General features: G+C 57.0%; 3 protein-coding genes and 1 non-coding gene across 4 annotated transcripts; 2 read left to right on the forward strand and 2 right to left on the reverse strand.

Moving 5' to 3' along the window:
• Positions 1-5,158: 5,158 nt before the first annotated feature.
• SLBP (stem-loop histone mRNA binding protein) lies at positions 5,159-17,863 on the reverse strand. Its single transcript, XM_021666991.2, has 6 exons — positions 17,755-17,863; positions 14,110-14,169; positions 13,672-13,809; positions 11,020-11,169; positions 9,891-9,957; positions 5,159-6,082 (listed from the first exon to the last, which is right to left on the reverse strand). Exons 1-6 carry the CDS (start codon positions 17,784-17,786, stop codon positions 5,966-5,968), a joined length of 564 nt encoding a protein of 187 aa, XP_021522666.1. The 5' UTR covers positions 17,787-17,863; the 3' UTR covers positions 5,159-5,965.
• A 10,054-nt stretch (positions 17,864-27,917) lies between these two features.
• TMEM129 (transmembrane protein 129, E3 ubiquitin ligase) lies at positions 27,918-32,529 on the reverse strand. Its single transcript, XM_012466874.3, has 4 exons — positions 32,325-32,529; positions 30,079-30,553; positions 29,471-29,630; positions 27,918-29,392 (listed from the first exon to the last, which is right to left on the reverse strand). The coding sequence occupies exons 1-4, from the start codon at positions 32,527-32,529 to the stop codon at positions 29,144-29,146; spliced, it is 1,089 nt and encodes a 362-aa protein (XP_012322297.2). The 3' UTR covers positions 27,918-29,143.
• Positions 32,530-33,222: 693 nt separating this feature from the next.
• On the forward strand, positions 33,223-53,925 carry TACC3 (transforming acidic coiled-coil containing protein 3). Its single transcript, XM_012466875.2, has 16 exons — positions 33,223-33,277; positions 34,988-35,150; positions 35,292-35,434; positions 39,526-40,503; positions 41,226-41,301; positions 41,511-41,640; positions 46,064-46,116; positions 46,461-46,564; positions 47,545-47,632; positions 47,806-47,910; positions 48,972-49,048; positions 49,135-49,178; positions 50,394-50,554; positions 53,314-53,420; positions 53,503-53,623; positions 53,722-53,925. Exons 2-16 carry the CDS (start codon positions 34,989-34,991, stop codon positions 53,785-53,787), a joined length of 2,415 nt encoding a protein of 804 aa, XP_012322298.2. The 5' UTR covers positions 33,223-33,277; position 34,988; the 3' UTR covers positions 53,788-53,925.
• Positions 51,933-52,039, forward strand: LOC135271944 (U6 spliceosomal RNA). The gene has a single exon (XR_010340069.1). It is a non-coding gene; the product is annotated as a U6 spliceosomal RNA (small nuclear RNA).
• Positions 53,926-68,609: the final 14,684 nt, after the last annotated feature.

A 68,609-nucleotide genomic window follows, 5' to 3' on the forward strand; every position in this document is an offset into this window, starting at 1 on the left:
TCTACAAAAAAATATTGCTGAGATTTTTTAATAGGAATTCCATTATAACTGTATATCCATTTGAGAAGAATTGACAAATTGACATCTTTTTTTTTTTTTTTGAGACAGAGTCTCACTTTGTCACCCAGGTTGGAGTGCAGTGGTGCAATCTCGGCTTACTGCGACCTCTGCCTCCTGGGTTCAAGTGATTTTTCTGCCTCAGCCTCCTGAGTAGCTGGGACTACAGATGCACACCACCACACTCAGCTACTTTTTTGTATTTTTAGTTTCACCATGTTGGCCAGGCTGGTCTCGAACTCCTGACCTCAGGTGATCCACCCACCTCAACCTCCCAAAGTGCTGGATTGTAGGTGTGAGCCACTGCACTTGGCAAGAATGGACATCTTTATTGAGTCTTCTAATCCATGAACATGGTACATTTCTCCACTTACTGAATCTTTATTTCATCCGTGTTGTAGTTTTCAGTATACAGATCCCATACATGTTTTGTTAGATTTGAAACTAAGTATTCTAGTTTAAATACACACACACACACCCACACATATTTTTTGAGGCAGTCTCACTCATTCCACCCAGGCTGGAATGCAGTAGCACAATCTAGGCTCACTGCAACCTCCACCTCCCAGGTTCAAGCAATTCTCATGCCTCAGCCTCCCCAAGTAGCTGGGATTACAGGTGCACACCACCACACCTGGATAATTTTTGTATTTTTAGTAGCGATGTGGTTTCACCATGTTGGCCAGGCTGGTCCTGAACTCCTGACGTCATGTGATCCGCCTGCCTCAGTCTCCCAAAGTGCTGGAATTACCATCATGAGCCACGAGCCCAGCCTGGGAGACTGACTTCTAAGAGGCCCTCCAGCAATCCACCTCCTAGGATTCAAGCCCTGGTGTAATCCCCTCCCACTGACAGTAGCCTGGCAGGTGACATGCTTCTAACCAACAGCAGAGACAGGCCATCGCCACCAAATCATGTACAAGGCCAGGACCAACCTCATCGTGCTGCACCGTCCTGTGCCCTCTGCTCAGAATGATGACATAGCTGCCATATGGAGAAGCCCACCTAGCCAGAAACCTAGGGCCAGTTCAGGCCAGCAGCCACACGTGTGAGCTTGAAGGTGGATCGCCCTGGCCCCACCTTGAAATGAGGGCTTGGCCTCAGTCAGCAGCTTGAGTGGAGGAGCCCTGTGGGAGCTGGAAGGAGGACCCTGCTAAGCCACGCCCACGTTCCTAGCCCCCAGAAACTGATAATCAAGACTGTTCCTGTACACAATGAAGCTTTAGGGTGAACGTGGCGTTAATGACTCACGTGGGCCCACCTTGCCTGCCTGAGTCTGTGACCCCTACCTCCACACTTCTGCCCAAGGGGTGGGGTCCTCTGGAAACTCAGTCCGAGTTTTCTCTGAGGAGCGCAGGCAGTGCTGTCAGCCGTCACCCCTCTCAAAACCGCATCTGGGGCCACTGGGGAATACCGCACGCCCCCATGTTCATGTTCACCACAAGGACTGGGTTCCAGAGGCCTGGCAGGGGGTGACCGGGACCTTGGGCAGAACTGTCCTCTCAGCCTCCACGAAGCAGTGAGGATCCCCTGGTGTGGGCATCACACTTCCTCAGTGCCTGCTGTCGATATCCTTGCCTGAAGACCTTACCCAGCCCATTAGTGCAGCCCAAGGAGTGAAGGGATGAGCAGGGATGAGCAGGGATGAGCGGGGCCCTCAGCAACAGCAGCTCCATCTGTCCTACGTTATCATCATCATGCGGCTGGCATCCCGCCCCTCCCCTCGTTTAATCCCTAGAGCCATCCTCTGTGGTAGATGCTGCTATGCTCATCTCAGACGGGAACGTGAAGGCCATCATGCAGCTATGAAGCAGCAGACCTGGGATGCGATGACAGGTCTGCATTCCACATCCCACCTCACAGCAGGCGCCAGGAATACCCTACACAGTACGCGTCTTTGCTGGAACCTCAGCTATGGAGTCTGAGGGTGGCTCTTCCTGAAAACTTTATGAAGTGTGTTTGTTACCAAGTGGCTTGGGGCCCCATCCACACATTAAAATGCAAACAGCACAAATAAAAACAAAAAACCCTAGGGTTTTTTTTTTTTTTTTTTTTTTTGAGACAGGGTTGCCCTGGCTGGAGTTCAGTGGTGCAATCTCGGCTCATTACAGCCTCTGCTTCCTGGGTTCAAGTGACTCTCACACCTCAGCCTTCTGAGTAGCTGGGACTACAGGCATGCACCACCATACCTGGCTAATTTTTGTATTTGTGGTAGAGATGAGGTTTCCTCATGTTGGCCAGGCTGGTCTTGAACTCCTGGCCTCAAGTGATCCACCTGCCTTGGCCTCCCAGAATGCTGGGACTACAGGCATAAACCACTGCACCTGGCCAGGATCCTTAAATGTACAATTATATGCTGACGGGTGATCAAATAGGCACGCTTCTCCCCTAAAACCAACCAAGGTTCAAAGTAGAAGCCAACACACCAATATGCCAAGCACTTTCAGTCTGCCAGGTACTGAAACGTGACTTCTAGCAGACCTTTCAAATTTGCCTCCGTGGAAAACAAAAGATCCTGCAATCTAGCCAGGTGGGTGACTCATGCCTGTAATCCCAGCACTTTGGGAGGCCGAGGTGGGTGTATCATTTGAGGTCAGAAGTTTGAGACCAGCCTGGCCAATATGGTGAAATCCTGTCTCTACTCAAAATATAAAATTAGCCAGATGTGGTGGCAGGCACTTGTTGTCCTGGGCAACGGAACAAGGCTCTGTCTCAAAAAACAAATTAGGCTGGGCATGGTGGCTCACGCCTGTAATCCCAACACTTTGGGAGGCCAAGGTGGGCAGATCACGAGGTCAGGAGTTCTAGACCAACCTGGCCAACATGGTGACACCCATCTCCACTAAAAAAAAAAAAAAAATTACAAAAATTGGCCAGGTGCAGTGGCTCATGCTTGTTAATCCCAGCACTTTGGGAGGACGAGGTGGGCGGATCACGAGGTCAGGAGTTTGAGACCAGCCTGGCCAACACAGTGAAACCCCAATACATTTACAAAATGTACTTTAAATTTTGTAAAAACGCAAAAATTAGCTGGGCATGTTGACCGGCATCTGTAATCCCAGCCACTCAGGAGGCTGAGGCAGGAGACTCCCTTGAAACCAGAAGACAGAAGTAGCAGTAAGCCAGGATCGCGCCACTGCACTCGAGCCTGGGCAAAGGGTCAAACTCCATCTCAAAATTTAAAAAAACTATTTAATTAAACAAAAGGTCCTGAAACCCATCAATTAATCCTAAGAGCCACCCCCACAGGTCCAGAAAGCCAAAAGCGACTGGGCCTTGGGCTCAGGCAGAGGCCGCTAACTCCTGGGAAACCCTATGGACATATTCCTAACACAGGGATGGAGGAGTCGGCAACTTGGTGGCAGAACTGCTGAGAGAACTCGAAGGCCAGCAGGAAACAAGAACAGCTTCACAATACATGGAAAACCTCGGGGGAGGTGGGATGGCAGCCCCGATAAGCCAACCCCAGCCGAGTGTGGAAAGACAAGAAAATGACTCCCTGACGGGACGAGATAGCAATCAGTGTGGGACTGTGAAGAATTCATCATGCTGGGCAAACTTAATTTAGTTCTGACACTTCTTGGTTCGATGTACGAGAGTCAAGAATAAAGACAACTCAATCCCAGCCCACTGGTTATTTGTAACACTCACACAGAAAATACCAGATTATGTCAACAGCAGTGACGAGGTAAGAACTGAAGCCTGAAGATTGATCTCCTCGGTACTTAACAGCATTCCAAGAATTTTGGCCAGGTGCAGTGGCTCACCCCTGTAAGCCCAGCACTTTGGGAGGTCAAAGGACACAAGATACACTCAGCTCCCGCCAGGCCTCCAGGTTCGTCCACCCACAGCATCAGCCCATAGTCCAGAATCTCATCTGAATCCACTCCCTTGTGGACGAGGCTCCTCAGACAGCTCCCGTGTTGAACCTTTCCATGTAAAGACTGTACCCACCCCAGCCCTTCCACCCTGCCCACAGCATGAGAGCGGGTGCGCGCGCGCGCGCGCACACACACACACACACACACACACCCCCCAAAGGGCAGCGACAGAGCTAGGATACCTGCCGCAGACACTCCCAGGAGTCCCTGGCCCACAGCAAGTCTGAACTCCTGCTGGGCACACGTCACCTGGCAGTCCCCCAACTGCACCCAACTATGCCCAGCCCCACTCCTCCAGGCTTCCCGGTTCGTGGCTCCACCTTAGAATTATCCTTCCTTTTCACGAAAGGTGGCCTGTTTGCAGCTGTAGAGTTTCATCTACCTGCTTCCTGCTGGTAGGAACGTGAGGGTTCAAGGCCTCTGAATTTGTATTGCCTGGCCCTTTCAGTCCAACCTGGCAGCAGCTTCTGCCCATATAATTCTGTGACTCTTAATAGGGTTCAGTTCATTAGAAGCCTTACCAGCAGGGCTTTTCAGAATAACTGTTTTGGGCTTCTGCAGAGGAGCAAGAAGCCCTATTGCTGGAAAGAAAGGTTCTAACAGCCAGGCACAGTGGCTCAAATCTGTAATCCTAGCACTTTGGGAAGCTGAGACAGGTAGATCGCCTGAGGTCACTTTGAGACAAGCCTGGCCAACATAGTGAAATCCCATCTCTACTAAACATACAAGAATTAGCCAGGCATAGTGGCTCACTCCTGTAATCCCAGCACTTTGCAAGGCTGAAGCAGGCAGACCACCTGAGGCTGGGAGTTTGAGACCAGCCTGACCAACATGGAGAAACCTTGTCTCTACTAAAAATACAAAATCAGCCGGGTCTGGTGGCGCATGTCTCTAACACCAGCTACTCAAGAGGCTGAGGCAGGAGAATCACTTGAACCCGGGAGGCGGAGGTTGTGGTGACCTGAGATCGTGCCACTGCACTCCAGCCGGGGCGAGAGTGAAACTCCATCTCAAAAATAAATAAAAAATAAAATAAAAATAAAGAAGGCCACTTACCCACTACTGGGGGGGGAATGCCGGGGCTGAATGGTCACAATTCTCTTTCCAGCTGTACACCGCCTCGCCAAGTGCCACTCACTTCAGACACAAGACAGACACAACTCTGACCCTCCAAACATGCCAGCTCTGATGGCAGCTGGCCCACCCAGCAACACCCTACATCAGTTAAAGAGGTTTCTTTTTATTTTTGCAATATCCCATACAAAAGCAATAGAAACATAACAGTCTTAACAAGAAGTTTACAAATGAATATTTAAACAGAAAATCTGTACACATTATCATTTACAGCAATTTTACAGGTAACTTGACTGACTGTTTAAAAATGTTCTTTCTAAATCGCTCTGCTGCCCCAACTCTTAGAGTATTATAAAGAGCCTGACTAGTGCTATTTACAAGTACCAAATTAAGACTGTATAATTTACATAAAACCCATTAGTTTAACAGCTGAATTTAAGAATGTCTGACTTCAGAGCTCTGCTGTGACATATTGATAAAAGGCCAAAAATTAAGTCTCCATGAAGATATTAAAGGTGTCTGAGAATACTTTGTCTGGTGCCTATAAAAGCAGCTGACTCTCAAGTGGTCCCATGGATTACATGGTTAAATCCAAAACAACTCATCTCACAAGCAGCAACTTAAGATGCCTGTGGAAAGCTAGTTAAGTATACTCGTCTGCTCATCTTGGAGGACGACAGGAATTAAGCAATGACGCTTGCCGGAAGATTGCTTTAAGTATAACCTTGCTTGGATGTAGCTCCATTTACAATTTTAAAACATGCAAAATACACTCACTATATATAAAATTAATGTTTCTTAAGAAAGTAAGGCAAAACTAACAATTCATCACGAAATAATGGACTACTGACAGAGAAACCACCAGGTCCAAGTGCACTCACATGCTTGGCGCCTGGCCATCCTGCCACCTGGTCTGGGAGGAACTGTTCCTCTTCCCGGCCGCCAGGTGGCAGTTAGCTCATGGCCGAGAAGTCTCTCAAGGGTTCAGTTAAACAAGCTTCCAAATCAAACTCGTCCTCCGCTTGACTGTCCATGTGTCTAACTTTGGTGGGTGTGCCAGAGTACATGTCCTGGAAAACAGAAGCATGGGTCAGCTGACATTCACCTCACCCTGAAAACAGGGGCCACTTCCTACACCCCACAGCTTATGTGGTGAATCATGTGATTTAATGCACAGCAAAGTGTACACCTCACATGCAACCGGGATAGATTTTACTCATGACACTGCGAAGACAAAGCATACGTACTATTTACAAGGCACTGAAGTTAGGTGTACACATATTTTATTTTTCTTTTGCAGAGACGGAGTCTATGTTGAACTCCTAGGTTCAAGCAATCTTCCCGCCTCGGCCTCCCAATGTGCTGGGATTATAGGCAGGAGTCACTAGTAACTACACCTGGCCATGACACATTTTACGAGTACAGAAAGAATTCTAAAAGCCTATAAAAAACCATGAACAGTGGCTGTCTCAGGACAGGAGGAGACAGTGTTTCAATTGACATATTTTAAAATGGTTTTCTTTTCTCTTTTTTGAGATGAACCTGCTCTGTCACCCAGGCTGGAGGGCAGTGGCTCAATGTCGGCTCTGCCACCTCCGCCTCCCGAGTTTAAGTGACTCTCCTGCTGCAGCCTCCTGAGTAGCTGGGATTACAGGCCTGAGCCACCACACCCGGCTAGTTTTTGTATTTTTAGTAGTGACAGAGTTTCACCATCTTAGCCAGGCTGGTCTTGAATCTCTGACCTCAGGTGATCCACTGGCCTTGGCCTCCCAAAGTGCTGGGATTTCAGGCATGAGCCACTGCACCCAGAAGACAGTTTTCTTTCATTTTTGAGACACAGCCTCCCTCTGTTGTCCAGGCTGGAGTACAGCAGTGTGATCGGGGCTCATTGGAACCTCTGCTTCCTGGGTTCAAATAATTCTCCTGCCTGAGCCTCCCAAGTAGCTGGGATTACAGGTGCACCACCACACCCTGCTAATTTTTGTATTTTTAGTAGAGATGAGGTTTCACCACATTGTCAGGCTGGTTTTCAAACTCCTGACCTCAAGTGATCTGCCCGCCTCAGCCACCCAAAGTGTTGAAATTACAGCTGTGAGCCACTGCAACCTCTGCCTCCCGGGTTCAAGTAATTCTCCTGCTTCAGCCTCCCTAGTAGCTGGGACTATAGGTGTGCACCACCACACCTGGCTAATTTTTTGTATTTTAGTAGAGACAGGGTTTCACCATGTTGGCCAGGATGACCTCTATCTCCTGACCTTGTGATCTGTCCACCTCGGCCTCCCAAAATGTTGGGATTACAGGCATGCGCCACTGCGCCCAGCCATAACTGCATCTTTCTTTCTATGTTCGAATACAGTACAGGATCTTATAGAAAGCATGAGAATTTTATGACAAATGTTTACATTTTCTAGTTTTTGTTCTTTTGGTTTTTTTCGTAGAGACGGGGTTTCACCATCCTGACCAGGATGGTCTTGAACTCCTGACCTTGGGTGATCTGCCCGCCTCGGCCTCACGAAGTGCTGAGATTACAGGACTGAGCCACCACGCCTACCCACTTTTCTAGTTTTTAACCTGCTTTTTCACAGGCAATTAGGACAGTCTTTTTATAAAAATACTAAAGGTTGGCAGGGCACAGTGGCTAATGCCTGTAATCCTAGCACTTTGGAAGGCAGAGGTGGGCAGATCACCCAAGGCCAGGAGTTCAAGACCAGCCTGGCCAACTTGGTGAATCCCCATCTCTACTAAAATACAAAAATCAGCTGGGCATGACGGCAGGTGCCTGTAATCCCAGCTACTTGAGAGGCTAAGATGAGAGAATCACCTGAACCTGGGAGACAGTGGTTGCAATGAGCTGAGATCATGCCACTACAGTCCAGCCTGGGCACCTGAGCAAGACTCCGTCTCAAAAACAAAAAACAAACAAAAAACCCATACACCACTAAAGGTATCTTTTGACTGTACATTGGTACACATGCAAGTTCTAGAAGAACATGCTCCTAATCATTAACTACAGAATTAGACATGAGCCAGTTTTGTACACTGCTTTAAACAAACGTGTATTTTTTTCAAAACTGGCAAATGTAAAGAAAATCCCTAGGTACAATGCTTTCCTCCCTCATTTGATAACAAGTAGCAGGTAATTCCTATGCCAGCACAAACTGCATGGCCTACACTTGAATGCTAGTGACGATGCATAGGTAGATCCTAGACTCGGAGGAAAAAGCTTTTATTTGATTTTATTTTATTTTAACGTATTGTAGGTATTTATTTTTTGAGAGAGGGTCTTGCTCTGTCGCCCAGGCTGGAGTGCAGTGGTGTGATCACAGCTCACCGCATCTTTGACCTCCTGGGCTAAAGCAATCTTCCTATGTCAGTTTAAGTAGGTGAGACTATAGGAATGCACCACCATACCCAGCTAATTTATTTTTTGTAGAGACAGGGCCTCCATATGTTGCCCACGCTGATCCTTAATTCCTGGGCTCAAGCGATCCTCCTGCCTCAGCCTCCCCAAGTGCTGAGTTTATAGGTGTGAGCTGCCATGCCCAGCCTCTCTCTTTTTTTTGGAAGGTCCCAGTCAGGCACAAGGCTCCCACCTGTAATCCAGCACTTTGGGAGGCCAAGGTGGGTGGATCATTTGAGGTCAGGAGTCGGAGACCAGCCTGACCAACATAGTGAGACCCCCTATCTCTACTAAAAATACAAAACTTAGCCAGGTGTGGTGGTATGTACCCGTGTTCCCAGTTACTTGGGAGGCCGAGGCAGGAGAACTGCTTGAACCCGGGCAATGGAGGCTGCAGTAAGCTGAGATTGTGCCACTGTACTCAAGCCTCGGTGATAGAGTCTCACTCTGTCACCAGGCTGGAGTGCAGTGGCACAATCTAAGGACACTGCAGCCCTGACCCTGAACCTCTGAGCTCAAGCAACCCTCCTCCTTCAGCCTCCAGAATAGATGAGACTGCATGCAGACATGTGCCACCACACCTGGCTCCTTTGACTTCAAATAAATGAAAATGGTGAAACTGATTTGTTAGACTAAACTAAAAACCTTTAAGGTCATTACCTCAGAATTCAATCTTATGATACCTGACATTTTGATGATGGGAGTTAAAGACAGAAGTCCTTTCCTGTGAGCATCAGAATCAAACTGCAGTTTTTTGTGTTTTTTTTTTTTTTTTGAGACAGTTTTGCTCTTGTTGCCCAGGCTGCAAGTGCAAAGGGCATGATCTCGGCTCACCGAAACCTCTGCCTCCCAGGTTCAAGTGATTGTCCTGCCTCAGCCTCCCAAGTAGCTGGGATTACAGGCACCTGCCACCACGCCCAGCTAATTTTTGTATTTTTCGTAGAGAAGGGGTTTCACTATGTTGGCCAGGTTGGTCTTGAATTCCTGACCTCAGGTGATCCGCCCGCCTCGGCCTCCCAAAGTGCTGGGATTACAGGCATAAGCCACCGCACCCGGCCCAAACTTCAGTTTTTTTGTTTGCTTTTGAGAAAGAGTCACACTCTGTTGCCCAGGCTGGACTGCAATGGCGGGATCTCAGCTCACTGCAATCCCCACCTCTCAGGTTCAATCAATTGTCCCACCTCAGACGCCTGAGTAGCTGGAACTACAGGCACCGGTCATCGCACTCAGCTATTATTTCTATTTTTGTAGAGACGGGGTTTCACCATGTTGGCCAGGCTGGTCTTGAATTCCTGATCTCAGGACAGATCACCTGAGGTCAGGAATTCAAGACCAGCCTGGCCAACACCTCAGCCTCCTAAAGTGCTGGGATTACAGGCATGAGCCACCACACCCAACCCAAACTTGAGTTTATAAGACAGTATGTGTTAACAATGCACCTGCAAATCCCAACTGACTTATCCAAAGAAAGTACTTACAAAGTCATCCTGAGAGCTTGTCTGGGGCTCGGAGCTGCTTTCTGCAGATTCAAGGTCTACAGGGTGTCTGTGAAACGAAATCCAACAGGTGTGTCAGGCACTAGTTTAACAAAGTCAGGAGACAGGGCACAGATTAATCCTCTACGGACAAACCCCACCCATGTGGTACAGCCACAACACTGACAGTGTCCCCTAGGCTCCTGAGGGGTCAGCTTTCAGTGACTATTTGCCACACTCAACCCCAGTCCAATCAATCCAGCAGAAAGCCAATGGCAATGAGAAGCAGCAAAGAGATCTGCTGGGCTCACCACAGAAGCATCCTTGGAAACAGAAGCACTCGTAAGCCCAATTTTTGAGGGGGATAAACAAGCACTGTGATGAAACATGCTATGTATCATCACTAATTTTTTCAAGTTTCTATTCAGAGAATGGGACAATGGTGTCACACTGGAAAAAAACCCAAATCACTTGTCAGGCTAAACCAGTCAAGCCACGTTACAAAGCATTTTAAACATGCTAGTCTCTAAAATTCCCAGCACAGAATAGAAACTCAAATGTTTGTTGGAAGAATGTGTCTGCGGAAGGGAGGGGCTCAAGACCAGAGGGGAGCTGAGAAGAAACCCCACACAGACAAAGGGAGGTGTAAGATCACTCTGTCTCCCTGGTCAGCCCATATTCCCATGATGAAGCAGTTCAGGCCTGAGACATTTCTACTAGGCCCAAGTTTAAAAGCCAACAGGGAAAGAAAACCTTCCTTAATTAAGGCCTTTTATTTTCATGGTTGAACAGAAATGACTCAGATACTTTTTAGGATATTTATATTTGAGAAAACCAAATTCCAGACATTGTTGTAATTTACGGGAAAAACAACTACAACAACAAACAAAAACTGTGAATTCCCAGACTGATCGTGCTCAAAAACACTCATTCAGTCCAGGAAGCAAACTCCTCCCCGCACTGCCCCCGACCCAGCACAGAACTCAGCACTAAGCTGCAGCAGCTGCTCGGCTCCCCAACAGCTGCTGGGGGACCTGGCATCAGAACCTCCTGTCCCAGTGATACACAGCTGCTTTGGTCACTTCAGTCACCAATCAGAGAAACACAGAATAAGAATGCAGTAAAGACATACATTTCTTGCAAATCACATCCTTCTTCAGCTGGAGGATCCCAAAAATGCAGAGCCACCTTCCAGAGTTTGATTTGTTGGTCCCATGAACGTCGACTGTACTTCTTAAACTTATTAGGGGTCTTGGGATGAATGCCAGGTTGTCGAAGGTGTCTATGGGAGAAAGATTACTCAGCACATGCCACTCACATTTCCACATTAGCTTGAAGATTAACCAAACTTTGAGATTAGTATTATTTTTAAAATTAGAGATCACCAGGCGTGGTGGCTCACGGCTATAATCCTAGCATTTTGGGAGGTCAGACCAAGATCACTTGAACTCGGGAGTTCGAAAATGCCCTGGGCAACACACTGAGACCTCTTCTCTATTAAAAAAAACCCAGCAGGGCCCAGCAAATCACTTGAGCTCAAGAATCTGAGACCAGCCTGGCCAACATGATGAAACCTCAACTCTACTAAAAATACCAAAAATTAGCCAGGCATGGTGGCTCATGCCTGGAGTCCCAGCTGCTCAGAAGGCTGAGGCAGGAGAATTGCTTGAACCTGGGAGGCAGAGGTTGTGGTGAGCCGAGATCACACCACTGCACTCCAGCCTGGCAACAGACTGAAACTCCATCTCAAAACAAAAACAAAAAACAAACAAACAGGCCAAGCGTGGTGGCTCATTGGAGGTCAAGAGTTTGAGACCAGCCTGGCCAATGTGGCAAAACCCGTTCTCTACTACAAATACAAAAACTAGCCAAGCATGGTGGTGCTCGCCTGTAGTTCCAGCTACTCGGGATGCAGAGGCAGGAAGATTACTTCAACTGGGGAGGCGGAAGTTGCAGTGAGCTGTGATTACAACACTGCATTCCAGCCTGGGTGACAGAGACTTGGTCTCAAAAACAAAAAACTTAAAAAAATAAATTAAGGTCGGGCGCGGTGGCTCAAGCCTGTAATCCCAGCACTTTGGGAGGCCGAGGCAGGTGGATCACGAGGTCAAGAGATCGAGACCATCCTGGTCAACATGGTGAAACCCCGTCTCTACTAATACAAAAAATTAGCTGGGCATGGTGGCGCGTGCCTGTAATCCCAGCTACTCAGGAGGCTGAGGCAGGAGAATTGCCTGAACCCAGGAGGCGGAGGTTGCGGTGAGCCGAGATCGCGCCATTGCACTCCAGCCTGGGTAACGAGAGCGAAACTCCGTCTCAAAAAAATAAATTAATTAATTAATTAATTAATTAATTAATTAAATTAAATGAGATTCTACAAAATGAGCAAAGTAATATATTAAAAAAGCACTATCCACCCGGAACAGTGGCTCACGCTTGTAATCCCAGCACTTTCGGAGGACTACTTGAGGCCAGGAGTTTAAGACTACGGTGAGCCATGATGGCTGGGTGCGGTGGCTCATGCCTATAATCCCTGCATTTTGGGAGGGTGAAGACAGGCAGATCATGAAGTCAGGAGTTCGAGACTAGCCTGGCTAATATGGTGAAACCCGTCTTTACTAAAAATACAAAAACCAGGCCAGGCGCAGTGGCTGACGCCTGTAATCCCAGCACTTTGGGAAGCCGAGATGGGTGGATCACGAGGTCAGGAGTTCAAGACCAGCCTGGCCAACATGGTGAAACCCCATATCTCTATTTTTGAAATAAATATATAATACAAAAATTAGTCTGGCATGGTGGTGCATGCCTGTAGTCCAAGCTACTTAGGGGGCTGAGACAGGAGAATCACTTTAACCCATGAGGCAGAGGTGGCAGTAAGCCAAGATCACGCCATGGCACTCCAGCCTGGGTGACACAAGTGAAACTCTGCCTCAATAAAATAAAATATACAGTGAGCCATGACATGCTACTGCACTTCAGCCTGGGTAACAGAACAAGACTCAGGAGAAGAAAAAAAAAAAGCGCCATCACATTGAATCTTACTATTCCTTTGCCATCTATGTTCCATAAAAGCAAAAAACGTTTTTTTTTAAGAGACAAGCTCTCACACTCTGCAGCCCAGGCTAGAGTGCAGTAGTGTGATTAATGGTTCGCTGTATGTAACCTTTAATTCCTGGCCTGAAGCAATCCCCCCACCTGTCTCCCAAGTAGCTAAGACCACATACACGTGCAACCCACCTGACCTGGATAATTGTTAAATTTTTTGTAGAGATGGGGTCTCCCTGTGCTGCTCAGGCTAGTCTCCTGGCCTCAAGCAGGCCTCCCAAAGTGCTGGCACCTGTTCCAGAGGAGTAAATTTTAACCCAATCCTACCAGAAAGTTCAGGGAAACACTAACCCTTTCTTTGTATCCTTTTGTGTCAGTGTTTGAGGGAGCAGGATAGGCAAGAACGTGCTACTTAAAGTAAACAGGGCGAGGCCATTTTTTTTTCACCAATTAGAATTTTACAATCTTTAACTTGAACTTCATTTTTTCCCCAACGTGTATTTTATTAACTTATGTCTATAAAACTGCTGACCCCTAAGAAATAAAATGTTATCTAATGTTTGAAATCATGAAAAGGATTTTTAAGTCTTCCTGTTTTTAGTTTTTCAGTTGCCATCCATTCTTTGTCGTAAGTCCCAGTAAGCCTCTCACAGACAGCTCTTAGCAGGTGTGAACTATCCCCAGCATCATCTGTTCTACCCGATCTAAGCAACTCTTTAAGAGACGCATGCCACGCCACCTCGGGACTTCCTTGATGTAACGATCGTAGGCGATGGTGTTCTTCCCATAGTTGATCTGCTTCTGTCTCCTCATCAGGACACTTTCATCTGTCTCAAAGTCAGCCGGCACAGCAGACACAGACTCCTTTGAATCAGAACTGAAAAACCAACATTAACAGAAAAGCCCTGTAATTAAGATCCCCACATAAGGTAAGTCAAAAAAATGTCAAAACACAATAATGGAGGGTTCACTCCACATCCCCAACCATATTAATCCTAAACGGTCCAGAGACTGTATCTGTGGGAATTCAGCACACAACAGACACAGTATTTCAAATCAGTGAACAATGTATTAATAAATTCTACTGCAACAATCAGTATTTCTGACAGTCACAATTTTTTTAAAAACAAATTACAGGTCTGTCAAATTAGAAAATAAATATTTACACAGCCTTTACCTTCCTGATGATGATTTTCTCTCTCTTCCAAAGTCATTTATGAGGAGTTTCCTTTTATATCTGAGAGCAAAATAAATATAGCTGATTTAAAAAAAGGTATTAAAATAAAGCAGCCAGATCTGAGGAAGCTCCACCCTGGTACCCTCAGGCACACCATCCTATGGAATGCAGAAGCTCCCTGGGCCAAAAGAAGTCCTTGTTAGGTTCAGTTTAAGTACTGAGATCCACACAACAAAAAACTGTATCCACATAACTTGGCAGCCTTAAAACAAGAAAGAAAAAGAAAACATAAATTCAAATAAATTTTTATTTTAAAAACACCAGTTACTAATGGGACCCGTATGCCTACTGGGCACTGCACACCTTCTCCAAACCTGGAGACCAAGTGTGCCCCCTTTTGCCTTGTTCCCCATGAACGTCATGAAGTATCTGCTTTTATTGCAGTCATTACCAGAATAAGCTTTGCAATTAAAAAAAAGCAGCATGACGTCTTCAAAAGGAGTCTAGTGCAATCTAATGTTGAAACCACCAACTACCTTGAGCTACAAGTTCATGCAGTTATCTTTTTTTTTTTTGAGATGGAGTCTGACTCCGTCACCCACGCTAGAATATAGTAGCACGATCATGGCTCACAACAGCCTCGTGCTCCTGGGCTGAAGCAATCATCCCACTTCAGCCTCCCAAGCAGCTAAGGACTCCACGTACATGCCGCCATACCCATCTCCAAAAAAAAAGTTTTTTTGAATCAGAACTGAAAAAACAAACAGATTAACAGAATAAGCCCTGCAATTAAGATCACCATGTAAGATAAGAAAAAAAATGTCTTTTTGGAGAGAAAAAAAATGTTTTGGAAAGGAGGTCTCACTATGTTGCCCAGGCTGCTCTTGAACTCCTGAGCTCAAGCAATCCTCTCGCCTCAGCCTCTCAAAAGTACTGAGATCAGGCCAGGCCCAGTGGCTCACGCCTGTAATCCCAGCACTTTGGGAAGCTGAGGCGGGCAGACCACGAGGTCACGAGTTCGAACCTAGCCTGGCCAACACGGTGAAACCTCATATCTACTAAAACTACAAAAATTAGCCGGGCATGGTGGCGGACGCCTGTAATCCCAGCTACCTGGGAGGCTGAGGCAAGAGAATTGCTTGAATCCGGGAGGCGGAGGTTGCAGTAAGCCTAGACCGTGCCATTGCACTCCAGCCTGTGCAACAGAACAAGACTACATCTCAAAAAAAAAAGAGTACTGAGATCAGGAGTGAGCCACCACACCTGGCCTGTCATGCAGGTATCTAAATTATGTCATGTATCACTGTGCCCTCCCTTCAAAGTCTAAAATCCACCCAAGGTTGCTGAGTTGTTCAGTGCAGTGTGAACATCAGAAGGTAATGAAGTAATTTATCTCCTGTGTATCTAGAGTAGCCCTGGCTATATACACCATCCTTGCACAATTCAGAGATTAGTCCTACGAATCATTTTCTGTGGGGCCTCATTCCCTCCAGTACCCCAGATGAGAAAGACTGGTTTCGGGTTATGATGAAAATCCGTTTTTAAACTCTCACACTGCCAGTGTGTAGTCTGCTACTCCCCTTGAAGTATAGTAAGCCGATTTCGCATACCCCGCTTGCTGTCGGGAAGTAAGCTGGTCTGGTCTGTGATGGCTCACCAAAGGGCCAGGAGGTTAAATCACACAGGCCGCCCTAATTGGCAGCTTTGGCGGGGCCTGGTGGCTCACTCCTGTAATCCCAGTACTTTGGAGGCCGAGGCAGGTGGATCACCCCAGGTCAGGAGTTTTGAGACCAGCCTGGCCAACATGGTGAAACCCCGCCTCTACTAAAAATACAATAATTAGCTGACATGGTGGCATGCGCCTGTAACTCGGGAGGCTGAGGCAGAAGAATCGCTTGAATCTGAGAGGCGGAGGTTGCAGTGAGCTGAGATCGCACCATTGCACCCCAGCGTGGGCAACAAAGCAAGACTCTGTCTCAAAAAAATAAATAAAAATAAAAGCCGCAGCTTTCCACCACAAAGGGTATGATCAGCAGAGTACCAACAGTGCTGTTTTCTAATTTTCAGGCACAGGCCCACGAGCTTTCTGAAGAATAAATAGGGGTCCACCCATAGGACACTCTAGACAGGTGGAACCTGCCTGCATAAGAGCTGCAGACAGTCCCTGACAAGGGGTGACTTGAGGGAACAACTAGGCTACAGGTATGCAAGAACTGTTCTAAGACTTGTGAATGAACACAAATTACACAGGTTAAGTCAAACATTCTAATTTTATAGCTGAGAAAGTCAAGAGCTACATAAATACAGCAACTCACTAAGACCTGTACTCACATCTGTGAATTCCTAGTTCATTTTTTCTCCCAAGCATACTACCCATCCACACATTTTGATTCCAGAAGAAATTACGAATAATTCCCCCAAGCGTTGAATAACCGATTCCTATATATTCCCGTCCCTTTTCAAAGGAGGCAGCCACAAATACCATCACCGGTCGCCAAGATGAGATCGGGTAGTCTAGTCACGATTCCACGGCTGACACGCGACACATTTTTCTCACGAGACCCTGTTTGTTCATCAGCCACTTGTCAGCTAAAATTATCTTGTAAAATACTTCAACTAGGCAGGGCATGGTGGCTTGCCCTGTAATCCCAGCACTTTGGGAGGCCAAGGCGGGTTGATCATGAGGTCAAGACCATCCTGGCCAACATGGCAAACCCCATCTCTACTAAAAATATGAAAATTAGCTGGAAATGGTGGCACATGCCTGTAGTCCCAGCTACTCGGCCGGCTGGGGCAGGAGAATCAATTGCTTGAGCCTGGGAGGCGGAGGTTGCAGTGAGCCGAGATCTACCCACTGCACTCCAGCCTGGCAACAGAGCAAGACTCCACCTCAAAAAAACAAAACAAAAAAAACTTCAACTAATTATGAGCCACATTTTTAAACTGGGTTTGAAGACACCCAGTCCATGCAACTAGGTTTGAGCTATACAACTCATCAAAAGAGAAAGGACTGATAATATAGTCAAGGGAGATTAAACAATGGTTAAGGATGCGTTATCTGAATGATAATCGGTCAAGAAAGAGGAAGTAACTCACAGTTAGTGAGAACTTGGATACACACGACAATCTTGTTTACACCTGCAAGAGGTTCACAGAATCCAAGCCCGAGACCTCTCCTGGAATGCTGGCACTTCTGAGCTGTGTGACCTGAGCCAGGTGTCAGGCAGCATATTCCTTCATCTGGAGAGAGCACTCCGTCGACTGTGCTGGGTTGTGTTAGCACAGCACACAGAAGGTGGGTGGTAACAAAAGACTGCACAAAGTCCCTTACAGTCCTCCAGCCTGCAACGCCACCACTGTATACCTACTGCCACTCTCAGAAGGATTACCACCTAAGACAGTCGTCTTGACACTTGAGAGTAGACTCACCTGGAGGGCTTTTCACAGGATGACCAGGCCACACCCCATCAGCAGGCCCAGGGAAGGGTCTGAGAACCTGTATTTCTAACAATTTCCCAGGAAATGTTGATGCCTTTGGTCTGGAGCCCAGACCTTTGAGAACCACTATTCTAAGACACATATAAAATGTAATGTGTGACTGAAAACACCACAGATTAACACTTCAAAGTGATCCAAAATGTGTACCTTGCCATTTCTTTGTTAACTCTGGTCCTCATTTCATCTTCTTCCACTGCACTTGCCCAGTCAGAACATCTGGAACGGGGTTTAGGGCCTTCAGGAGTGGTAAAGCTGCAACGAAACAAAAATGCTACTGAACCAGGACACAACTTTGTTTCCTTCCAAACTGTACGTCAAGAAATATTCAAAGGCTGGAGGGGAACAGTGGCTGATGCCTGTAATACCATCACTTTGAAAAACTGAGGTAGGGGGATCACTTGAGCCCAGGAGTTCAAAACCAGCATGGGCAACATAGTGAGACCTCATCTCTACCCCCGACCCAAAAAATCAAAAGAATTATATCAATGAACTATGTGTATCAAGCCATACGAAACTAGAGTTTGGCAGGAGAAAGGCTAACTAGATGGAGAACTAACGTATCAGCTGAATCTGTCTACCCAGGGCTGTCTGAATAGAGCGTAAGTCACGGAGTTCCTCGGCAGTGTGTCCACTGTGTTTGGGGTATAATAAAACCAATTAAAATTTAGACTTAATAAAGAAATTATGATTCCTTTTGAGTGTCTACACTTCTGTAGTCCAGGGCTATCATATGGCTAAATTCAAGTTATTTGGTTCATCTGTGGTAGATGTTTCATCAGCCATTAAGATGAAGTTTTGTTTTTGTTTTTTTTGAGATGGAGTCTTGCTCTGTCACCCATGCTAGAGTGCAGTAGTGCAATCTCGGTTCACCGCAACCTCTGCTTCCCAGGTGCAAGCGATTCTCCTGCCTCAGCCTCTTGAGGAGCTGGGATTACAGGCACCCGCCACTGCGCCCAGCTAATTTTTGTATTTTTTAGTAAAGATGAGGTTTCACCATCTGAACCAGGCTGGTCTCAAACTCCTGACCTCGTGATCCACCCACCTCAGCTTCTCAAAGTACTGGGATTACAAGCGTGAGCCACCATGCCCGGCCAAGATGGAGATTTGCTTCCAATTTCTGCAGTGCGTGTGGCAGTCAGAAAACCCCCATCTAGTTTTCAGCTTCAGCTCTGGCATTTCTATGGGTTAACCTTATCTGATTGATCCAACATTCAGCCTGATGCTGGAGCTCATGAATTTGACTCAGAAGTTTGGAGAGTATAGTTTCCCATCTAGCATTTAATTTGTCCCTATGCCATTAGTCCCAGTTAGAAGTCATTACCAATGTCAGTGTTGACAAGATTGTGACAATATTGCCTTTCATAAAACTGAGGACCAAAGAATTCCATCATTCCAACAAAGCCTGAGTTTCATAGACCGTGGGAACGTCTAGACAGAGATGTGCATGCTTGATGGTGCAGAGAAACTACTCACTTCCACCAACCTCGTGCTCCCCCTGGCTGGCCATACAGAGGGATTTGCTGCCATACTGAGAAGGCTCTGCAAGATGAATTTCTAATTGAAGCTCACTATCTCAGGTGGGTGTATCTGTTGTATAGTCCCAAGCCTGTGTCCCTATCATAAAAGTGGAGGTCTCGCATTCTTCCAGGTTATCTGGCCAGTGTAGACTCCTCCATCTGAAGGGAGGCTGAGGCAGAGAACTGCTTGAACCCGGGAGGCGGAGGTTGCAGATGAACCTTCAGGGTAAGAATTCTGCAGACACATCTATGCGGAACGGTAGGATCCTGCATTTGCCAAACGTCTGCCTCCTTCTGTTCTGCACTGATCCATTCTTTTTTTTTTTTTTTTTTTTTTTTTTGAGATGGAGTTTCACTCTTATTCCCCAAGCTGGAGTGCAATGGCATAATCTCAGCTCACCACAACCTGTGCCTCCAGGGTTCAAGTGATTCTCCTGCCTCAGCCTCCCGAGTAGCTGGGATTACAGCCATGTGCCACCACGCCTGGCTAATTTTGTATTTTTAGTAGAGACAGGGTTTCTCCACGTTGCTCAGGCTGGTCTCGAACTCCTGACCTCAGGTGATCCACCCACCTCAGTCTCCCCCGCCCGCCTCAGCTTCCCAAAGTGCTGGGATTACAGGCAAGAGCCACCACATCCAGCCTGCATTAACTCATTCTAATTCCTGTTAAGTGTGAGAATTATCTTCAGTTCTCTCTCTATTATCATTCATGATGAAATTACTGACCAACTGACTAGCTGAGAAATGACTGATGCTGAAGAAATGGTATTCTATTGGTAAGGCTTATTACCGAATGTCTGATAATGAAGCAAGCTACCAGAAACTTCTCCAGGCCACCCCAGGAATGTTTTGATTTGACCAGGGATGTAGCACACACCAAAATCACCGAGACTTTTGCAAAATTAAGCTACTTGTTTTATTTTGCCGGATATCATGGGAGAGTCTTTAACTAGTTCTGAATTATTTGTAAGTCTGAGTACTTCGCAGAATTATAAAGCAGGTACGGCTGACCCCTTCTCACCATGTTGCAAATATTTACTGAGATTGGGTACAGTACTGAGGGATAACACTCTCCTGATTTATCCAACGCTGACTGTCTAGAGCAAATCGTACATTCTCTTTGTGAATGGTCCTGTAACGTGTACGAACACGTTTCTGGGTGCCTTAGAAGTTGTATTTTTAATGTGTGCTAATATGCGGTATTTATACACTGTGAGAAGCAGTTTTGAATAAAAAGGTTGAAACTTCATCTCCAAAATAAAACGAATAGCCAGGCATGGTAGGGCATTGGCTATAGTCCCAGCTATGTGGGAGGCCCAGGCAGCAGGGTCACTCTAGCCAGGAGGTCAAGGCTAGATGAGCCACGATCCTGGCACTGCACTCCAGTCTGAGCAACAGGGCAAGACCCTATCTCAAAATATATATATATATATATAGTTGCAGGGGATGGTGGCTTGTACTTGTAATCCCAGCACTTTGGGAGGCTGAGGTGGGTGGATCACCTCAGGTAAGGAGTTCCAGCTACGTGGGAGTCTGAGACAGGAGAATTGCTTGAACCCCAGAGGCAGAGGCTGCATTGCACCACTGCACTCCAGCCTGCACAAGAGCAAGAAAGACTCCGTCTCAAAAAACTAAATAAAATAATGAATAATAAATAACCCAGAATAGATAACATACATATTTAGCTTTTAGGTGCGTGTAATAATTCAGAATGTTATGTACACCACGATTACAACGTGTACAGAGTACATGTCGGAGTCCTTGCTGCATCAGGACTCCGTCTACTGGCAAAGTACCCCTTGCGCTCGGGTTAAACCAAATCCAGGAGCTCAATTCCATCTCAAGCTTAAGGAAGTCTTCAGTCAAGATCAGGAAATTTACGGCCAGGTGCAGTGGCTCACACCTGTAATCCTAGCACTTTGGGAGACCGAGGCCGGCGACCTGCCTGAGCTCAGGGGTTCGAAACCAGCCAGGGCAAAATGGTGAAACCCCATCTCTACTAAAATACAAAAAATTAGCCAGGAGTGATAGCACGTCTGTAATCCCTGCTACTGGCGAGGCTGAGGCAGGAGAATCGCTTGGACCCACGAGGAAGCTGCAGTGAGCTGAGGTCGAGCACTGCACTCCAGCCTGGGGGACAGAGCAAGACCCCCAAAATAAAAATTAAACAGATAAATAATAGTCTGGGCATGGTGGCTCATGCCTGTAATCACAGCACTTTGGGAGGCAGAGGCAGGTGTATCAGCTGAGGTCAGGAGTTCAAGACCAGCATGGCCAACATGGTAAAACTCCGTTGCTACTAAAAACACAAAAATTAGCTGGATGTGGTGGTGGGCAACTATAATCCCAGCTACTCAGGAGGCTGAGGCAGATAACTGCTTGAACACGGGAGGCAGAGGTTGCAGTGAGCCAAGATTACGCCACTGCACTCCAGCCCAGGTGTCAGCGCAAGACTCCGTCTCAAAAATAAATAAATAAATAAATAAAGTAAGTAAGTAAATATAATCAGGAAATTTGAAAGCCCAAGGCTTGAAGCCCCAAATTCTGGCAGTTCGAATTGATGTTATCTGTTATTTATACATCATATATAAACTCATATTCTTATTTTTCCACCTCATTTTTCATCACTACTGATATTAAAACTAGATACTGGGCCTGGTGCAGTGGCTCACATCTACAATCCCAGCACTTTGGGAGGCTGAGGTAGGCGGATCACAAGGTCAGGAGATTGAGACCATCCTGGCTAACACAGTGAAACCCCATCTCTAGTAAAAATATAAAAAATTAGCCAGGCACGGTAGCACATGCCTATAGTCCCAGCTACTCGGGAGTCTGAGGTAGGAGAATTGCTTGAACTTGGAAGGCCGAGGTTGCAGTGAGCCGAGATCACGCTACTGCACTCCAGCCTGGGTGACAGAATCAGACTTCATCTCAAAAAATTAAAATGAGTTGGGAGGGGAGGGACCGGAAAAAAATAAATAAATTAAATAAATAAATAAAATCAACAAAACTAGATACTAACTTTAACTACGAGTAAGTAACGTATTCTAGCTGCAAACCAAATGTTGTGCTTTGAAAATGTAATTGCAACAACAAATTTTATGTACTTATAATTTCTTCCTTTATAGTTACACAACTCAAAGCAACTTAAATTGGATTTCTAAAAGTAAATTTCCAGATTCTAAAACTGACAGAAAGGTATGAAATCAAATTAGGTAGTTAACTGAAAATTAAAGTGACTCGAGGCTCATCCAGAATTGGACACCAGCACCCTCACTAGCGTATCAACAGGTTCAAGCCTGGGTCTCTCAGCATAACAAATTCCTGAACTCCGGGGATAATTTAAAGAGCGTGTATGTGAATGAAGTAGATATAGTCACAATCTACCCTATCTTGGGACAACAAAGTCTATTTTACACACTAAGCTAACACCTTCTCAAGGAGTACCTTCTAGATCTTATCTATCCATGAGCTGGCTCTATTTGTCAGGTGCCTCCAAGCATTCTCCAACACGCGAAGTGCAAAGGCCCTAGGACAGAAGCATTCCTACCGTTGGAGGAATGAAGATACCAAGAACTTCCATAACTCTAGAGCACTGTAAGGATTTAACTTTTCTTTTTTTTGAGACAGACTCTCGCTCTGTTGCCCAGGCTGGAGTACAGTGGCACGTTCTCAGCTCACTGCAACTTCTGCCATCCTGGTTCAAGCAATTCTCTGTCAGCCTCCAGAGTAGCTGGGATTACAAGTGCCCACCACCACATTCGGCTATTTTTGTACTTTTTTAGTAGAAATGGGGATTCACCATGTTGGCCAGGCTGGTCCTGAATTCCTGACCTCATGTTGCAGCCATCTCGGCCTCCCGAAGTGCTGGGATCACAGGCGTGAGCCACCGCGGCCGACCAGGATTTAACCTTTTTATCTTCAGCTAAATGAGAGCACTGGAGAGTTCAGAGCTCGACCTCAGTAAGGTCTGACTACCTTCCCTTCGTATATGGCCCTTGGGCCTCTTCTGTACCCAGCCCTAGTCTTTAAATACCTACACATGCTGGTAACTCGTTGTGCCTGAAGACGCCGCCCATGTAGCCTCCTGTGCTTATTAACCTTCCTGACATCTCCCTTTGCTTCTTGAAGCACCTTCTCACACCTCCCGACTTCCCAGGCCTTTTCTCTGTCTTGGCAAATGGCCCCACAATCAAGTGTTCAGACCCACAGGCTTCAGTTATTCTTGATGCCTCTTTCCTCTGTAAACCAGAAAGTGCCTGAGACAGGTCTCAGTTTAGTAATGTTAAGGATGTGCCTGGAAGAACACAAAATCACAGAAACAGTTTATAGTCTGTGCCTTTCTCCAAAAAGGATAGTGAGGGCCTCAACATTTAAAAGAAAAAAGTAGGCCAGGCACAGTGGCCCACGCCTGTAATCCCAGCACTTTGGGAGGCCAAGACAGGCAGATCACAAGGTCAGGAGTTTGAGACCAGCCTGGCCAACACGGTTAAACTCCGTCTCTACTAAAAATACAAAAATCAGCCAAGGGTGGTGGTGCACACCTGTAATCCCAGCTACTCAGGAGGCTGAGGCAGGAGAATTACTTGAATCCGGGAGGCGGAGGTTGCAGTGAGCCAAGACCTCAACATTGCACTCCGGTCTGGGCGACAGAGCAAGATTCCATTTCAAAAAGAAAAAAATAAAAATAAAAGTAGGTTGAAGGAGAAAGGAGGAGAGCACAGTAATCACGTGTTCCACAAGAAAAGGAGCAGCTCGGGGAATAATCAATTATGTATTTCCATAAATCGGCGCTTCAGGTGAACAGAGTTCACCCGAGACATTTGACCTTTCACCTGTAGCTATCTCCTCAAGAACAAAAGGAGAAGCAAAGGCAGCTTCTTGCATGACTCGGCTTTCAGCTTAGTTTTTTCCTTCTGGCACAGCACATTTGGGTCCGAGTTCTTACCTTCCTTTCGGCCTCCCATCCCCAACCCTCCAGCAAGCTTGCCGGGTCCAGCCTTCCTGTCTATCCTGAACCACGCAGTCCCCACCACCCTCACGGCTCCGCTCCGCCAGGTCACCATTCCCTTTCGAGTAACAGCAGCAACGAGCCCCAACGCGGGACGGGCCGGGCCACCCACGTCCCCACACGAGGGTGGGTCCGTGGCACGCAGATCGCCTCCCTTCATCCCCGTCAACACACGAAGCCCCCGAGAGGCTTCCTCCAACCGCAGCCCCGGAAAGCCCCAGCGCTGGGACCGCCGGCACCCCTGCTCTCTGCAGCCACTGCGCGGCGGTGCCCCCGCATGCAGCCATCGGCACAGCCCGGAGCCCTCCTGCCGCTCGCACCTCGACCCTCCCAGCTCACTACCTCGCCGAGAACACGTGCGAGCGGGTCCACCCGCCGCGGCGTCCCGGCCTCCACGGGATGCTCCCGAGAGGCTCGTCGGAGCCCCCGACCTCTCCCGGAGCACAACACAGGCCGGGCTGCGGCCCGGTCAGCGGCCCCCCATCCTGGGCAGACGCTTCCGGGGTGCTCCGGCGCCTCCCGGGCCGGCCGCGGCCGCCCCAACCCAGGTGCCGCGCGGAAACAAAGGCAAAGGGACGCAGGGCGCCGGCCCGCCCAAGCCCCGCATCGCGCGAGCGCGACGAGGTCCCCGGAGCCCGCGGCTCGTCAAGGGCCCCGCCGCGCCCCGACCCCCGGGTCCCGCGCCCACCTCTCGGGTCTGCGCTCGGCGCCGCAGCGCTCGGCCTCCTCGGCGTCCTCGGGCCTCCAGCGCCGGCTGTCGGCTCTGCGCTTCCGTCCGAGGCTCCATCGCGCGTGGGACGGCGGGCTGCGGGGAATGACGCGGTCGGCGTGGCGCGGGAGGTCCAGGACCGCCGCATGCCCCCGGTCGCGCACGACCCCCGCGGGGCACGCGTCCCCTCGCCCCCCCCGCAGCCCGGCCTCACCTGGCGTCTCCGTCGCAGCGGCCCTGGTACCTGGGCGGGCTTCGCGGGCGGCAGGCCATGGCGGCACGGGCCGGACGCGCAGGGTAGGACAGGCCCGGGGCTGGGACGGCAAACAGTGCGCCCGCGCCGGCGCTCACGGGCTCTCCGCGCCCCGCCCCCAACCGCCTTTATGTGGGCGCCAGGCTCCGCCCCTTGGCCTCCCGCGCGCGCCGGGTCGGGCGAGACCATCGGGCCTCGCCGCAGGGGTCCTCTCGGCTGCGCGCGCCTCACGGGCCGACTGGAGCTGGGCCGCGGCCTTAGGATCGCGGGCCGCCGCGAGGCCCGACTGCCCGGCGCTCGGCTCGGGAGGCGGATGGGCGCCGCAGAATGAGGAGAGCCCTGAGGAAAAGGTTGCCCCCCACCCCTGGCATTGAGGCGGCCGGCCCGCCGCGGGCCCCTGCGACGCAGATAGGTCGCGCCTTGGCGGGCGGGGCAGCTTTGGCGGGAGATTCCGCCGGGCGCTACGCGGCGCAGGTCGCGGGGGGAAGGGCACGCGGCGCGTTTCTCAGCCTGGGTCGTGGCGCATCTCCCATTGGTCCCGGCCTGGGTGGAGCGCGTCTCCGATTGGTCCATACACAGGTGGGGGCGTGTCTCCGCGCTGGCGGGAACCGGGAACCCAGAACACGGAACCCGGAAGGCGCGGCGTGTGGCCGGTACTGGCTGCTCCCTGTGGTCCCTTGGCCGCTGCGGGCCTCGTGCGCGCGGAGTATCAAAGTTTTGGCGTAACCTTTTAGGCGGCGGTAGTTGACCACTGCACTGAGTCTCACGGGTGCCGCTGCCCCGGTCGCTGGCCGCACACCGGCTGAACCGCGAGGTTCCGTTGCCGCTGCCCTCCTGCCCGCCCGACGCTCCCACTCTCTGCCTGCAGCTGACTGTGCCCGAAGCATCCTGGAGAATCCCTGGCTCAGCAGGGAGGCGCCAGCGGGGCGAGGCCCTGCTCGGGACCCGCTTCCCCGCCGTCACGGCTGCGGCCGACGGCCCCGCGGATCTGGCCGAATAGAACCCCAGCAGGGATTCACATCCACCCGGGACAGGCTCCCACAGATTCCTGTTGGGGAAAGCGCGAGGGGTGCAGGGCAGCGGAGTGCGCGGTGGGATCGGGTCCAGGAGGCTGAGCCCCGGGGATGCTGGGGACCCCTCTAAGGCCCGACACCTAGCAGGGCGCAGCTTTTGCACCTACTGCCCTCGGAACTGTGCCTTTGGTGCGCCCACCGACCGCCCCCCTCCTTCTGAACTCGAGAGGTCATCCTCAGACTGGGACGGAACACCCTGTCCCCGGCCTCCCCCTGCATCCCATAACCCTCAACACTGTAAACTAAATCCTAAGCCCCCAACAACTGAATGGATCCCACTGTGGCCAAGGGGACACCAGTGGCAGTAAGATACCAAATTATGAATAGCACCTAAGGCCATGCTGGGCAAGGGTTAAGTCACACACCCTAACTGTATTCTGCCACTCCTTTTTTTTTTTTTTCTTTTTGAGACAGAGTCTACCTCTGTTGCCCAGGCTGGAGTGCAGTGGCACGAACTCGGCTCACTGCAACCTCCACCTCCCAGTTCAAGTGATTCTCCTGCCTCAGCCTCCAAAGTAGCTGGGACTACAGCCATGCGCCACCATACCGGGTTAGTGTTTTGTATTTTTAGTAGAAATGGGGTTTCTCCATGTTGGTCAGGCTGGTCTCAAACTCCCGACCTCAGGTGATCCGCCCACCTCAGCTTCCCAAAGTGCTGGGATTACAGGCGTGAGCCAGCACGCCCAGCCCGTTTTTCGTTTTCTCTAGTAGCTCAACAAGCACTAGCCTTGAGCAGTACCTGATAGCCTGGCTAATGTGCTGAAACCCTGTCTCTACTGAAAATACAAGAATTAGCCGGGTGTCGTGATGCACACCTGTAATCCCAGCTACTCGGGAGGCTAAGGCAAAGAATCGCTTGAACCCAGTAGGCAGAGATTGCACTGAGCTGAGATCAGGCCATTGCACTGAAGCCTGGGCGACAGAGCAAGACTCTATCTGAAAAAAAAAAAGCAGTGCCTGGTATTCTTTTGTGCATGCAAAACAATACCAGTGAAAGCGCCACACTGGAAAGAATCTGAAGCCAGTCAGCACAGAAAACCCAAGTCCACTCGTCATATCTTTCAAGAGGACTAGGTTTACTACTTCCCCAAAAACCGTCCTGTGGGTCGAGAAGCAGAATGGGAAACAGCGGCTAGCATTCACCGTTCCAGTTGCTGGGGTGCTCCCCTGCGGGCCCAGTGCTGTCAGTAACCCCGGGTGCTTGGCTGGCAATTCCTGGGCCACCCTGATACACAGTGAGGTCAGAGACAGCCTGGTGTTCCTGCAGACGCAGCTGCGAGCGCAAGTCAACCCAAAGGGCTGCTCCCTCCTCAGCCACCCACGTGTCCCCACGTCACATCCCGAATCTGGAAGCGGCCACAGAGCTACTCACTCCTCGGCCACCCACGTGTCCCCACGTCACATCCCGAATCTGGAAGTGGCGGCAACCACACAGTGACGTCCCCCCCAGGTCGTGTCTCTGCAAGAGACCTTGGATCTGGAGGGATCAGTCAGTCACTGCCCCTTCCGCCCTGCTTCTGCAGATGACCGTGGGTGGGGGTTCTCGAGACCCCAGAGTCCCCAACTAGGAGTCAGAGGGGAAGGTTCCTGCTGCACCTGCCTCCCAACCAATGGGCTTCTCCTTATGCTGAACAAAGCAGGCCACACACACAATTCCACCTCTAAGTTGGCTTCTCCAACACCCCCAGGCCACTCTCCAACTATTACAAAAGCGTGGTTTTAGTATCAGGCCACACATACCATGGTGTATCACTTCAGACCAAATTTTATTAAATACAGTGTCATTTGGCTACAATAGGTTTGTCTTTATAAAACTAACTTCTTTTGTAGTAAAAACAACCCCAACCTACTGACCCTCTTTGGCAGCCCTTAAAACTCAGGACCACGGCTAGGTCTGGCTCCTGGCCACGGCCCCTGCTGCCTTCACCTTCTGAGTGCCCCAGGAAGCCTCCCAAATCCTGGGGGTCAGGCCACCTGAGTCCATCACCTCTGCCGGAATCAGCCACGCCCAGGACCGCAGGTGTGAGAGCCACTCCAGTAGCCACACCTGTGTCAGGGCTCGGCCCTGGGGCCTGGACAATGCCTCCACCTCCGCCTCTGCCTCCCCCTCCCCTTGAACCATCAGGAACCGGGCAAGACGATCACCAGAGCCTCGACCGAAACAGGCGTGCATACCCTTCTGAGCCCGGTAGGCCCTAGGGGAGTGGGTAGCCTGTGCAGGATGCCTTGTGTTCTGGATGTCACTGTGACACTTTGGTCCTCAGCTCAAACCCTCACCCCTACCCAGGCGTCTGAGGCCTCCACCTTCCCTGGACTTCTGGGGGCAGCAGAAGGCACCAAGGACAGGGTGAGAACCCCTGGGGGGACAGCCCCACCAATGAGGGTACTCTGGCATGGCCTGCCATGCCACCCAGGAATGGCCCCCCAATGCCAAAGCCACCAGGAAGCCCCAGGGCTGCTCCCACACTGGAGCCATGCCCTGCTCTCCACCCCACCCTCGGGACATACCCAGGGCTCTCCAGGCAGGCAGGGGCCAGCTCCAGGACAGGGCGGGAGAACGCTGATCTGGGTCTGGCATGTAAATGAGGGCAGCTTTGCTCCAGAGAATTAAGGCAAGTGGCCCAGGTGAGGACCACTGGAGCAGACCTGGGGTCTCCAGGGAACGGCCTCGGGGGCAAATACTGTGTTCTGTGTGGGCAATATCTGCCCCTATCTGCAGGAAGGGGACGGGAGGGAGGCGAAGAGGAGGTGCCGAGGACTCGTCCCCTGGCTACCGAGCAGCGTGTGGTATGTTCATGAGGGTTGCTTTTAACCAAAAGTCCTCAGCCTTCTGCAGACCCAAGGCAGAGGCGAGTTGCTACAGATCAAGTGCTTTAGGTAGAGCCCTTTGTCAGCTCAGAGGCCCAGCCACCCCCTCCCACCCTGTGGCTGGGGGAACACAGAGTCACCAGGATCCTCAAGGCCGCAGCCCACTCAGCGTACGATGCACACATCCAGGATACAGAAGCGTGCGCGGCAGGTGGGGCAGGGCACGCGGCTGGCTAGCCAGGTGTCAGGGCGCAGGGGGTCCTGGCGGCTGGCAAACCACCTGCCCATGCAAGTGAGGCACCACATGGGTCGGCAGTAGCACTGCTGGCACTCACCCACCATCGCCTCCTGGCAGGTCTTCACCAGCTTCACGCTGGCGCGCGTCTGCATGCAGCCTATGCAGGCCTCCAGCTCCTGCGGGCAGGCAGAGCGTCATGGGAGCCCAAGCAGACGCCATGGGCACCCACCCATCCGCCCGGCCCTGGCCCCTACCTGGCTGCTGGGCACCGAGTAGGCGGGGTTGACCTCTACCAGCGAGGCGAATGTCTCCAGGAACAGGTCGCCCAGGCTCTGGTGGATGACCACATGGGCCGCACTGCGGATGGGCGCCCGGAGCTTCTCACACAGCTCCCCATACTCAGTGGAGTTCAGCCTGCAGGGAGGAGAGCTGCTGGGCCCTCCGCAGGGCAAAGGGGGAAGGGAGATGGAGGCCGCCCCCAAGGAATGACAAGGCAGCTGTTGCACCAGGACCAACCAGGAGAGACGGTCCTAAGGCCAGAGCCCAGGGACCCAGTGCCAGATGGCCCAGCCTGGGCAGGGAGCAGACCAGGGAGCAAGGCCGCTGTCCAGTCTGCGGGCTGCACTGTCCTGAGTGCTCCCCAAGAACCTGGGGGAGGTGGCTCTGGGGAGAGTGGAAGGGAAGCCAAGAGTGCAGGGGGGCCTGCGGGAGGGCTCAGTGACTGGTGTCACGCAGGCCCACGAGTGCTGAGTCCACACCCGCTAGGCCAGCACCTCCCAGGGGTCGTGGTGCCAGAGCCTGGCTCTGGCCTGACGTGTCCCCTCTACACCCCTCCACAGCCGCTCCGGCACCACACTCTTACCGGATGTCAAAGGCCTGTACTGCAGGGTTGGCACTGGCCACTCGGATGGTGAGGAGCTGCACGGGCAGGTTGGAGTCTGGCGAGAGCTCGTGCTGTCGGGACTCCGTCACAGTCAGGTGCACGTCCTGCTGCTGGGCCACATGTACTCGGTAGGTGGTCACCTTCATCACCCACGTGTCTGTCACAATCACACGGGCACCCGGTGCGCCAGTGGCAAACTTGTCAATCCGCCGGAACTCGGTGTTGACGGAGGAGGCGACAGCCTGCCAGCCCGATTGTGGGAGGGCGTAGAGCGCCAGGGTGCGCGCCAGTGGGTGGCAGGCCCACCGGTCACGGGACCAGTAGTAGATCAGGATGCAGGCGACGGAGGGGAGGGTCACAGCCAGCAGCAGGAAGAGCCGCCAGGCCTCAGGGGCCTGGCTGGGGGAGTAGAGCCGCTTTTCTGAAGCCGCGAGGCCCATTCCCACGTAGTAGCCTGAAAAGGATGGGGCGAGCCTCAGGGGAACGTGGAGGGCCAGGCCACTGTCCACACCCCCACAGTGAGCCCATCCGAGGGCCACCGTGCATCCCTCTCTCGTCCCCAGCCCTGGGCCTGGCCCTCTGCCCGGGTTCCACAGCCTGGTCAGCTCCCCGGGTGAGTGCACTTTACCCACAGAGAACTTGCCCAGCCGGCCCGCTCTGTCCCTGCCTGTGGCAATGGCAGGGTATGTCGGGGAAAAGGTTTCTAATTTGCTGCTTTAGGTTCACACAATATGTAAGTACTGAAAAACTACAAAAGCCTTTCTAGAAAGGGAGAAATAAACACAACAATCAGTTGTCCTCATGCAGACCTGACCCCTGGCCTGCCGGGACCTTGGTCTCTCAACCCCGCTCCCTCTGATGAGGCTGAGAAACATGGCCCACCCCAGACTGAGAAGCTGTGTGCCAGAAGGAAGCAATTGTCAAAGAATGAGGGGCACGTCCAGAGGACACGGAGCCCACTTCAGGGCCCTGCTGGCTGGATCGGGGACAATCTGAAGGTCCAAATGAGCGCTGGAGCTGGTGAGGAGCTGCAGCAGCAGGTTCGAGTTGGCAAACCACAATAGTCCACATCTGAAGTAGGCCCAGTCGCTGTGTGTCAAGGTAATGTGATATATAACGATAGGTAACTAATGCCTAACAAAGCTTGAAAACTTTCTCAGTTAAAAATAAAAGGAGCTTGATATCCAGCTGTGAGGCCAGTGGGGCTGTCTGCTCCAGGTGGGGTCACCATGAGTCACTTGTGGTCCCTCGTTGGTGAAGTGGGGCGCCCAGTCCCTCAAAGGCCTCTGGGGAGGGTGCAGCTGGAAGGGCTACAGAAACCCACCCAGTACCCTTGAGTAGCCTGGTCAGGACGCCAGCCCCACTCAGCCCCATCCATCTCTCAGGTGGACCTCCAGCCCATCCTCTCCATGAGGCAGGCCTGGGTGCCTCCACCCCACACCTGCCTCCAGCTCTCCTGGGCCCAGGTGGCTGCATCCTCATACCAGGATGAACGGTCACCCCTCTTGTGTCCCCAGAGCGGCAGACCTGGCCAGCCACTGGCCACCTGTCCTCCCAGAGCTGCGTATGCCCGTGTCCTCCTTGGAATCCCCCTCCAGCCACTGCTCCCCTGACCTCCCACCTTTCCATCATCCAACCTGCTGAGAGGGACCTTCTAGAGGCCGAGCTAGCACCTGTCGGGACTCCGTCACAGTCGGGTGCACCTGGGCCCAGCCCAGCACTGCCCCAACAACTCTGAGCGTCCCACCTGCATACAGAGGCCCTCCCCAGCCTCTGCCCCTGGGGTGCCCCCAAACTGGAACTGCCTCCAAACCTGCCTGTTCTCCCAACACCCACTTTCCAAGGCCTAGAGCAGTGCCACCCTAAACACAGCCTCTCCGACCCCTTTTGTTGGAATCGATCAACAGTTTCCTTCTCCTGGCCACTGCCCCCAACCACGATAAGCAAACGTTGCTCGGTCTTGTGACCCCCAGGCGTGCGACGGTCCAGGACTTGAGGCCACGTGGACCGGAGCATCACCTGCCCAAGGTTCTGAACTTGGGCTCCCGTCACCCGCAAGCCAGCGCCAGCGGCGCCCCTAAGCGCACTCAGCCGACGCCGCGGTTTCTGGACTGGGGTACTGGCGCCTCTCCCCAGCTGCGCCCAGGCGCTTTCGGGGCCTCGGGGAGCCGCCGGAGGCCTCCTCCTGGCCTCCCAGCAAGCCCTGCGCGGGAGGGCAACCTCACCGAGCGGCAGCAGCGAGTGGCACAGCAGCGTGGCGGCCGTGCGGCGCAGGTGGAAGGGCACGAAGGCGGCGTCCTCGCTGCCCAGCCAGCCCGACAGCAGGTTCTGCACCGTGAGCCCCGCCGCGTGGAACTCGTTGGGCGTGAACACAAAGCACACGGCGAAGACCAGATAGGCGAGAGTGAAGGTCACCTCGGGGCTGTCCATCGCGCCGCCACCGGAAAGCCGTCCGGCGAGGCCACCGCCCCCGACGCGGGGAAGAAGCCACTGCGCCCAGTCCCGGGCCTGTCGGCTGCGGCAGCCGCCGCCCGGCCGCCCGAGAGGCACTGCGGGAGACGGAGTCCCGCCGCCCGGACGCCCGCGGGGCGCTCTGGGAGACGGAGTCCCGCCGCCGGCCGCCCGCGGGGCGCTCTGGGAGATGGAGTCCGGCCGCCCGCAGGGCACTCTGGGAGATGCAGTGCCCGTGAGGGTGCGCCTCTCTTCAGGGCCGGCCCTGGAGGCTGCGTCGCACCTGGTCCCAATGCACAGCTGAGGAAACTTAGGCCTGAGCGAGCGGCTCTCAGGCCCTGGCCATGACGCCCCGCCCAGTAGCGTACGCTGCAGAGCCCGAGGTTCACCGGGCGACTGCGAGCCAGCGGTTCCAGCTTCAGATGCTTCCAACTTGCCCTCCACTCCGGAAACGAAACCGTCGGCGCACGAGGGGGCGGGGCCGGCGAGGCACGGCTCCTATTGGGCGCCCGCGCTGCTGCGGTCCCGCCCCCGGCTGCGTGCTGATTGGCTGCGTAGAGGCAACCGTCCGCGTTTGAAACTCGGGCGCGCTGGCGGCCATCAAGGGCTGCGGCAGCGGCGACGGCGGTGGCAGCCAGGCTCGGTCCCCGGCGCGGAGCAGGCGCGGACCCCTCCTTCCTGGCGGCGGCGGCGCGGGCTCAGAGCCCGGCAACGGGCAGGCGGGCAGGTAGGCGAGCGGCCACAAGGCGCTGGGAAGCTGGGTTCCGGGGTGGAGGGCCGCGAGGCTGTCCCGCCCCGCCCTCGGCCCTCGCCCTTCCGCACTCCCGCCCTCGCCGCCCTCGCCGCCGCTTTCCCCGGGAAGCGTCCCCCACGGCTCCTCCCGGGCCGCCGCCGGAGCCCGTCCCGCGCCGCGCCCTGTCATGGGACCCAGCCCTGGACTGACCGCGGGCTGGGCCCCTGGACGGTGGCCGGGGGAGACTGGAGCTGGGCCGAGCCCGACGGCGGAGCGAGCGCCCCGAGGTCCTTTGTTCTGCTCGACCCTCTACTGCCTCTCGGCCGCGCACTCTGGCTCTTTGTTGGCTCCCAGCTCGCGGAGCCCCTCGTTTTTTGGTCCCTTCCGGCCCCCGTCCTGGGGCCAACTCCAGCTGGCCCACCTGCGGTCGACACCTGGGCCCCGACCGCTACCCCGCGGCCGCAGCCCTCTGTGCTCCAGAGTAGAATAAAAGCACCAGCTGGGGCCGGTCCCTTGTCTGCCCAGAGCCCCCCGTGGCTCCATAGTCAGTAAAAGCCCCGCCTGACCAAGGCTGGGCCTGCTGCTCTCCCGCGCTCCTCCGAGCCACTTTCTCCCTGAGTTCCAGGCTCGCGGGTCCCCCAGAGATCCAGCATTCCTTCCCCTGCCCTGTACCCGGTTGTTCAGGCCAAAAACCTAAGCGTCGTCTGGAAGTCCCATTTGTGCCAGTGGCCAGGCTCGGGTCTGGTCTGGCCTCTCCGCCTCGGGCTGCAGAAGGCTGTGGTTTCCTTGCTTCCCTCCCCACCTGCACAGAGCACCACAGTGGGCTTCTCAAGCCACGGCACCGACCTGCCCCGGCTGCCCCTCCGTCTCCAGGACCCTTCCCAACTTTGCTCTTCAAATCACAGCCTCCCAGGTGTCCACCATCACCAGGTGCCTGTGGGGTCCCTGCCCAGGTCGACACTCAGTTCTCTCTGGCAGCCTTTCTGCCTACGTTTTTTCCTAGACTGGGAACGCCGTAGGCAGAAAGGGTGGCTGGTGTGTGGGTGCCCGGCGTGTGGGTGCCCGGCATGAGGCCCTGGAAGCTGGACCTGGCCGGAGGCCTGATGTAGATGCTCCTTCGCACCTGCTGCTCAGCTCTGGACTTCTCTTGTCCACGCGCCTCTCCCAGCTCCTCTGGGCCTTCACCCTCAGCCTGGTCTGGTCCTGCTCCCTAGCCCAGTGGGAGGGAGCAGACCAGAGCCGCTGTCCTGCTTTTCTGCCCTCTGCTGCCTGGTGGTGTCTCATGCCACATGCAGAGGCCTGTGGGGAGACCACGGCTTCCTCTGGATCTTCTGGGTTTCTTATAGGCCAGGACTTTCCTGTTTCCTGACCTTTGGCTGGCGAAGTAATATGGCAATAGAGGTTCTGCGAGCTTGGTTTTTCTTTTCACTGTCTCAGCCTGAAGGCCCTTTAGCTCTTGGTCCCAGGAGGCAGCAGCGCTGCCCATGACTTTCCCTGCCAGGCTGGAGAGTGAGTCTCAGTCGGAGGCTTTCTCAGCCTCACTTGGCACAGGACACCTGCGAGAGGTATCACCTCCAGAGTGATGAGCATGCCTGTGCAGGAAGGGCTTGTGCCCCCACGGCACTGCAGGGCAGCTGGCATGTCTGTCCAGAGAACGTGGCAGCGTTGTTCTCACACTGACACGAACGTGTTCTGCTTTTCCAGAATGAGTCTGCAAGTCTTAAACAACAAAAGTGTCAGCAGTGAGAAAAGTACAGAAAACTGCGACTTCCTGTTTTCGCCACTGGAAATTACCGGAAGATCGTCTGTTCTTTGTGAGTCACAGAAAGAAAATGTGCCCCCCAAGAACCTGGCCAAAGCCATGAAGGTGAGTGTGACCTCTTCCGTGTGTGGCTGGCCAGGTCACCCTAGGGCCTGCTTCCTGGTGACCTCTGAGCTGCCGGACACTGCCGGTGTGGCTGTGACAGCTGAACTAACGAACGGGTGCCCTCCCCCTTTCTCCCCACAGGTGACTTTTCAGACGCCTCTGCGGGATCCACAGACGCACAGGATTCTAAGTCCTAGCACGGCCAGCAAAGTCGAGGCTCCTTTGGCTCAGGGTGACATGCTGGGACTGGAAAACTCTCACCCGGGATGGACACAGAAGGAGAAGTAAGTGTTGGCACTTCTGGGCGTAGTGCAGTTCACCGCTCTGTCCAATGGCTCTTGCAGGCACGCTGTGTCCCATTGTCCAGTCTTGGCTGGATTTGTGCTGAAATCTGCAGAGTGTGTGCAGCATGTGGCCAGTTCACTAACAGAAAAGTCGATCATCAAATACTTGGAATAAGTTTTAACTTCTCTTTTCTTTTCTTTTTTTGAGACGGAGTTTTGCTCTTGTCACCCAGACTGGAATGCAGTGGCGTGATCTCTGCTCACTGCAACCTCCGCCTCCCGGGTTCAAGTGATTCTCCTTCCCCAGCCTCCCCAGTAGCTGGGATCACAGGCACCCACCACGCCCGGCTAATTTGTATTTTTTGTGTGTGTTTTCTTTTGTTGTTGTTCTGTGGGGTTTTTTTTTTTTTTTGGAGACAGTCTCACTTTGTTGCCCAGGCTGGAGTGCAGTGGCACGATCTCGGCTCACTGCAACCTCTTCCTCTCAGGTTCAAGAGATTCTTCTGCCTCAGCCTGAGTAATTGGGACTATAGGTGCACACAAGCACGCCCAACTAAGTTTTGTATTTTTAGTGGAGATGGGGTTTCACCATGTTGGCCAGGCTGGCCTTGAATCCTGACCTCAGGTGATCCGCCCGCCTCAGCCTCCCAGAGTGCTGGGATTACAGGTGTGAGCCGCCCCGCCCAGCCCGTACTTTACATTTTTGCTGTCCCTCTGCCAACCGATTGGCCTTGATCTTTGCCTGTGTAATTTGATGAAACGTCTTGACTCCATCTCCAGGAAGGGCGTTCCATAGTTTGATTTCTCTTGATTTCCACGCACCTTAGCCCCTGGAAAGAGCAGACAGACTTGTGGACAAAGAAACCACTTGTGTGATCTGCCAGTCAGTCTGCATGGTCAGAGGGATCTGCCAGGTGCTGGGTGTCGGGTGAGGCCTGGCAGTCTGCTGGCCGACCCGGCGCTTACCTGCAAGCAGATGGCGGCGGCTTCTGTGTGTTCCTGGAAAGGGAGGAGCCTGGAGGCAGCTCTTGACCCTGCGGCTGAACTCATCTGTCTGGGCAACCGGGAATACCTCATCTGCATCCAGGCTGCATCCAGAGGCACATTTTCTGCTGGTTTTTTGCTGATATAAGCATTTAAAACGGTTGCTGCTGTTCTGTATTGGGGTCTTGCTCCGTCCCCCAGGATGGAGTGCCGTGGCGCCGTCTCAGCTCACTCTAGTCTCAGCCTCCTGGGCCCAAGCAGTCCTCCCCACTTGGCCTCCTAAGTATCTGGCACTACAGTTCTGAGCCACCATACCCGGCCAAGTTTTAATTTTAATTTTCCATTTTTTAAGACGGAGTTTCACTCTTGCCAGGCTGGAGTGCAATGGTGCTATCTTAGCTCACCGCAACCTCTGCCTCCCGGGTTCAAGCCATTCCCCTGCCTCAGCCTCCCAAGTAGCTGGGATTACAAGTATGTGCCACCACGCCTGGCTAATTTTTTGTATTTTTAGTAGAGACGAGGTTTCTCTATGTTGGTCAGGCTGATCTTGAACTCCAGACCTCAGGTGATCCACTGGCCTCCGCCTCCCAGAGTGCCGGGATTACAGGCATGAGCCACCACGCCCCGCTGGCCCAAAACTTTAAAACAGATTTTAGGGCTGGTCCGAATGCAGTGGTGTTTACAACTAATTGATCACAACCAGTTACAGATTTCTTTGTTCCTTCTCCACTCCCACGGCTTCACTTGACTAGCCTTTAAATATACACATATATATAACAGATTTTAGATGTGCAGAGAAAAGCGTAAGGAACGGAGTCCCACCAGTGCTTGTCACCACCTAAGTGAGTTAGGATGCCGGCGACAGGTGCAGGCGGCCTTCCCTGCAGCCTTCCCTGTGCCCTGGTCTGTCTCCTCCAGCCTGAATCTGCAGTTCTGTCCGGGTCTGCTTGATACGTTTCAACTTTGTTTTTTGCCCTTTTGAAATTTGGTCAAACGAGGTGAGAATGAACCCTACACTGATTTACAACAACCCCAGGGAGGAAGGGAGACCCAGCGGCAAAGAAGTCGCCTCCCAGCTGCCGTGAACCTGATCCGTCCCAGGGCCGAGGATGCCCTTGCCTCTGCCCTGCAGCTTCCGGGCCACCCAGCAGCCTGTGCAGGGCGGAAGGTGTAGAGGAGCCAGGAGAGGCTTGGGAGGGCGGCCCTGAGGGGCTCCAGCTAGAGTGACTCTGGGCTTGTGGCTGGGGCTTGGGTGTCCCACCATATGGCTGTCATCTCCTTTCTGAAACTCTGCTGAGGCCCAGGTGGTGGTGGTTGTGGCACTCCCACGTCAGTGGGATGAGACCGGGAATAGCCACTTGGCGCAGCTGCCCACGTATCATTCCGAGACAGCTGAGTGGCCTGGAGGGTCAGGTGGCCCAGCTGGCAGCTGGGCAGGAGAGCAGCTGTGAGCAGTCTGGTAGGCTCTCAGTTTCTCAGCTTTGACATCTCCAAACTTAGAGAAGAGTTGGCAGAGAAGGGCGGGTAACATGCACTGGTGCACGACCCTCCGTCTTCTGAGGGACCTGAAGGCTGGGGAGCAGGTAGCGTGGCATTTGTGCCCTCTGTATTGTAGTCCACCCCACATGGTAAGCAGTGAGTGCCACAGGGACGGTGGTCCCTGGGAAGAAGTCCTCTGCACCTGTGGCACGCCTCTGTAGCGGGCGGGTGCTGGGCCAGTGTGCCCACATCCCAGGGAGGCATTGCAGAGGCCATTCAGGCCTTTCTGTGCCTAAAGGTGGCATCCTGCACCTCAGCCTTGCCCTTCAGAGGTTTAACTGTCCCTGGCCACAACACTGCCAGTCCCCGACTTGAAGGGGAAAGCAGAAAAACCTTTGTTCACCACACCCCTGCTGGCCGTCCAGGTTGGACATGTCCTAGGGTAAGGTGTAAGCCAGAGGACAGGGCTGACTGAGCGTACTCGTTTCTGCCTGTAGCTGTTTTCATGAGGACTAAAGTGTTACTGGAATGCTCTCGGGTCCCTTCGTGTTAGAATTCAGGGTCTTTAAGATGGTGCACACCCTTCAGTGATGAGGAGAAACACAGGCGGAGATCATGATTTTATGACTTCACAGACCGACAGCAGGCTGGAGGCCACGCACAGAGGGCCGGGCACAGCTGAGAGCGTGGCAGGCAGCCTTGTCTGTTGAGGAGTAGGGTGGGGTCACTGGATGCTGGTGGTCAGATGCTCGAATGGTCTTTTTACTGGAAGTGGTGGATGCTGGGTACAGAGGCTCCCACCTGTAATCCCAGCACTTTGGGAGGCCAAGGCAGGCGGATCACCTAAGGTCGGGAGTTTGAGAACAGACTGGCCAACATGGTGAAACTCCATCTCTACTAAAAATACAAAAAAATTAGCTGGTAGTAGGGGCAGGTGCCTGTAATCCCAGCTGCTTGGGAGGCTGAGGCAGGAGAATTGCTTGAACCCTGGAGGTGGAGGTTGCAGTGAGCCAAGATCACGCCACTGCACTCCAACCTGGGCAACAAGAGTGATACTCTGTCCCAAAAAAAAGTTTAAAAATGAAGGAAGTGGTGGGAAATTGGGGAGCAGTCTACCAGGTGGGAGAGATGCCCCCAAGCTTCTCTCTCTGACGTCAGCTTGAGGCAGTTGGGTGCGGGGTCCCACATCCGACCCCCAGGCAGCAGCTGTCTGGCCCCAGTGCTGCATCTGTGCTGCGGCACCTGGTGCAGACCCTGTGTATGGTAGTGAGCGCTGTTCGGGTGGCAGAGGCTGCTGGAGGAGTCTGGGTCCAGCACCTGGCAGGGTGTGTGATGAGCACGGTTGAACAGACAGGCAGCCCAAAGGCACCCCTGCAATTTGGAACCCTGTGTCTAGCTACCCAGCCCTCTGGCAGGGGTCAGCCATTCCACAGGGAGTGGTCCCTGGGAGGACAGGAGGGAACCACGTTGAGGAACTGGGGTGGGAAGTGGAGAACTGGAAGCTGTCCCGGGGGTGACTCACTCCTGCTTCTGGTGTGAGAGGCTTAAACCTGTGTTCTACATGGATGCCAAGGCCGCCTAACCTCACGGGTATTCGCTGCTTCATGTTGACTCTTTGTTTTTAAAAGTCAACAGCTCATCAAGGCAGTGGATGCCAAAACTACTCATGGAATTATCCAGAAACCAGTGGAGACTGACACCAATCCCCTGGGGGATGCAGGCCCAGCATTTGGGGGTGGCAGCTCCGGCGAACCTGGCCCAGGCGCCCTGGGTGACCTGGACTGCTCAAGCTCTCCCCAGAACCCAGGAAGTTCTGAAAACCAAATGGCGTCTCCAGGAAAACTGTCTGGCAGCCCTGAGCAAGCCTTGGAGGAAAACGTTAGTTCTTATTCCTTAGACAAGAGAATGACACCCACCTCTGAGCCCCTAGAAGACCCTCCAAGGACAGAGTCCCAGCATAGAGCGGAGCCTCCGCACAGAGCCGAGGAGGAATGCAGGCCTGGGGGGGTCTCTGCGCCCACAGAAGTGGCCACTTGGCCTCCTGGTGTGATCCCTGAGGAAGCACGAGGAGGAGCGCCCCTGGGGGGTCTGCCTGGCGAGGCCCCGGCCTGCCCCGTGAGAGTTGGCACGCAGACCCTTACCTGTGCACACACCTCTGATCCTGAGAGCGCAGCCCCGACCCTGAGTCCCCTGGAGGAAGCGGCTTCGGGTCAGATGGCCAGCTCCTCGAGGACTGGACCCGTAAAACTTGAATTTGATTTCTCCGATGGCACCACCAGCAAAGGGGCACCCCCCGCAAAGAGACAGGGAGAGAGATCCGGCCTCAAGCCTCCCTTGAGAGTGGCGGCAGGGCAGCAGCAGGCCCCGCGGGGGTTGGAAGAGGGCGGTGGGAGCGGAGCGGGAGAGGAGCCCCCCACGCTGGCTTCTCAGGGCTCTTTCCACCTCGACTGGGACAAGCTAGAATACCCAAACTTCACTCCGCTCGAAGGTGGCACCAAGTCCGGTTGCAGAGAGGCCCAGCCCGCGGAAAGCCCCAAGACCAGGCTGGGCCAGCCAGCGGCTGAACCACAGAGTCCCACGGAGGAGCCAGGCTCCCATCTGAGCCAGTGAGTGTGGGATGGGGTGGGGAGCATGGCAGGGGCAGCTGCCCCGCCCTGTGTGTGGTCCCCAGCCTCAGGCCAGAGGCATCATCAGAGACTCCTTTGAGGCTGGGTGGTTTCCCCCTGAGGAGGGACCTCTGGGCAAAAACAGGGCTTGCCTTGGCCTCCATGAGTCTTTAGCGCTCCTGGCCTAAGGAGGGATCTGATAAGGGTGGGCTCAGGCCAGAAGCCAAATGCACCAACCCCAGACAGGACCCTGTCCCCAGTCATAGCCCCTCCTCCAGTGAACTTGACTTGGGTGTGTCATTCCAACAGCCGGGCAGAGCCTGTTCCTGCCTGGGGTGGCGTCCCCTGCTCACTGGGGTCTTGGCCTCAGGTCTGCAGCCTCCTAGCCGAAGAGTTGCTCAGTGCAGGGTCGTCCTGCCCCGGCCTCCCCACCTGAAACCTCTGTCAGTTTCATAGTAAAAGGAATGTGCTCATCGTGTGGTTCCCCCTGGCTGCGTTGTGCTGACTTTAGAGCTCCCTGCCTGCTTCTCCCAGAGCTGGCAGGTGTGTGTTTTCCTGCTGGGAAAAGTGTGGTGAGGCAGCTTTGTGGCCAGGTCCCCTGGGGCAGCCCCATGCCTGGCACACTCTAGCTGAGTGTTCCTGTGACCGGCACAGCAGTGCAGGGGAAGGCAGGCGTGGGGGATGCTGGTGGGGACAGGCCTCTGCCGACTCTGTCTCCCCAGGCAGCTGCTTTCAGCCTTAGCAGAGGACACACCTGTGGTGCCGTTGGCAGCTGAGACCCCAAGAGCAGAGAGCAAGGTAAGGGTGCCCGTATGGGTGCCTGTGTGCCTGGCCCGCTTCTGGGGAAGAGCAGCAAGCAGTGGAAGGCCCCGGTGATCTTGGGTGGTGGGTGGGATGTCCTGCTGCCCTCGCCCACGGGTCTACTTCCACAAGCTTGTAGGAGAGGCAGAGCCACACCCCCGGTACCTTGACTGCACTGCACAGGGTGACTCTCGCCTTTCCTCCAGGAGAGAGCCTCGAACTCTGCTGGCACCTCGCTTCCCACAGGCTGTCCGGACAGTGAGCCAGTGCCCACCCATCAGCAGGGGCAGCCTGCCTTGGAGCTGAGAGAGGAGAGCTTCAGAGACCCCGCTGAGGGTATGTTGCCTGGCACAGATGTCACGTGCATTGAGTCGCCTGTGTCATCAGCAGGTGGTCATTCCGCAGGCGGTTCCGTCCCCCGACTTTGAATGACTCAGGCACAAACTTGGTTTCTCAAAAGTTAGGCACCGTTAGAACAGGGCTGATGCCTTTAACATAAGAGACTTCTAGGAATGGACATTGTAGACTCAGGAACACGAGCAGAAAATGTGAACGAGGCAGTGCACGGGTGAGATACAAATGCAGAATCAACAACTGGGCCCTTCTGATCATCAGAAAAACTGCCAGAAACAAAAGCCTTTTTTAAATTTTTTATTTATTTTTTTTTTTGAGACAGTCTTGCTCTGTCACCCAGGCTGGAGTGCAGTGGTGAAATCTCAGTTCACTGCAACCTCCACTTCCCAGGTTCAAGAGATTCTCCTGCTCAGCCTCCTGAGTAGCTGGGATTACAGGCACATACCACCACATCCAGCTAATTTTTGTGTTTTTAGTAGAGACAGGGTTTCACCATGTCGGCCAGGCTGGTCTCAGACTCCTGGCCTCAAGTGATCCACCCACCTTGGCCTCCCAAAGTGCTGAGGTTGCAGGCATGAGCCACCGCACCCACCTCAGCCTCCCAAAGAGATGGTGAAACCCCGTCTCTACTAAAAATAAAAACATTAGCTGGGGATTATGGCGTGTGCCTGTAGTCCCAGCTACTTGGGAGACTGGGGCAAGCTTGAATCAGGGAGTCAGAGGTTGCAGTGATCCGAGATTGTGCCACTGCACTCCAGCCTGGCCACAGAGCGAGACTCCATCTCAAAAACCAATCAATAAATAAAATCTCAATTGAAGAGCCTAAAACCCAGGCACACACGCTGGGCACGGAGGCTGAGGTGGGCGGATCACAAGATCAAGAGATCAAGACCATCCTGGCCAACATGGTGAAACTGTCTCTACTAAAAACACAAAAATTGATCTGATATTGATGGTGGAGTGTTAAAAAAAAAGAAAAAAACACAAAAATTAGCTGGGTGTGGTGGTGTGCACCTGTAGTCCCAGCTACTCTGGAGGCTGAGGCAGGAGAGTCGCTTGAGCCCGGGAGGTGGAGGTTGCAGTGAGCCAAGATCACGCCACTGCACTCCAGCCTGGCAACAGGGCGAGACTCCTTCTCAAAAAGAAAAGCCCAGGCACGCAGAAAACTGAAGTAGCGTGGAGGGATAGTTGTGGGCCCCACCGTGTGGGGGTATTGGCTCGGCTAGGTTGGGCCTGTCACCCTCACATGGGATCCCTGGAATCACACAGCGTGTCCTTCCCTGTCCGGCATCACCCTCCGGGCGGTGTGTTTTCATAACCCGGCCTTACTGGAGCAGGTATGGGTGCTCCCGGCCTTGCCGTGGTACAGACTTCCCTCGTCTTTATCCATTCATTCATGGATTTGGTGGTTTCTGCCTCTTAGCTGTCACGAGTAGCGCTGCCACGACCGTTCAGGTGTAAGTCCTGTGTGGCCGTGTACTTCCGTTTCTCCTGGATAGGTAGCTAGAAGTGGAGTCGCTGGTCACGGGAACTCTGCTTGCCTCTCAGCTGCCGGGTGGCTTACCAGAGTGGCCGCGGCGTTTCGCGTTCCGCCGGCCACATAGGAGGCTCTGGTCTCCGCGGCCTCAGCAGCTGCCTGTTCCGTCTTGTGGATCCTAGCCCTCCTCGTGGGTAGGAAGCAGGCCGAGTGGTGGTTCTCATCTGCCGTTTCCGGGTGGCTCACGACATCCGAGCATCTTTGGCGTGCTGTTGGGTACCTTCTTTGAGGAAATGTCTGCTGAGATTCCTTGTGCATTGGGCCACTTATCTTTTCATTACTGAGTTTTAAGAGGTAAATTCCTTTCACTTAAGAAATGAAGGAAAGGAAAAAAAAAGTCCCCCATCAGATAATGTTTCAAAGCCCTGGCTTTTGGCCAGGCACAGGGGCCAACACCTGTGGTCTCAGCATTTTGGGAGGCCGAGACAGGAAGATCGTTTGAGACTAACCTCGGCCACACAGCAAGACCGGATCTCCACCCAAAAAGGGTGTAACGAGCTGGGCGTGGTGGCACGCGCCTGTAGCCCAGCTACACGGGAGGCTGAGGTGGGAGGCTCGACTGAGCCAGGAGGTCCAGGCTGCGGCACCACTGCGCTCCGGTCTGGGTGACAGTGAGACCCTGTCTGAAGGAAAGGGAAACCTGACAAAGCTGTCTGTAGCAGAGAAGACCCACCAGTCTTCTAGACAAATAGTCGGCAACAGCTTTTCAGCTTAGTTGAAAAAAGGAAAGAATGAACAAATAAATAAATACCACTAAGCGTGGGGAGAGGGGCAGAGCCAGAGATACCCCGGCCCGGGTCTCAGCCAGAGGGAGACCCTGCCCCTTTTTTTTTTTTTTTTTTTTAAATGAGACAAGCGTTTCGCTCTTTGTTGCCCAGGCTGGGGTACAGTTTAAGCAATCCTGCCTCAGCCTCCCGAGTAGCAGGGATTTCAGGTGCGTGCCACTTGCTCAGCTCATTTATTTCTGGCTAATTTTTATGTTTTTTGTAGAGACGGGTTTCACCACGTTGGCCAGGCTGGTCTCAAACTCCTGACCTCCAGTGATCCACCCTCCTTGGCCTCCCAAAGTTTGGCCAAAGTTTAAGAGTTTTAGAGGCTGATACTGGAGGATTGCTTGAAGCCAGGTCAAGACCAGCCCTGGCAATGTAGCAAGACTCCTCCACTACCAAAAAAATTAATATACATGAGATAGTTTTAACTCTCACAGTTAGGTTTTTTATCCGTTTTTGAGTTAGTCTTTGTATATGGTATGAGGCACTTTTCTTTGCTTTTTTGAGACTGAGTTTGTCTCTTGTTGCCCAGGCTGGAGTGCAGTGGTGCGACTTCTGCTCACTGTGACCTCCGCCTCCCAGGTTCAAGCAATTCTCCTGCCTCAGCCTCCCAAGTAGCTGGGATCACAGGCGTGAGCCACCGCGCCCAGCCCTGGTTTTGCTTTTTTAAACGGAGTCTTGCTCTGTCACCAGTCTGGAGTGCAGTGGTGCAATCTTAGCTCACTGCAGCGTTTGCCTCCCGGGTTCAAGCAATTCCCCTGCCTCAGCCTCCCGAGCAGCTGGGGCTACAGGCGTGTACTACCACACCTGGCCTAATTTTTGTATTTTTAGTAGAGACAGGGTTTCACCATGTTGACCAGGCTGGTCTCGAACTCCCAAGCTCAGGTGACCTGCCTGCCTTGGCCTCCCAAAGTGCTGGGATTACAGGCGTGAGCCACTGCACCTGGCCCAGTCTTAGGTTTTTTAACCAAAGGTTATATTATCAAAAATTAAAAGATTTGTCTAGGGTAACCTTAAAGACTGTAATTGTTTCAACCAGAGCAATTTTGCCCCCTCCTTCCCCTAAATGTTTTGTTTGTCATACCTGAGGGTGCTGCCGGCAGGGAGTGGGTGGGGGCCGGGGGTGCTGCCGGCAGGGAGTGGGTGGGGGCCGGGGGTGCTGCATGGCAGGGAGTGGGTGGGGGCCGGGGGTGCTGCCGGCAGGGAGTGGGTGGGGGCCGGGGGTGCTGCCGGCAGAGAGTGGGTGGGGGCCGGGGGTGCTGCATGGCAGGGAGTGGGTGGGGGCCGGGGGTGCTGCATGGCAGGGAGTGGGTGGGGGCCGGGGGTGCTGCATGGCAGGGAGTGGGTGGGGGCCGGGGGTGCTGCATGGCAGGGAGTGGGTGGGGGCCGGGGGTGCTGCATGGCAGGGAGTGGGTGGGGGCCGGGGGTGCTGCATGGCAGGGAGTGGGTGGGGGCCGGGGGTGCTGCATGGCAGGGAGTGGGTGGGGGCCGGGGGTGCTGCATGGCAGGGAGTGGGTGGGGGCCGGGGGTGCTGCATGGCAGGGAGTGGGTGGGGGCCGGGGGTGCTGCATGGCAGGGAGTGGGTGGGGGCCGGGGGTGCTGCATGGCAGGGAGTGGGTGGGGGCCGGGGGTGCTGCATGGCAGGGAGTGGGTGGGGGCCGGGGGTGCTGCATGGCAGGGAGTGGGTGGGGGCCGGGGGTGCTGCATGGCAGGGAGTGGGTGGGGGCCGGGGGTGCTGCATGGCAGGGAGTGGGTGGGGGCCGGGGGTGCTGCATGGCAGGGAGTGGGTGGGGGCCGGGGGTGCTGCATGGCAGGGAGTGGGTAGGGGCCGGGGGTGCTGCATGGCACCCCTGCAGTGCCCAAGACACACTGCCATTGAGCAGTCAGGCCTGGAACATAGACACCTCCAAGGTGGAAATCCTGCCGTGCTGCAGAGGGCCTCGGCCTGGGTCTCAGTGAGACACTGCTGGCTGGAATGCTGCTTTATCCGATAAGGAACCATGGTCCTGCCTCACTGAGCCCTGACGGAGATGCCAGCCCTTAGCCCTTGGGGCCCTGGTGTGGGGCAGTGGCAGAGCCATGACTTGCACCCTCTCAGTTCTAGGCACAGGGGCGGAGGTGGATTACCTGGAGCAGTTTGGAGCTTCCTCGGTAGGTACTGGGCACCTCTGCAAAGCCTCCCCTGCAGGGTGTACTGAGGGCAGCCCCGACGGCGCTTCACCCCGGAACGTCCCTAGGCCCCCACGTCCCCCCAGCTGCACACAGGCCCTGGCCCTTCTCCTGCTGCATCTCTAAGTGGTGTCCTGTGGTCGGCCAGGCCCTCACCCGCCACTTGCCTGGGATGAACTCCGACACCGCGCTGCTGGGAATGCAGGGCCTCGGGCGGGGTTGCGGTGACCGGAGGTGGGAGCGTATGTGTGACCTCCCTGGCCCTAGCCCCGACGTGTGTGCTGGGGATGGCAGTCAGACCTGCTCAGTTGCCCTCTTGTCCCCAGTTTAAGGAGTCGGCCTTGAGGAAGCAGTCTTTATACCTCAAGTTCGACCCTCTCCTGAAGGACAGTCCTCAAAGACCAGGGCCCGTGGCCACAGAGACCAGCAGGTAGGCGAGCCAGCCCTCCCCAGGCATGAAGTCGTGGGTGTAGGGGGACGGGAGGCTGTTCCTAGGTGTGCCGTCTGCAGAGGCTTCTAGACCGGGGGAGTGACCTGAGCTAGAAAAGAGGCGCAGTGAGGAGTGGGCAGGGCGGCCAGCCCAGAGCAGCAGCCGAGCCTCCGGTCACAGAGCTGCTGCCCTGCTGGTTACAGCCACGTGCTAGGTGGTTTAGAGAGCTAAACTTACACTTTTTTAAAGTAGCTCCTCTAAAACAGAGGTCAGCAAACTATGACCTGTAGCAGACTTGGCCACTACCTGTTTGTGTAAATAAAGTTACTGTCACAGAACCATGCCCATTCTTTTGGAAATTGTGGCAACTTTCACACTACAAGGGCAGAACCTAGTGGTATGACAGAGGCCTAACACACAGCCTGGCGCGGTGGCTCACGCCTGTAATCCCAGCACTTCGGGAGGCCGAGGCAGGCAGATCACGAGGTCAGGCTTTCAGGACCAGCCTGGCCAGCATGGTGACGTGCGCCTGTAGTCCCAGCTACTCGGGAGGCTGAGGCAGGAGAACTGCTAGAGCCTGGGAGGCGGAGGTTGCGGTGAGCCAAGATCACGCCAGTGCTCTCCCGTCTGGGCGACAGAGTGAGACCCTGTCTCAAACAAAAAGAAAGTGAGCCTGCAAGCTGTGAGGGCCCCCAGATGAGGCATCAGCGGCTCCGCTCAGCCTGCAGTGGGTAACGAAGCATCGCAGCTCTCCAGAAGGATGATCCGCCTCGTGGGATGGGGACGTGAGGAAAGGGGGCTCGGGGCAGCAGAGAGGCCGGGCCTGCTGGATGTGGGCCTGCGTTTTCTACCACCATCCTGACTTGAGTGGTTTTAAACTAAAAAGCAAAGAGCCCGGTTAGCTTGTCCGCATGGTCCTCTGTGTCCTGCTCAACACTGGGAGGGCCCGAGTGACCCGGGCTGCCTCTGCTTGGCGGCAGCACACACGGAGTGGAGGAGCCTCCCTCAGGAAGTCCGCGGGGAGCCACGCTTGTGGAGCTGGATTTCTTGGGAGCACTGGACGCTCCGGTGAGTACTTCAGTTTCTATTCCTGGGGATCTGAAGCCTTTGGCTCTGTCACGGGTCCATCACCGCTCTGTCTGAGGCTCTTGGGCTTCGTGGGCCTTCCCTCCCTCACGCCAGGTCGGAGGTACGAGAGGCGAGGGTGAAATGGGCTCATGATGCGTCCCCATCTCCCACAGGTGCCAGACCCACCCCCAGGTGTCCCCGCACCTGGCGGCCCACCCCTGTCCACCGGGCCTATAGTGGACCTGCTGCAGTACAGCCAGAAGGACCTGGACGTGGCGGTAAGGACGCAGGTCGTGGCTGCTCCATAGAACCCGCAGGCTCGGCCGACAACAGGCACAGGTGGGGTCCAGTGGCCTGAGACCAGCTGGCCCCGCCATCCCCACCCCTGCTGGTCGGGGTGGCATTGCAGAGAGCTGCTGGCCCCTGGCCTGTCACTGCCGCCCAGGTCGCTGAGGCTCTAAGCTTCCACCCAGTGTCCCCACAGCCAGCTGCCCACCAGCCGCCTCCCCAGGGCTCTGCAGCCTGAGCATGGCCTTCACCTCTGGCAAGCTCGCAGCAGTGAGTGTGGCCCTCGCTGCTGTAAACCTGCCCCTTCCTGCTGCCCTCCCACAAGTCCAGACACATCTCTGGGCAGCTTAGGAAGCTCCATCTCCACCCGTCCACATCTGAGGGTCCCCTGCCCGTCTCCCTCCATCCTCCCACACACGCCAGGCTTCAGCCCGTCCTAACTCCAGGTCTGAGTTGTCCCTACGAGAGCTGTGGGCACCACTGTGAGCCAGATAGTCCCTCGGGAGGTGGGGACAGGGTGGCTCCGGACGCCGGCTGCGGGGCTGGGCACGAGCCCCCACATCTGAACCAGTGTCGGTCACAGCAACCCCAGGTGTCATCTCAGGGGCCTGTGACACGGTCCTGACCTGGTTCCCCACCACCCCTTCCCGGTGTCTGAGCCCGTGCCATAACCCCAGAGCAGGCTTGAGGACCACAGCGTGGCCAGCCCTCCCCTCTGCAGGCCTGGGCTCCCCATGCAGGTAGCCCCTGAATGTAACTAGGACCCCTGAGGGGAGGGCGCAGGGACACACACCCGTTGGGCGCCTGCTGGTTCCACCCAGGACTACAGCCAGCAGCCGCACGCCTCCTGCCCCCTGGCAACCGAGCGCATGCGGAGCAGGCAGCCTTGGCCTCAGTGGGGCTCCCAGGGTCCTGCTGGAAGGCCCACATGGAACTGCGGCTCTGGACATCGCTCCAGGGACCTCGGGGTGGGCCGGCCCCATCCTGTGGGGAGGTCTTGGGAGGGGTTGTCCAGCCCGCCTGCCTGCTGACTCAGGTGTGGCTTGAGCAGGTAAAGGCGACGCAGGAGGAGAACCAGGAGCTGAGGAGCAGGTGTGAGGAGCTCCACAGGAAGAACCTGGAGCTGGGGTAAGGAGGCCCTGCCTGCCCCATCCCCACCCGGCCTGGGGCTGCGGGCATCTGAGGCCATGGATATGTCTGCTCTCCTCCCACAGGATGATCATGGACAGGTTTGAGGAGGTCACGTACCAGGTCATGGGTAAGTGCCGGGCCGCTGAGGACACGAGGGGTTGCCTGCACCTCAGCCTGGCCCCGCCCCGCACGCTGCCTAGGGCCCCACTCTCCTGAGGCCACTCTTCCTCACCCACGAGGCCCCTCAACATGGCCCAGCCATGGAACCACTGAGGCGAGCTGGGGGAAGCTGGCAGTCACTGCAGCTGGTGGATCCACAGAGCCAGCCCTCCTCAGGCCCTGAAGCTGTGCAGATGCTGAGCTAGCGGCAGGGCTGGGGTGGCGGCAGATGCCATCACACCGAGGCCCTCCCCATGCCACCCCACACCTGCTCACACCCGCTGCCCTCCTCCCCTGCTGGAGGCTCACACCCACCTCCCTCCTCCCCTGCTGGAGGCTCACACCCACCTCCCTCCTCCCCTGCTGGAGGCTCACACCCACCTCCCTCCTCCCCTGCTGGAGGCTCACACCCACCCCCCCTCCTCCCCTGCTGGAGGCTCACACCCACCTCCCTCCTCCCCTGCTGGAGGCTCACACCCACCTCCCTCCTCCCCTGCTGGAGGCTCACACCCACCTCCCTCCTCCCCTGCTGGAGGCTCACACCCACCTCCCTCCTCCCCTGCTGGAGGCTCACACCCACCTCCCTCCTCCCCTGCTGGAGGCTCACACCCACCTCCCTCCCCTGCTGAAGGCTCACACCCACCCCCCCCTCTGCTGCAGGCTCACACCCACCTCCCTCCTCCCCTGCTGAAGGCTCATACCTACCCCCCCCTCCCCTGCTGCAGGCTCACACCCACCTCCCCCCTCCCCTGCTGAAGGCTCATACCCACCCCCCCCTCCCCTGCTGCAGGCTCACACCCACCTCCCTCCTCCCCTGCTGGAGGCTCACACCCACCTCCCTCCTCCCCTGCTGGAGGCTCACACCCACCTCCCCCCTCCCCTGCTGCAGGCTCACACCCACCCCCCCTCCCCTGCTGGAGGCTCACACCCACCCACCCCCTGCTGGAGGCTCACACCCACCCCCCCTCCCCTGCTGGAGGCTCACACCCACCTCCCTCCTCCCCTGCTGCAGGCTCACACCCACCTCCCTCCTCCCCTCCTGGAGGCTCACACCCACCTCCCTCCTCCCCTGCTGGAGGCTCACACCCACCCCCCCCCCCGCCGCACTCCTGGGGCTGTCTTCTCTTTGCACTCTGCGCTTCAGTCGCCGCCTCATCCTGAGCATTTGCTTTTCTTTCTTAAGAGGAGGTTCAGAAACAGAAGGAGCTTGCCAAAGCTGACATCCAGAAAGTTCTAAAAGAAAAAGAGCAGCTGACTGCAGATCTGAACTCCATGGAGAAGTCCTTCTCTGACCTCTTCAAACGCTTCGAGAAACAGAAGGAGGTGATTGAGGGCTACCGCAAGGTACGTCCCCACGCCCGCTGTCCTCCCCGCAGAGGCTGGCAGGCTCACGGGCCAGGCCGGCAGGGCTGCCCGCTGCTGTCTTTGCGCCTCCGTCCTTGGCCAAGCCTCCCCTTGCCACTCGGGCCTGGGTGACTTGTGAAGAGACAGGTGCAGGAGTCGCAGCGTAGCCGGTCTGTGAGGCACTGGGGGTCGCAGGAGGCCATCTGAGCTCCTGCCGCTTGTGAAGGATGACTTGGCTGTGAGCGAGTGCCTGTGCATGGGTGTACCAGGGCATGGGGCACCTCGGGAAGCGGGTCAAGCCTGGGCTGTTACAGTGCGACCTGGGGCATGTGGTATCCAAGGCAGGAGGCCCACAAGGTGGGCACGGCTGTGCCAGGCTACCCTACTGTCCCGGCCACAGACCTCTGAGCCCCCTCCGCCTTCTGTGCTGGGCAAGGCCCACAGGCTTGCTGGAAGGAGGGATGTCTGGGCCACCCATCTGCCCAGAGCAGACCTGGGAGAGGCCGCGAGGCCGCCAGATGCTTCTGCCCGCCGCAGCAGAGTTGCAGCGGAGGTGTTCACCGCCTGCTGTCCAGGAGCTGGGCCTGTGGGCACGCCTGGAAGAGGGGCTGACACTGGCTGCAAGGGGTTGGGGATGCCAGATGGGGGCCCTGGGAGTCGGACTTGGCTGGAACAGTGGCCCTTGCGGGGCCTGGCCGAGCCACACCTCCTCTCAGTCCTGATGTCAGGTAGGCGTCAGTGGCCGGGGCACAGCTGCCTAGGAGAAGAAGCCCGAAGAATCTACTGAAGACCGTATCTTCCGCCTTAAATTGCTGCTACAGAGTTTTAAATTAGTGTTTGGCACAGAATAAGTATGAAAGAAACAGGAAACATGATTGAAAATCAGAACCAGTTATTAGGGTGAGGCATGGTGATGTATGCCTGTGCTCCCAGTGACTCAGGAGGCTGAGGTGGGAGGACCACTTGAGCCCAGGAGGTCGAGGCTGCAGTGAGCTGTGATTGTATCCCTTCACTCCAGCCTGGGCAATAGACCCAGACCCCCCTCTCTAAAATTAAAAAAAAAAAATGTTTAGACCCATGGGATTCCCAGCCGCTGGAGCTGGCAGCAGCAGAGTGCCCACCGCAGCGGCAGGACCCCTCACGTGGTGCCGCTGGTGTGAGGACACGGCAGCTTTGCTGGCCTTCCCTCAGCTTGGGCTGTGGTCCGAGCTGCTGTCCTGGCCTCGCCTCTCCCCGGGGCAGGCCTGCGCTCCGTTCCCACCGGCCACCTCCCCACTTTCTCATAGAGGCTTCTTTGTACATCTAACCCCATCATGCAGGACCCAGTGCAGACTCAGACTTGAAGGTAATTGTCTTCTGTGTTCAAAAGAGTATTGCCGTGCTCGCTTCGGCAGCACATACACTAAAACTGGAACGATACGGAGAAGATTAGCATGGCCCCTGCACAAGGATGATACGCAAATTCGTGAAGCGTTCCGTGTTTTTATATTTTAAAAAAAGTGTTGCCTCAGTAGAGACCTGGAAACTAGCAAAGAATCCACTTTGAGAGGCCAAGATGGGCAGATTGCGTGAGGCCAGGAGTTCAAGACCAGCCTGGCCAATACGGAAAACCCCTGTCTCTACTAAAAAGACAAAAGGCCAGGCACGGTGGCTCGCACCTGTAATCCCAGCACTTTGGGAGGCCAAGGCAGGTGGATCACCTGAGGTCAGGAGTTTCAGACTAGCCTCACCAATATGGTGAAATCCCACCTCTACTAAAAATACAAACATCAGCCAGGCATGGTGGCGTGTACCTGTAATCCCAGCTACTCAGGAGGCTGAGACAGGAGAATTGCTTGGACCCAAGAGGCAGCGGTTGCAGTGAGCCAAGATCATGCCATTGCACTCTAGCCTGGGCAACAGAGCAAAACTCTGTCTCAAATAAATTAGCCAGGTGTGGTGGCGCAGGCCTGTAGTCCCAGCTACTCCAAGGCTGAGGCAGGAGAATCGCTTGCACCCAGGAGGTGGAGGTTGCAGTGACCCAAGATCGTGCCACTTCACTCCAGCCTGGGTGACAGAGTGTGACTCCGTCTCAAAAAAACAAAAAATGCAGAAACTAGAAAAGAACCAAATGGAAATTCCTAACAGGTACATAGTGAACAATTCAGGGGGGCACGGGTCGGAGGAGGGAAGCGGAGGGTAAGTTGGGAGCCAGTGTGGACGGCAGCCCGAGCCAGAGGGAGAGGCACTGCCGTGGTGGGGTGCTTGACCTGTGTACACCCGAGAGCTGCTGGTCACCGCCTCCTGGAGAGATGCCACTGGGAACTTTCCACTGCAGAGACGCACAGGGCTATGGGTTTAGGGGAGGCATGGCCTGCACAGGACATCATGGGCTGGGTGCTGGGTCGGAGCTCGGGGAGCGGCCACAGTGCTGAGGGTGCTCCTGGGAGACAGGGCCGTGGGGAGATGTGTCTGGGGACCATGTGGCTCCAGTCGGCCTCCCCTGCCTGCCCCCAGAGCACAGGGTTCAGCCCCAGAGGGAGACAGGCCGGGTGGTCAGTGGTCCTGGGTGCAGCTGCGAGGGTACCAGGGTTAGGTCTGGCGTCTCTGAAACTCCAGAGGGGGTGAGCTGGGGGCCTGTGTAGAGGGGATTTTCTCCAAAGGAAAACTAGAGGTGCTGCCTCCTGACTGATGACCCCCAGACCCCACAGGTCCCCGGACACAAGCCTGGTGCTCTCCAGACTGTGTGGTGCTCACAGCTAATGCCTGCCCCTTCCTAGAATGAAGAGTCACTAAAGAAGTGTGTGGAGGATTACCTGGCGAGGATCACCCAGGCAGGCCAGAGGTACCAGGCCCTGAAGGCCCACGCCGAGGAGAAACTGCAGCTGTGAGTGCTGGGCGAGGGCCCCGAGAGGGAGTCTGGGTGCCTGGGCCCCAGCTCAGCTTCTGCCCTGCCCCTGCCCCTCCAGGGCAAACGAGGAGATCGCCCAGGTCCGGAGCAAGGCCCAGGCGGAAGCATTGGCCCTCCAGGCCAGCCTGAGGAAGGAGCAGATGCGGGTCCAGTCGCTGGAGAGGACCGTGGAAGAGAAGGTGGGTGCGGGGAGCCTGGCCCACGGGGCCCTGTGGCAGCAGCTTCTGGAAGGCCCCTGGGCCTGCTGCTCCCTCCGAAACTCATCTTCCTCCTCCAGACTAAAGAGAATGAGGAGCTGACCAGGATCTGTGACGACCTCATCTCCAAGATGGCGAAGATCTGACCCAGAGCTGCAGCCCCTCCTGTCCGTCCGTCTGTCCAGCTGTATTGTCCAATTCTCTTAGGTGGCATTTTCTTTTTTCTGTCTTAAAACTAGATTGCTTTGGAAAGATGACTAAATAAAGTTTCCTTTTAATGTAAACTCTGAAGCTGCTCTGGTCTCAGTGAAGCAAAGGTTTCTCCGCTCTGGCCTGAGGCTGGGCCAACCCGCAGGGACAGCCAGTGGCTGGAGGGGACTCAGGCCTGCCCAGTCTACCCCCGCCACCCTGGGTCAGCCACACAGTTCTGGCCTCAAGTACACACATCAGTCCAGATGGACTCGAGTTTTCACATAAAACAAAAACTGTGTGATGGTGGTGCTGATGCTGGTGCCGACCTGGAGGGCCTCAGCCCCGGCTCACTGAGCCTCGCCTAGGTGTGGGTGTGGAGGGAGGCCCCTGCAGTGCGGCTGCTCAGCTCCCATCAGCCTCGGGGACGTGGAGCCTTCAGAGCAAAACCGGCTTCCCTGAGGAAGTCCTGTCTCCAGATGGCAGCGTTTCCTCCTGGACCCCCAGCCCCATCTCCAGCAGCCCGGTCCTGCAGGTCTCACACTTGGGCAGGTGCACTGGAGCTCAGGCCACTTCCAGGAGCCCTGGCAGAGTCCCCGCCCAGCTGGGGCATCCCAGGAGCGCTGGGCACAGAGCTGAGAGATGCCCAGCACAAACCAGAGGGCCAGGGCTTCCCAGGGCTGGGCGGGACTGAGGGTGACGCGGTAACCTGTTCCGGGGGCTGGTGCTGCGGCTGTGTCAATGGAGAGTGGGAATCCCCACACAGAGGGACTCAGCCTACATCCACCTGCAGTCGTGTGCCCCCAGGAGTGTCTGAGCCTGGGAGTCACAGTCCGAGGACCCGTTACCAAGGCTCTGTAAGCTGCCCTGTGGGCCTGGTGAGCAGCAGCCCAGGACTGGCCTTCGAGTGGGCACAACAGCACGCCCAGCCACCACCAGGGGTCGCTGCCACCACAGACCACGCAGGGACCGGACCAGGTGAGTGACACCCTGGAGGGGCGTGGCCGGGGTGCTGAGAAGCCACGTGGACCGCCAGGGAGGCTAAGGAGCGGGCGGGGCTTCAGCCTGGGTGGCCACTGGGGTGTCCCCACGGTTGGGGAGGTGGGTTTGTTCTTTGCATATTTGGAGGAGGGACCCTGGCACAGGGACGGATGACCACAGCAGCCATGGCCAGGAATGGCTGGGGCACGGACTGGATGGGCCTCAGGGGGCTCTGGGGGCCATTCCTCTCCCCCGCCACAGCCCAACCATGCTCCTGCAGCACCTCCTGACGGCCTCCTGGGACTGTCGCGCCCCTGCTCCCCCCAGCAGGGACCCCCCCATCTCAGCCCTGAGCCTGGGTGATGGTAGGGGGCAGTCCTTGGCTGAGGGCCTGCCATGGCCACTGCACAGGCAAGACACTGAGGCACAGGCCAGTGACCATTGGCTGGGGGAGGTGGGCCAAGCACAGGGTGTGAGGTCCCTCTCGTGCTCAGGGCTGAGGATACGGGGGAGCATCAGGGCCCTGGAGCCTCCAGAGCTCACCAGCTGCCTCCTGGGCAACGCGGCCCGCCTCTGCCTCCCCACTGCCACAGGCACGTCCGGCCTCAGGGCTCCCAGCTCCCTCTGCAGGGTCAGGTCTGCTGTGCTGAGGTCTCAGGACACAAGGCAGCTGCCAGATCCTCCTCCGTCAGCCCTGCCGCTCTGGCCTCCTGGCTCCTCCGACAGCTGCCCAGGGCCTTGTCCCCCACTGGGGCCTCTCTGAGCCAAGCCTGGAGCCTGCCCTGAGAAGGCCATGCGGGGCGGCTGGACGTGTCGGGGCAGCCGGCCGGGCCTGGGGCTGCGCCGAGGACACCGGCCACCAGGCAGCGTCCTGGGCCGGGAGCCTCTCTCCCAGGACAAAGGGGCCTTGTGTGGCTGAATGGGTGTTTATCCTGGAGCCTGAGTTAACTCAGGGCTGCGAGGCCGGGTGGGGGCCCTGGCAGTGGCCTGCCTGGTAAACATGACCTGAGCTGGGCATGCAGCCGTGCCCTGGACTTCCGCAGCCCGGACCCCTGCACGGCCACGCAGTCGCCCTGTGGGCCTCCCGCCAGGACGGGGGCTCAAGGAAACGAGCTGCCCCGGGATCGCTTCTGTGGGAGTCCATGCACAGTCCTGGCAGCAGCGCTCAGCTGGCTCTGCCCTTCCCACAGCTCAGGGCAGGGCTCAGAATCACCCCCAGTGTGCCCCACTGAAGGGAGGAGTGAGGGTTAGATGAGGTGTGAGGGTGAGGCCCTGGTCTGCTGGGATTAGTGTCCTTTCGGGAAGAAGGCAAGCTGGGACAGTACTTTGGAGGCACCGACCCGCCAGCACCCTGATCACCGACCTGGCGCCTCCAGAACCCGGAGAAACGCGTGTCTGTGGTGCAAGCCGGCTGGTCTCAGGCAGGACGAGACCCCACCATCCAAGGGGCTGCCCAGCCTGATGCCCACCCACTGCCCAGCTGCCCCTGCAGCCAATATCCGAATCCCAAGGGCAGTGCAGGGCTCAGCCCCACATGGAGAAGCCAGGTCTGTGAAGCACCCCCGCCCCCCATCCCTAGGAGTGGAGTCCACAGCTACCTCCCTGGGCTGGTCAAGGTAACTTTCAACAGGGTCGGTGGAGCCGTGCCTCCAAGCTGACTCCCATGCTCCCTCTCCAGGGCTCACAGACCACGGGGCTAGATGGTAAAGAGGGTGGGCGGGGAAGGGGATAGGCCAGGACAGGCTGAGCATGGCCCGAGCGTTTCCTGCCTGGTCCTCACTGTGGCCACCACCCTGCCCTGGCCACCCTGAGCCAACCTGAGCACAACCGGCCCCCAGGCAGACTCAGGTCACCCTCCCATGGGCTCAGGGGCTGTCCCCAGCCCAGGCTGAACCCCAGACCCCTCTAGGTCCCCCGAGGCCCACGCCAGTGAGGGTTGCTGCAAGCCCAAATAGGTGCCAGAGGTCCCCCCTCCAGCCCATCACTCCACCTTCTGGGAAGGACCCCGGGGTCGGCACTCAAGCCCAGGCTCCGGGCTGCCCTACTGGGCTGAGCAAATGTCCTTTGTCTCTCTTAGGGAGGTCTGTGCAGGGCAGGAGCACTTTGGGGAAAAGCCCTGTCCCCACAGGGCTGGGGCTGGACGAAGCCGGAGGAGGGCTTCTGCCTGAGCCCGGGCCTTCCTTGAGGTGCACTCAGTAGCACGGTGCGCACCGCCTGTGCGGTGGGTGGGAGGGGTTGAACCTGTGTGCCCTGGCTGCCCCGTGCTCTGGGGAGCCCAACTCCTGGGGCTTCTGCCTGAGCCTCTGGGCCCCAGCAGTCTGCAGGGGGCGCCATTGGGCCGCCGGAGCCCCTCCTGTGGACCTGGCGCAACTGCACTCAGGCCCAGCCATCCCCGCCGCCCCACCACCGGCCTCCAGGAGGGACCCCCACCCTGGGGTGACAAGGAGCCACCTGGGCCTCCACCAGGCCTCCCCACAGGGCCTCCCCACCAGCCCCTCCCAACTAGCCTCCTCCCCACCACGCCCCCTTCCCCACCTGCCCCCTCCCCACCTGCCCCCTTCCCCTGTCCCCCTCCCCACCTGCCCCCTCTCTACCTGTCCCCTCCCCACTGTGCCCCTGCCCACCACACCCCCTCCCCACCTCCTCCCTCCCCACCACGCCCCTCCCCACTGTGCCCTTCCCCACCTTGCCCCCTCCCCACCTGCCCCCTCCCCACCTGTCCCCCTCCCCACTGTGCCCTTCCCCACCTTGCCCCCTCCTCACCTGCACCCTCCCCACTGTGCCCCCTGCCCACCATGCCCCCTTCCTACCAGCCCCCTCCCCACCTCCTCCCCACCAGCCCTCCCTGCTGCTTTACCTCCCCTCTGTCCCCTGGACCCTGTACACTCATCAGGCCCCTGGAGGTTTGTGGAGGGCAGGGCTGGGGACGGGGAGGTTTCAGGCCAAGCAGGGCTGGAGGCAGCACACCAGACACCCTCACTGACTGAGGGTCTGGCCTAGCCTGGTAGGCAGACTGCAGGACGGGGTGAGGGCTTAGAGCCCCTGCTGGCGTCGGGGGTGGCGGGCCCTGTGTCCCCGGTGTCCTTTGATGTCCATTGGCCCCCATCTCCCCAAACCCCACTGCACGTAAGGCCCCACCTCGCTGAGCTCACAGGGGCTCCGGAGCCCACTCTGCAGAGAGAGAGGAGGGGGCGGGGGGTGCACTTGCGTTTGCTTCTGAGGGAGAGCGGGCAAAGCAGGGCTGTTAGTGAGGCATTCAGCCCGGGGGGCTCCGGACCCTCAAAGAAAGGCTTCCCGTGTGGGCCAGGGGCTACCTCAGCTCAGGAGTGGTGGCCCGACCACTGGGTGTGCAAAGGTCCCACGTCCATCCACACTTAAGAGACTGGGAATGTGAAGGGCGCTCGGGCAGAGCCTCGGCGTGGGCACCATCCCCAAGGGGGTGTCTGCAGAGGTACACCGGTGCAGGCAGAGCCAGGGTGGCCGTGAGCCCAAGGGGTTCCCAGAGGGAGTTTCTTACCAGCCTGGGGATGGGTCCAGGGCAGTGCTGAGGAGGCCAAGCTGCCAGCACCCTACAGGGCTCAGCAGCAAAGGGGAGTGCAAATGCCTGGGCTTGTGCCCGGGACCCACCCCTGCCCCTGCATGCCCAGCAGCTGAGGCCACACCTCGCCTCGAGCGTCCTGACAGCAGGGCCCGCTTGGTGCCAGGCAGTCCCAGCTGGGGTGGGGTAGGGGCCATACAGCTGGCTCTGGGTAGAGCCTCACCCCGACCCCCCATCCCCACCCTGGAGCTGTGTCCCCATCTGCCAAGGCCGGGGGAGAGAGAGAGAGGAGGGGGCAGAGCCCTGAGATTCAAAGGTTTCCCCACACACAGTCATTCGTTCACACATCAAATGTGTGCTGAGCGCCGTCTCTGTTCCCTGCACTGTTCCAGGTCCTGGGCATGGTGGGACCGACCAGTCGCAACAGCTTGTGGTGAGAATCTTCTGGCTTGGGGTGGGGTGGGGAGCGGCAGTGAGAAGAAATCAGAAAACACACAGGTGCAGGCACACACAGCCACTCCATGGAGGCTGTCGGCTGGTGACCAGGCCACGGGGGCTTGGAGGGTGAGGAGAAGAGGGAGTGGGGGTCTGGGGTGGGTTCCAGGTGCTGCCCCATGGCCAGAGGGTTCCTGCTGCTCCCATCAGTGTTCTCCCCGCCCACACATGGGGGCTCACCCACCTCTGTCATGCTCTGCACCAGGGCCCCTGACAAGTTCAAGGCCGGAGCAACAGGGTGCTTGGCCAGGTGGAGCTGGTCCCATGCCTGCACAGCCCCATGTTCCCGCGGTGCGGGGCTGCATCGCAACTGGCTCAGCTCACAGGAGCCGATGGGCGCTGCATCCGTTCTTCGAGGCCAATGGCTAGGCCCAGCCCTGTGCCCTCTCTGTCCTGGGCCCAGCAACCTTCAGGCTCTTCTGGACCAGGAGGGAGGCCTCATTACCCCCAGGGCCCACCCACAAACCCCACTCCAGATGGACAGGAGCTGTCTGGTGGCTGGGCCTGCACCAGGCCAGGCAGCCCGGGCACTGAGTGGGCCCATGGTAGGAGCGCCTCGCACACACACCGCACTGGGGAGGCTGCGAGGAATGAGAAACACGCAGCTGATCTGTCCATGCCAAGCCACCGGCCCACAGGCACGCACCCACAGCCACCTCGGAGCAGACCCCAGACTGCAGGGACCCCCGGGCATTCCTCCCTCCACCCGGCACCATCCTTGCTGGGGATGCCCATCTGTATCCCCCTACCGTGCCAGGCTCACTGGCTCTCCAGGCCTGGAGGTTCGTGCCTGTGCGTCTGCCAAGCAGGGAACTGCTCCCAGGTGGGTTCCCTTTCCCCACCCCCACCCTGTGGCCTGGAGAAGCCAGGCCTCCCTGAGGTCCACACCCCAGAGCTCAAGGGCCTTCGTCACCCCCAAAGCTGGTAATGAGGCACAGGCCCCAGACAAAGCCACGCTGCTCACCCGCCTCTGTGGGGTCAGCACTCTGGACAGCCCAGGACAGCACGGAGGGCCTTCCTGGAGGCAGCAGCTCCTGACCTGAGCCCAGAGCAGGAGGGAGCGTGGCCAGGCTGGGCCCTCTCCTAGAGGAGGCTGGGAATTCTGGTCAGCGCCCGACCTGCCTCCCTCTCAGCTGCCGAGAGTCCACGGTGTTCCCCTGGAGGCTGCCCCTGGCCGGAGGGCAGCCCAAGCTGGGCAGGTTCAGGCTGGATCTCCCCCGCCCCCGTGTGCCCACGACGCAGCTCACTTCCCTCTACACCAGGTGCTGGCTCCTCTGCCAGGAACATGAGCTCATTTCACCCTCTCGGGCAGGGCAGGGCAAGGCAGACCCCAACTCACAGGCAACGTGCCTCCCCGCCCTGCCCCAGGTGATCCACACAGCTGGGGAATGGAGACCCCCCCTCGACCCAGAGGGGCTCTGGTCCAGGAGCCCAGGACAGCAGGCAGAGCCCTGCCGGGCGGCCGGATGGGCATGGTGCAGGCACAGGCTCATGGGCAACACGGGACGCCTGCTCCGCCTGCCTGTCAGGGGCCAGGCCTCGGGAGATCAGGTCCCGGGAGGGCGCCCTCCTCTGCTGCGGCCTGAAGGGGAGGGAGGGCACTGCTGGTTGCTGCTGTTGCTGACTCGCTTCTCCCAATTCTCCCCGCTCAGGCTGCAGAGGCCTGTCTTCTAGCCAAGCAGGAAGCGCCAGGGGCTGTCCCCTCGGGCTGCCCGCCAGGCCTCCTCGGCATTTCTGGGAACCCCCTCCCCACACGCCCAGAAAGCAGGAAGGCACCTCTGCCCCGAGCCCAGGCTTGTCTGGCCCAGGTGCCCCTCCTCTGGCTGGGGGCCGCTGGGTGTGGCTGAGCTGCAGGGATGGGAGAAGGCTTCCTGGAGGAAGTGCCTGGGGCCTCGCGCGGTGCCAGCCCATGGGGACGTGGGGTGCTGGCGGTTCTGGGGCCTCGCAGGGTGCCAGCCCATGGGGACGTGGGGTGCTGGTGGTCCTGGGGCCTCGAAAGGTGCCAGCCCATGGGGATGTGGGGTGCTGGTGGTCCTGGGGCCTCGCGGGGTGCCAGCCCATGGGGACGTGGGGTGCTGGTGGTCCTGGGGCCTCGCGCGGTGCCAGCCCATGGGGACGTGGGGTGCTGGTGGTCCTGGGGCCTCGAAAGGTGCCAGCCCATGGGGACGTGGGGTGCTGGTGGTCCTGGGGCCTTGCGGGGTGCCAGCCCATGGGGACGTGGGGTGCTGGTGGTCCTGGGGCCTCGAAAGGTGCCAGCCCATGGGGACGTGGGGTGCTGGTGGTCCTGGGGCCTCGAAAGGTGCCAGCCCATGGGGACGTGGGGTGCTGGTGGTTCTGGGGCCTCGAAAGGTGCCAGCCCATGGGGACGTGGGGTGCTGGTGGTTCTGGGGCCTCGAAAGGTGCCAGCCCATGGGGATGTGGGGTGCTGGTGGTCCTGGGGCCTCACGGGGTGCCAGCCCATAGGGACGTGGGGTGCTGGTGGTGAGGCCTCTTGGCAAAGGGGAGAAGGCAGAGGAGATGGGAGATGGGCAGAGGGCTCTGGGGCCCCGGCTGGGGGCAGCACCCCCTTCTCTTCTGCTGTCCCCTCCTCCATGGCCAGGTCCTGGCCTGTCTTCCCACTGAAGCCCCCAAGCCCCAAACCCAAAAGCCAGGCCCCTGACCCCACCTGTAAGAGGAGACACTCTCCAGACCTGCCACCACCCGATGGTGACAGTTATGGAGCCCATGACCTGGGGCTACAGGAGGCCCCAGCCCTACCTCCAGCAAAGCCACAGCACTACATCCACTCCTGTGGAGACCTCAGAGGGAGTCGTGGCAGGATCCCTACCCGCTGGGGGCTGGGGCTGGGGTGTTAGAGGGCCTCAGATCCCAGGAGCCCCTCCCTGGAAAAGCCCGCAGAGCCATGCTGGCCCCCACTGGAGTCCCTTCAAGAACTTCCTGCTTATGGGCCCATGGCCGCCCGCAGCAGTCTGAGACAGGCACCCTCCCTGCCTTCCAGCTGGGACCTGAAACTCCAGGGTCAGGGACTTAGCATGTGGGCAGCAGCCCTCAGGCACTGGGAGCCAGACGGGTGCCCTGCCCTGGGACCTGAGTCACAAGTAGTGAGCCTCCAGCCCGGGAGGGGCCCAGGCGTGGGGCAAGGGGCACTTGGGGTGGCCATGGACAGTGGTCTTTGGGGCCTGTGCTGTGGGCCATGCGAGGGGGCCAGGGACCCCTGGCCCGGGGTGTGGCCATCAGATACCCGCCAGGGCCCAGGGAAATGGCCACTGGTCTCTGAGCCTCCACAGATAAGACAGGCTGAGCCCAGCCCCGACCACACTAAAACCAGCCCCGGGACCACTTCCAGGTCCAGCGTGCTGCCCCAGCCTGACGCCACGGGAGGTGGGTGTCCCAACCACCTGCTTGCTCCTCCCCTGGGAGAACCTGGCGCCTGGAGTCCTCTGCAGACTTCGGGCCCTGCTGCCAGCGGGTGGGGGGATGGCCAGTGAGGATCTGTCACCAGTCCTGGGGTGGGGCAGGCAGCTGCAGAGGGGAGAGCTGCCCGTCCTGGGGGCATGTGCTGAAGGTCCCCAGCCACAGTCAGGTTCCTGGGGAGGAGGGCTGGGGGACTCTGAGCCCGGCACTCAGCACCCAGCTCCCAGAAGGGCCCAGCCAGGCTCACAGCAGGAGCTGCCATCTCCTCAGGCCAGAGAGCTGAGCCTCAGGTCTTTACTGGGCCCACTTGAGGTCCTGGGACCTGAAGGGGGACAGGGGCAGTGATGGGGAAGCCTCAGGCTCAGGGACAGCACAGGGTGGCACTGTCTCCCCTCAGGCCAGGGAGAGGCCACAGATAGCCCTGTGCTGGGGGCAGGGAAGGTGGCTGCTGCCTGAGGCCAGGGAGGGGGACGTGGCTGCCTTGGAACCTGAGTTTTTAGGACAGGATGAGGGCGGGACAATGAAGGCTAAGGCAGGGGTAGAGGGCTCCCTGGAGGAGGTGTTCAAGCTGAGAGACCCTCGGAGCAGGTGTGGGCAGCCTCCAGGCAGCAGACAGCCAGGCCGGGCACCGATGGGAGAGAGGGAGCTGCCGAGGACTGCTCCACGTCTAGCCTGGCCCTGTCCCTGTCCCTGCCCCAGCGCCTGTCCCACACCTATCCACTGTGAGCAGCCACCAGTTCCCAAGGCTGGGGTGTGGTTTTCATCAGCCACTGAAGCCTGAGGCTCAGCAGAGGCACCGGAGCTGGGGCAGGGGCCGGGCAGGAGCAGCCACGGCCAGTTAGGTACCCCTCCAGGGTGCCCTTGAACTCCAAACCCGCTCTGGGCCCTCACACTCCCTGGGGGCCAGGGTGATGGACCTCAGATGGATCTCAGACGGGAGGTTTGGGGGGCTTCCCCCAAGGAGGCTTCCTGGGGGAGGTGGGGCCTGGAACACAGAGCAACAGCAGAGGCCACGCTGGCACGGAGGAGGGGGGTCGACACAGCTCTGCTGCCAACTGCGGCATGCCCTCGGAACTGGGCAAGGGCACGCGTGGGAACAGCTCCGGCCAGCTGCAACTCTCGCCCCCCACCATGTAACGACACCCCTGGAGGACACGGGGCAGGGGGCACAACAAAGCCCCCAGCACTTGCCCCCACTGCCTCTGTGCCACCAGCTTTCAGGGAAGCCACGAAGGCAGCCCGGGTGGGGGTCGGACGCTCTCCAAGTCCTCGGCCCCCATGCCCGATCAGCACGATCCGATTTCATAACCAGCCTGGATTCTGCCCCAGCTGAGGAAGGAGCATAAAACCCAATATATTTTAATTATATCTTTGAGGGCCGTGAACACAATCGTTTCCAGATGGGGCCCGCTAAAGGCCTCGCTGCCCACAGGGCCTGGGCCGGAGGAGGACGGGCGCAGGCCACATCTCACGAGGCCACAGTGGCCCAGACACGGCTCCCACCCAGCACTCGCTGCAGGGTCGGTGCTGTGAAGGGGCTGTTTGGTCACACTTTCCATCTACAGATGGGGGAACTGAGGCTTGGGGAGGCCGGCTAGGAGGGGCTGACTTGTTAGGATGGTACCCACAGAAGCAGAGAGGCTAGTGCCCCAACAGGAGGCACTTCCAGGCTGGGAGATCTCGGGGGTGCCTCACCCAGGCCCTAGGACAGAGGCCAGCTAGAGCCCAGGGTATCGGGATGGTGGGTCACACACCCAGGCCCTGGGGAGCAGGGGTGGGACCCGGACCATGCCATGCCTACGGAGGGGCCAAGCCGCTATGCCCCTGGACAGGGCCCCCAACACCCAGGCTTCAGTCCCATCCAAGCCGGGAAAGTGCCTGGACACCCCAGAGCCTTCTCAGTCGGAGTGAAAACAGCCAGGTGAGGACCCAGCGGGGACTTTCCAACCTGTTCAGGGAAGATCCTGAGGGGCGTGGTACCGGCACAGAAGTGGCAGCTCCTGGCTCCCACCCACAGCCGGGCAGAGATGGAAGGTCGCCGGGCGGTCAGCAGCCGAGCCTTCGGAAGTCCACTGGCTAATAAGATTTGCCCACTCGGCCTTCCCAGCTCTTCCTGAGTTGGTGGCAGGCCTGGCGTCTGCCCGGAACCCCTCCCTTCCCCAGTGAAGCTGCAGCCCCACCCCAGGAGGGGCTCATGACGGAGCACGAGTCCTGCGGAGGCCCCCACCCTGCGTGGGGCCCAGCATGGGCAAAGGCTGAGGGGGGCCCAGACTCCATTCCTGCCTCTGCAGCACCCTGACCTGGGATGGAGGTGCCTGGGCATGGGCTCAGGGTTCTGGAGTCCACACCCCAGCAGCCCCAGCCCACCCGCTGCCTGCCTCAGCGCCCCCACAGTGAGACGGGCACACAGCAGAGCAGAGGCCGGGCAACCGTATGGCACAGCCAGGATGGCAGCTATGCCCACTGGGCACTGAGGCCCTGACCGCTGTCTCCTGACCCTGCTCTCGGGGGCATGATCCACGCAAACTTCCACCTCGTGATGCAGCCAAAGACCCAGAGGTGACCCCAGCCCTGGCCTTGCAAGCCCCCCCCACCAGGGATTGAAGGGGTGAGAAGAACTTGGCCCTGGGGAAAGCCTGGCCCCGATGAGGCCAGTGTGAGGGCGCTGGGATACCCCAGGTGCTGGCCAGGCTGTCTGAGGAGGGGTCACTGAGGGCTGGGCAGGTAGGCCAGAGATGTGTCTATGCCATCCTCCTTCCTCTTGGTGCCCATCTGGCGACCCCAAGATGACCCAGGAGAGTGGAGGTAGGCAGGGCAAAGACCTGCGATGCCCTGGGCTCCGTGCCGCTGGCCCAGGGGCACCCACAGCAGACGTGACCTCATCCCTGGGCCTTGAGCCTACTTGGAGGCGGGGTAGCGGGTGGAGGGGTGCCACAGGGCCCCTGGAGGTGGGTGTGGGTGCTCATTCACCCTGGGCTCCCCAGGACTGGTGACCAGCTGCGCCCACCTGAGACGGCCCCAACGATGCTCCAGGCAGGGAGAGGTGGCAGCACATCGCCTGGGCCAGGACCCTGGGGGCTGGGCTCTAGCCCTGCGTGCCCCCCAGGGCCCCAAAAGTCGCTAATGCCAGCAGCACAGGCGGTGGTACAATGGATCCCCTCGGCGGGTCCCCCTACACCTGCGGCCTGCCCTTAGGGCTTCATTTACCGAAGGCACTCAGAAAACTCCACATACCTTCCGGATGCCTGCTCCCGGGACTCAGGGAGATGCTGACTTCCATTTCTCCTCCCTCTCCACGTCCCCGCCTCCCACCAGCCCGCCCACTTCCCATCCACCCACCTCCCTCCAGCCTCCTTACACCCACCCTTTCCACGCTCCCATAATCCCCCATCCTCCCACCCGCCCCCTACCCCCTACCCCCACTCTGCTCCACTCCCACCTCCTCCCCACTCCCACCCCAGCGCTCCCCCCTCTCCTGCCACAAGCATTCCACCCTCCGCAGACTAAGCAGCCATCCACAGACCTCCAGGCCCCGGCCACCATCTCATCACCTCCTCACCCTCCCACCCACCACCAGCGACTGCCCCCATCCCCACAACTCCCATTCCGCTGGCCAATCGAGAACCCTTCCCCCGTGCCCCGAACCACAGCCCCGGCCCCGTTCTGCTCACCGGGACCCTCTAGTCACTCCTCCTGTCCCTCAGTCTGTCCATCCATCAGCAAACATTTACTGACCACGTGCATCGTCCCAGGCACTCGAGGACGAGGCTGCATTCTGACCAACCTCCCACCCGCCCTCTGGGGACAGGAAATACAGGCCAGCCGGCAGCCGGTGGCAAGGGTCCTTCTGATGAAATGGCGGGGAGGGGTGACGTCGGTGCAGAGGGGGCAAGACAGGAAAGAGCCAGTGGGGACAGTGGGTGGCAGGATGAGAGGGCAGAAAGCATGAGGGAGCCCCGTCCAACCTCCTGGGCCCTGCCACATGCTGCGCTGGCCTGAGAGCCTGAAGAGGAAGCTGAGGCCCACTTGGGGCCACTGGGCATAGGGCTGCGGGAGGGGACAGTGCTCCCCTCTGTTGGGGCTGGCGGGTCTCAGAGGACACTGCGTTTCCGTAAGGCAGGCCTCGGCTGGAACGGGGTGGGGAGCGGAGCAGCCCAGACACGGTGTCTCAGCCTGGGGCGCTGGGGACGCCCAGCCTGGACTGCCTGGACAGGTGGATGGAGGTGGAATGACATCTTCATGGCTCCAGCAACTGCCCCGCTGATGCCCACCACTACCTGGCAGCATCTGGCCACAGCGGGCACCACAGGGCCCCAGCCATCCCTGAGAGCTCAGGCCGCCCGTGCCCTCAGTCCAAAGCCACCATCCGGGAGGCCTCTCCTGCCTGGCGGGGAAGCGAGACTCTGTGTGACCTCAGCATGACATGACAGCCCCTTCCCTGCACATCCCGAGGGTGCTGGCTCAGAAAGCCCCTCCCCTCGGCTGCCAGGCCCCTGCCCGTGTGGGGCCCTCCCAGGCCCAGGGCCAGCGGAAGCAGTTCCCAGAGGCTGCGCAGGCCAGGAAGGCGTGGGCAGACTGCATCCAAGGGCAGTGTCCACTCCAGGCCCGCCCTGTGCCCTCCTTTGCTGGGGTCTGGGCCGAGGGATACATGGTGGGTGTGAGGAGGGTCTCCTTCTCGGCCTCCCTGTAGTCCTGGCCAGCTGAGATGGAACTGGAGAAACACCAGTTTAAACCATGCAGCCGGGACTTGGCCTGGGTCCCTGGCAAGGGTGGGGGACCAGCAGACTCCTGGGGTGGGAAGTGGGGTCCCACCATCCATTCCCCTCCCTCTGGGTCGGCACAGAAGGGGGTGGAGGGAAGGACCCTCCCTCCCTAGTACCCGCTCTGTGTATCTCACTGGTGCTTACCTGTCCCCCGGGCCACAGAGCAGCTCACTGGGTGAAGAGGGACCCAGGACCCTGGGAGGGGTCAGGCCAGTTTCCACCCTGACAGCCAGGCTCCCCAGAGCTGACCTCGGGCTGCCCCAAGGCCTGCAGGACCCCAGCCCTCTCCCTGAGAAGGAAGGGCCTGCCCAGGCCCGGTCCCGACTCTCAATGGCCCACCCAGCCCTGCTGGGAGGGGTTTGTAGGGCCCCTGCCCCCAGCCATGATGCCATCCTACCCTTCCCCAGCTCCCAGACCATGTGACCAAGGCAGAGATAAACTGTGGCTGCCCCAGGCCCTGATTAGCGACAAATCCCAGGAAGTTTCCGCCCCATCCTGAAACCCCATCTCTGCGGCCCGACAGCTGTAATCCCACCAAGTCACCCATCCGGGCTGGGCCTGGGCCTGCAGCCACCACGGCCTCCCGCCACAGCCCAGCCTTCCCCACCGGAGGGGGTCATGCCCCCACCCTAGGGACGAGTGGACCGAGGGGCCGGAAGCTGACCCTGCCCACGGAGACCTCTCCATTCGGCATCTGCTCTAAAACAAGTGGAGAGCCCCTGCGACACTGAGTTTGGGGAGCCCTTCTGTGGCTGGGGCTGGGCCCCCAAGTGCCTGGTGGAGCGCATGGGGCCTGGCGTTAGGCACTGTCACAGAGCACGTTAGGCACTGTCACAGAGCACGTTTCTCCAGTTCCCCAGGTGCCCCGACAGCCCCGCAATGCTGGCGCCCCTAGGATCCCCACTGGGCTGGAATCTTCCCTCCCAGTGATGGGGGGCTGTGTGGGAGGTGGGACAGGCAGGGCCAGCTCAGCGGAGGCCCCAGAAGAGTCAGGAGCAGCAGGGAAGGCAGCTGGAGCACAGGGACTTCCCACGCCCGTAAGCAGGGTGACACCACACCCACCCGCCGGCCCGCTCGGGCTAGGAGAGGGTAGGAGGCTGTGGGTGACAGCCTCAGGCCTGGGGGAGGTGAGCAGACAGTTGGATGCTTCTCCAGTGAGTGGTCCCTAGAACAGACGGGTACATGGAAGCAAAGCATCCTGGGAGGGGCGAGAGGGTGACAGACCCTGGGAGGCATCGTGGGCACCTGGGCAGTGGAGAGGCCACGGCAAGGCAGGGGGAGGCAGATACCCCAGTGATGGTGGAGTGGGTCGAGCCCTGCTTCGGGGCCAGGAGGCCAGGCTGACGGCGGGAGCCTGCGGTGTGGGCAGGCTCAGCTCTTGCCCGCCCGCGGTTGGCTGTGCTGGGTGCGTCAGGCAGATGACTTAATCACAGGCGGGCTTTGTCCCCGGGCACCCGCCCCCTGCCCGCATCCTCCGCCTGGCCGCACGCCCCCCGCCTCCACTTGGCTCCTAGCAGCCTGCAGCCCAGCACGAGGAATCGAGGAGGGTTGGGGGCGACTCTCCACCCTCACAGGGCCTGGGAACGGC

Source organism: Aotus nancymaae, unplaced genomic scaffold (genome assembly GCF_030222135.1).
Source record: "Aotus nancymaae isolate 86718 unplaced genomic scaffold, 86718_ANA_hifiasm-v0.15.2.pri h1tg000006l, whole genome shotgun sequence".
In the NCBI taxonomy this organism is placed as follows: domain Eukaryota; kingdom Metazoa; phylum Chordata; class Mammalia; order Primates; family Aotidae; genus Aotus; species Aotus nancymaae.

Coding starts and splice junctions, on each gene's coding strand:
- SLBP (XM_021666991.2), bottom strand. CDS start 17,786: ATGAGGACCAGAGTTAACAAAGAAATGGCAAG. Junction 13,810..14,109: donor AGAAAATCATCATCAGGAAG/GTAAAGGCTGTG, acceptor TTGGTTTTTCAG/TTCTGATTCAAAGGAGTCTG. Junction 11,170..13,671: donor TACATCAAGGAAGTCCCGAG/GTGGCGTGGCAT, acceptor TTTCTCCCATAG/ACACCTTCGACAACCTGGCA.
- TMEM129 (XM_012466874.3), bottom strand. CDS start 32,529: ATGGACAGCCCCGAGGTGACCTTCACTCTCGCCTATCTGGTCTTCGCC. Junction 30,554..32,324: donor CCACTCGCTGCTGCCGCTCG/GTGAGGTTGCCC, acceptor CATCCTTTTCAG/GCTACTACGTGGGAATGGGC. Junction 29,631..30,078: donor GTACAGGCCTTTGACATCCG/GTAAGAGTGTGG, acceptor TCCTCCCTGCAG/GCTGAACTCCACTGAGTATG.
- TACC3 (XM_012466875.2), top strand. CDS start 34,989: ATGAGTCTGCAAGTCTTAAACAACAAAAGTGTCAGCAGTGAGAAAAGT. Junction 47,911..48,971: donor AGAAGGACCTGGACGTGGCG/GTAAGGACGCAG, acceptor TGGCTTGAGCAG/GTAAAGGCGACGCAGGAGGA. Junction 53,624..53,721: donor AGAGGACCGTGGAAGAGAAG/GTGGGTGCGGGG, acceptor TTCCTCCTCCAG/ACTAAAGAGAATGAGGAGCT.